This window comes from Eucalyptus grandis, chromosome 5, assembly GCF_016545825.1.
Source record: "Eucalyptus grandis isolate ANBG69807.140 chromosome 5, ASM1654582v1, whole genome shotgun sequence".
Classification (NCBI taxonomy): domain Eukaryota; kingdom Viridiplantae; phylum Streptophyta; class Magnoliopsida; order Myrtales; family Myrtaceae; genus Eucalyptus; species Eucalyptus grandis.
In genome coordinates, this window is record NC_052616.1 from 20564943 (window position 1) to 20637031 (window position 72089).

Here is a 72089-nt window from a genome sequence, read left to right on the forward strand (position 1 = left end):
GCCGTGCCACTCAGGCGACCGTTGCCTGGGTCGCGCGACCTTAGGCGGCCGTCGCCTGGGTCACGCAATTCTCAGGCCATCAGTGGCCTGAATCGCGCCACCTAGGCATCGCCTGAGGTTCGGCAACGGTCGTCGAGGTCGGGCGACCCTTAGGTGGCGGTCGCCGGTGTGTCGCCGATGTGCGTGACCCCTTGGCCAGCGGTCATCGGCCTCCAATCGGTGGTGGCTTGGAGAAGATGAATAGTACCAACTTGCATTCCCAGGATGCAACTTGCTAATGCACCTCAAGAGCTCCATTGGACTAAAGGCCTTTGGACTCCTTTGGAGATGCAATTGCATCTTACCAAAGTCGCGCAAAAATACGAACCAAACGCGTTTACATTTGGCCAAGGGACTTTAGAGTCCAAATGAGCATTCCAAATACTGAACCAAACAAGGCCTAGTCGTTAAGACGAGGATCCTTTATTATCATTGTCTCCAATCCCTAAAATCAGATGCTAAACGCGTGAGGTTTTTTATTTCATCATATTCGAAAAATCCAAGGTCCTCTACTGACTTTTTTAAACTTTAACCATGTATTCTACTTTCTTAACTTCTTTAACCAAGTAGTAAATATATTGATAACAAAAAATGAGTTAATCCAATTTTAGAAAACACTTAACCCAATGGCTACGACAAAAATCAAAGTTTAGAGCGAATCTTGAACTTTTCAAGATTTGCAGGCTATTGAGTATCAGCGCCAAAAGCTCAAGAGGGTAACCGATAACTTTTACAAATGAGAGACTGTATTGCTCAAAATGCTAAAGTTTAAGTGGGTTGCAGAAATTATTCTAAATATTTAATTTACCTATCAAATCATAAGAAAATTTTCTATTAGATCAATAAATATGAATTTATTATCTTTGGATCAATTGAAATCTTCTTTATTATTAATTCAAAGGAAAAAATAGGAAGAGAGAGAGAGGGGGGGAGGAGGTAGAGGTAGTTCCACATAGCTGAGAAAGTGGTGGGTCAAGAGAAAATGTTATATTGCCCACAGATCCGAATTTTCGGGGCCAAAATAAATTGGGCCAAGATGATGGGCTCAATAGAGGTTATTATCTATTTGGGTCGGTCCAGACTACCAGGCTTTAGGTGGTGAAGCCTGAATGGGCCTAGACCCGCCCGAGCTATTACTTGAAAAAGGAACACAAAGTAGCTCTCTTTTTTTTCATTTTCTTCCTGGCCCACTTAGTCTATTTCACATGAACCGTCCGATCATGCAGATCCTATTAGATCTAATGACTTGTATGGAGTGAGCTAACGAAGCCCGGGACTAGCTATTGATTTTTCTCCCACCGGGGTTGCCTCAACCACCACCATTTAACCTCTCCTTCCCACGCTTGTCAGCCACTTCCCTTCTTACATCTCACCTCATTCCACTCTGCAGCGACCACTCAATCTCCTCAAGCTCCTTTTTCCATCGCTAAAGAAGTGACAGCTGCAGAATCCGCTCCATTATTTGATCTTGGATTACTTTCCATTACACAGTGGAGCATCTGGGGCTTCATGTTAACCTATTGAACTATTTTCTTTTTTGACCAGTTGCAGATTTTCATCACCAGATCTAAGAGGCACAAACGCAAATCCCTGCTCGGGTTCAGTTTCAACCGTCATGGAGTAGCAGATTTTTCAAGCTTCACAACAGATTTTCGGACTTGGCTAGGACTGAATCGAATAGGAACGGTCTAGTTTGGCAGCCAAACGTTTTGTTGTGGTTTGGGCTAGTGTTCCGGGCCTAGAGTAAGCAGGCCCAGTATGTTTGGGCCAGGCTTTAATTTTGACAAAAGCCCGGCCCGTGAACACCTCTACTATATACCATATAGATCAATATCATTGAAAAGTTAATTGTATGGACGTCACCATGATCTCCACATTATTAACTGCTTTTGTGGATCTGGTCTACATGATCTATAGACCATGCAATGTTTTTGAGTGATTATACCACTGAAAGGTGAAACATACTTAAGAATGCAACCCAAAGGCAATCTATGTTATTTATTGGATAAATTTCATAGTCAACAACCCCAGATCTTTGTAGATACATAAACAAAAGAGATTTTACTTGACTATAATGTTTATTGAAACTCTTTTTTGAAATATTTAGTTTTTCATCGGAGTCCGTATAAATGTTTGCGGCTTTTGGTATATTCTCCCAACCGTATCCTTCGAAAACCAAAAATGAGGTTTTGCAGTGACAAAGGCTAACGGACTGGTGGCATAAGCGTACTGCCCCTTTAAATGTTTCACATCTTTTAATATATGTTTATGAAATCATAATTGATTCCCACGAGATTTATTTTGACGAGTTCTTAAATGGGATGTGTGTAGCATCTATGTAGCACGGACACTCTCCGGAAGCCTTCGTGTCGTGTCCGACACTCCGACACGTGTCCGACACGCTCTGACACGTCCCGACACGCTCCGACACGCGGTCAACGAGTGTCGAAGAATCCGACACGTGGTCAACTCTCTCTGACACGCTCCGACACGCGAGTCCAGAATTCCGACACGCGATTCCGACACGCACAGGGTTAATTTTAAAAAATTCTAATACTTGAGGGGTCAAAATATAAACATACACAAAAAAGTAATAAAAGAAGTAATAAAATTGCTATAAATATACATGCAAGGAGTCAATTTTTTTTTTCAGTTTTTTTTAGAATTGTTTATTTTTTTCAAAAGTCTTTTACTATGAAAGAAAAAATAAAAAATGCTATATATAATAAATAAATAAATTTAAAAATATCATTTTAGCATTTTTCTTTAAACAATGTTTTTTTCCTCTAAGTTTTGTGTATTATTGTAACAAATTAAAATAATGAATGATATTATTTAATATTTTTCGTGTAAATTAATTATAGGCTATTTTTCATTATTTATTTATGTATTTATATATAAAAATATATTTAATATATAACGTGTCGGAATGTGTCGAAATTCTCTATTTTTAAGAAATGACGTGTCGGCGTGTCGTGTCGTGTCGTGTCGCGTGTCGCGTGTCTGTGTCAGTGCTACATAGTGTAGCATTACACAATGCAAGATATTGTCCCAAATTTTCGATGAGAGAAAAAGATAGAAATTTAATCCAAAAGCAAAACAAGTATAAGAAGTCGACCCATGTGGTCCCGTCATAAAGATCAACCAACTATCAGACGTCGAAAAGCCTAGTATGCGTTTAAACAAGTAGTTCCCTAATAAATGACTCCTTAATTTGATGCTTCCAACTAAGTTGGAATTTTAAAAATCTTGGTGTGTGTTTGAAGGGAAAAATTGTCCAAAAAGTCATAAACTTATTATATGCTAGCCAATTCGATTCTAAACCATTTAATTATGTTAATTCATTCATAAACCTTTATATAATGACCAATTCAATCATAAGCCCTTTAAATACGTCAATTTAATTTTAAACATTTTAATGATTTGTCAATGTAGTCCTCAACGATTTCCAACTAAAATTACTCGGAATGACTAAATTGGCAAATCCTTAAATGATTTAGGACTAAATTAGCAAATTATTAAAATGTTTATGACTAAATTGACACGATTAAAATGTTTAGAACTAAATTGGCATAATTAAAAGATTTAGGATTAAATTGGCCACCGTACAATAGATTTAGAAATTTGTGAAATGATAATGACACATAGGCAAGTGCTATCATCCTAAGGTCATGACTATCATTAGCAATATTAGGATATTTGGTTGATTTCACATATCTTTAAGGATTATGCATATATCTCCTTTTATAGAGCATATCCTTGATTGATTGTATTTGATATTATGTTTATCTTGCTACCTATAATAGTTATCACGTGAAACCTATAAATAGGCTAATGTAATCCTCATTATGAATATATCAAATTATACGGAAGTTCCTCAAATTTATCTTTCGCATTATTATTTTCAACTAGTATGACGTAATAGGTATAATTTTTAATGATCAACATCAACTTTATTTCCACCGAAAAGAGATAATTAGAGAGAAAATGACATTGCTAGACGTCATTATCGTGACGAGCTTTTCAAACTTAGGGTAGATAGATAGTGTGTCCCAATAAAGAAACAAATTCAAATGAGTTTCACGTTATGATAGCTCACGAATTTAATTTTTGGGCTCACGAAAAGATGGTGCTTTGTTATGAACTCCATCAACAAGAAAGGTAGTTTCATAGGTGCCACTCATCTCCAGAAATTTAGAACTACAAAGTTACTTTTTACTGAAACTGAACTACTAAAGTCCCTATAATGTATCTTTACAAACTGAACTACTTTAGAAATTTGTCTTCCGCATTATTATTTTTAACTACTATGACGTAACAGGTATAGTTTTTAGTGGTCAACACCAACTTTATTTCCACTGAAATGAGATAATTAGAGAGAAAACGACATTGCTAGACCCGTCATTACCTCAATGAGCTTTTGAAACTTTAGAGGAGATAGATAGTGTCCCAATAAAGAAACAAATTCAAATGAGTTTCATGTTATGATAGCTCATGAATTTAATTTTTTGGGCTCACAAAAAGATGGTGCTTTGTTATGAACTCCATCAACAATAGAGAAAGGTACTTTCGTAGGTGCCATTCATCTCAAGAACTTTAGGAATACAGAGTTACCTTTTTACTAAAATTGAACTACTTAAGTCCCCATAATGTATTTTTACAAACTGAACTACTTTAGAAATTTGTCTTCCGCATTATTTTTTCCAACTACTATGATGTAACAGGAATAGTTTCCGATGGTCGACATCGACTTTATTTCCACCGCAAAGAGATAATTAGAGAGAAAATGACTTTGTTAGATGTCATTATTGCGACGAGCTTTTCAAATTAGGGTATATAGATAGTGTGTCCCAATCAAACGAGTTTCACGTTATGATAGCTCATGAATTTAATTTTTGGGCTCACAAAAAGATGGTGCTTTGTTATGAACTCCATCAACAATAGAGAAAGGTACTTTCGTAGGTGCCATTCATCTCAAGAACTTTAGGAATACAAAGTTACTTTTTACTAAAATTGAACTACTAAAGTCCCCATAATGTATTTTTACAAATTGAACTACTTTAGAAATTTGTCTTCGCATTATTTTTTTCAACTACTATGATGTAACAGGAATAGTTTTCGATGGTCGACATCGACTTTATTTCCGACGCAAAGAGATAAATAGAGAGAAAATGACATTGCCAGACCTGTCATTACCTCGACGAGCTTTTCAAACTGTAGAGGAGATAGATAGTGTGTCCCGATAGAGAAACAAATTCAAATGATTTTCAGGTTATAATAGGTCATGAATTTAATCTTTGGGCTCACAAAAAGATGGTACTTTGTTATGAACTCCATCAACAATAGAGAAAGGTGCTTTTGTAGGTGCCATTTATCTTTAAAGGAAAAAGTGTTAAAAAAGTCATAACTGTTTTGCATTTGTGCCAATTTAATCATAAACTTTTTGTTGGTACCAAATTAGTCCTAAACATTTTCACTTGATGTCAATTTAGTTTTTTTTGACTAATTTTGACTGAATTTTGCTGATTGGGCGCCAGCCAGCTGATGTGGCACAATCGGTGTTGATATGAATAACTTTTAATAATAGTTTAATATTTTTGAATTTTTTTATTTTCTTTTTCCTTTTCCTTTTCTTTTTTCCTTCTCCTTCTTCTTCCTCTAGTCAGTCGTCGGACCTCGGTGACCAACTAGAGGCGATGGCCGATGAGGCTTTAGCCCTTGCTAGTGGCCACTCTTGCATGGAGCCGCTAGGCTTGCCCTCGCCAGATTATTCGAGGATCAAGACTCGTTGGCCATGGGCTAGGCTCGACCTCGCTAAATCTGGTGAGGTTGAGCCTCGCTAGCCTAGCATGAGGCCGACCTTGCGGCCTTTGGCCAGGGCTCAAGCCTTAACAAGGCCAACATGGTCGACCTTGACCTCGCTAACCGTTGCCTCTTGCCGATTGCCAAGGTCCAGCAATTGGCTGGAGGAAGCAGGAAGAGAAGGAAAAAAGAAAAAAGAATAAGAAAATGAAAATGAGTATAAAAAATTCAAAAATATTAAAATATTGTTAAAAATTATCAACATCAACGCCGATTGTGCCACGTCAGCCGACCGGCTTCCAATTAGCAAAATCCAACCAAAATTAGCCAGAAATGATTAAATTAGCACAAAGTAAAAAGGTTTAGAATTAAATTGGTACTAACAAAAAGTTTAGGATTAAATTTGTACAAATGCAAGAGATTTAAGACTTTTTTAACCATTTTCCCTATCTCCAAAACTTTAGGAATACAAAGTTACCTTTTACTGAAATTGAACTACTAAAGTCCATATAATGTATTTTCTCTCAATACTACAAATTACAAACCGATATACTTATGACAAATTTTCTTCAAACCAAATTTTTGACCGTTAAAAACTCCACACTGATACACTGTTGACAAATTTACCCAAAACTGGTATATTGTGATAAATTTATCATATGTTAGTTTCTATTATTTCACTATCAAATTGTTAAGTTAAATTATACGTGATAGTTGACTAATATGTTAGTTTGAGATTTTACTATTCATTTGTCATAGTTATGCAATTTTTGTGATTTTTTGTGACATTAATTCAATTTAATGAAGGGTATATTTATCACAAATGTATCAATTTTGGGTTTTTATTAATAAAAAAAATTAGTTTGAGGTGAAAGTGTCACAAGTGTACTAGTTTAGGTTTTTTTTTATGGTCAAAGGTGTACCAATTTGAAGTTTTTCGTAATATTAACTCTAAAAAAAATGAAAAATCTCTTCTCATGAATTTTCTATTTAGCAATCGGTGATGGTGGGTGGGTCTGTGCCTAACCTCGATGGACCCAAGCCTGTCGAGGTTGTGGGCTTGGCCTCAATGGACACAGGCCTAGGTATTGCAGACCTAGGCACTAGCATCAGGGTCTCGAGTGGAAGGGCCACTTAGGTCTTAAGCTTAAGTGCAGGAGTCTCAAGCTTGGCCTCAATGGACCTAGGCCCAAGCGTTAATGACTCGAGCCTAGGTGTTGGGGAGCCGATCTAGGGTGCCAAAGTCCTAGGCTTAGGTGTAGGGGATCTAAGTAGTGATGCCCTAGAACGTCACGCACCACACATGTATTTATTGATTATAATTCATAATTATAATTTACGCATGCGGAAGTAGTACAAATTACAACATCCCTTACAAGAAAAATCACATGAGTTTTTTTTTTTTTTTTTGGGTCTGAAATGATGATGCTTTTCATTCAAGGAGGACGAAAATTACAACCCAAAGAAAGGGTGTCGATACATAGTAAATTCATTAAGGCTTGAGGAGGGGATAAAGCCCAAGTAGGTGAAAGAGAATTGCGGGCGTGGGCCTTGGCGGCCCAATCAGTTGCAGCGTTGGCTTCTCTTCGGCAATGTTGAATTCGCAAATAGGGAAAAGAAAGACGCAAAGTTGTGGCGTCGGCAACCGGTGCTCGGCTCTCCCATGGCGGCAGACTGCAATCGTTGAAGATCTCCACAAGATTTAGACAATCAGACTCGATGATAAGGTGAGTGTCTTCTTGTCCCTGCTCTAGCAAATAAGTAAGAGTGGAGATGAAGGCTTGGATCTCACATTGCAGGGGAGAAGATGCGCGAACTGTACTGGTGAAACCGGTGAGTAAGATACCGGTGTGATCCTTGCAGACGCACGCGATCGCACTCATAGTAGTAGTCGAGTGAAAAGCCCCATCGATGTTGGCTTTGATGCTGCCTCGATCGGTGGAGTCCATACTCGATTAGGGTTTAGTAGTACATTTCCTTCTTCTATTGATTGCTGCACTGTGCTGTTGTATAGCTTTGCTTCTACAAGCGCCAGATCTATCAGGTGGGCAAGACTGGTCCGTTGATGTCGAAAAATGAAGTGGTTCCGCGCCTTCCACAGCTGCCAAAGGATTGATGCAATGATCTCCTTAGAAGGTAAGCCTGACCGCTTTTCAAATATATCCTCAAGCCACGCATCTATTCGATGTCTTCTGTAAGCTAAATGATCAATTTGTACACTAGAGTGAGACCAGATCTTCTTCATCCATGGGCAAAATAAAAGGATATGTTCAATAGTTTCAGGTGTGTGCGATGAATAGAACTGACATGCTGGGTCTTGAATGATATGTCACCGGAAGAGGTTAGCTTTTGTAGGGAGAGCATTATGACATAATGACCAAACAAAAACACGAATTCTTGGGGGCATCTTTAGATTCCAAATATGATGCCAAAGGCGGGCATATGGCTGGTATGAGGTTGAGGCAAGATTATTGATTTTGGTATGATCTGATTGTCTGAGAATGTGATAGGCAATTTTGACTAAGTAGTTACCTGCTTGTGTGCCTATCCATATGATGCGGTCCATGATAGAAGCATGACTTAACGGAATAGTGATTATCTCCTCGACTATTTGCTGATCGAAGTTGTCTCGTAGCCTAGGAATATTCTAGATATGCTCATTTGAGACTATAAAATCAGCTACCTGTGTTGGCTCTCCTCTAGGCGCTGGTCCGCCGATGATTCCACTATTGAGCCATTTATCTTCACAAATATTAATCTGCTGTCCGTCACCAACAGACCACTGTAATTTGTTAATGATAGCTTCACGACCTAAGAGTAAGCTCTTCCATCCCCATGAGGAATTAGTCCCATTCTTTGCATGCCAAAAACTGCCTGAATGGAAATATAGACCCTTAAAAACTCTACCCCATAAGGATGAGGGATTTTGGAAAAGTCTCCAGGCTTGCTTTCCTAAAAGGGCTCTATTAAAGGTTAGTAAATCTCGAAAACCAAGGCCCCTTGCCATCTTCTTATCTTTGAGTAGATCCCATACCCTCCAATGTATACCAGATCTAGTGCTGTTGGTCTGCCACCAGAATTTGGCTATTTTGCGCTCAATAGACTGGCATATAGAAACAGGAAATTTGAATATGGACATAGCGTATTGCGGGAGTGCTTGCACTACCATTTTTAATAGTATTTCCTTGCCTCCTTTCAAGATAAAATGCTCCTTCCAACCTTCAAGTTTTGCATTAACACAACCCAAAATCCAAGCAAACATGTCTTTCTTGGACACACCCCAATCAGATGGAATACCCAAATACTTCCCAATCTTGTCTATAACAGGAACTCTTAATTCTGCAGCAAGATTTTGTTGTAAAAGAAAGGGACAGCCTCTACTACAAAATAGACCAGATTTGTTTCTATTTATAGCTTGCCCCGTTGCAAGACAATATTGCTGTAAAATATTGGCTTTCTAGGGTACTTCCATGCAAGAAAAATATGGCATCGTCTGCAAAAAATAAATGGGAAAGGGTAGGGCAGTACCGATTTAGTTTAATTCCTTTGAGAGTTCCAAAGTTGACAGCTTGGTGGATGAGAGTAGATAATAGGTTAGCTAAAAGGATGAACAAATATGGAGATAGTGGATCCCCCTGTCGTAGACCCCTTGTAGGACAAAAAGATTGCAATGGTTCGCCATTAAACTTAATGCTTAATATTGCTGTGGTGACACATTGCATCACTCATCTAACCCATTGATCATGAAACCCGAGTTGTTTAAGATAAGCCGCTAAAAAATCCCACTCAACTCGATCATAAGCTTTCTACATGTCCAATTTTAATACCGCTTGAAAGTATCTTCCTTTTTCTGAGTTTTAAGTGATGGAGAACCTCCTGCACAACTAAAATATTGTCTTGGATTTGTCTACCTATGACATAAGCACTCTGTTATGTGGAAATCAGTCCTGGTAGCCACTGCTTTAGTCGGTTTGCCAACACTTTTGAAATTATTTTGTATATGAAATTGCAAAGACTAATGGGTCTATACTGATCTAACCTTTCTGGGTGCGGAACCTTTGGGATAAGAGTAATAAGAGTTCTGTTGAAGGTAGAGGGCATCACTCCTGAAATGAAAATTTTTTGTACTGATGAGTACATATCCTCTTGTTTTATATCCCAGTGGTTGTGATAGAATAACCCATTAAAGCCATCGGGTCCTGGGGCCTTGGTGGCACCAAGTTGGAAAGTAGCTTGTTTGACTTCCTCCCAAGAAACAACTGCTATTAAGCTTGTATTTATTTCTGCTGTGATTACCTGGGGACATTGCATGAGAACAGGCTCATAATTTCGGTAGCCAGTCGAGCAATAAAGATTTTGGAAGTATGTTTGCGTTGTGTTCTTGAGTTGATCAGAGTCACGGATCTAGCCAAGATGCTCATCTTTTAACATGCTGATGTGATTACGTTGCCTACGTTGTATTGTCGTCGCATGAAAGAACTTTGTGTTCTTGTCTCCCCCCCTTAGCCATTGAATCCGTGAACGCATAGCCCAATATGTTTCCTCACGCTGCCATATATTGTGAATTTCTTCTTTCAGGCTAGTTACAAGTGCTTTATCATAGTCATGACCCGGTTGATTGAGATGATGCTGAATATGTTGTTGTAACAGGTTGATTTCTTCCTGTCCATTGCTGAAATGTGATTTACTCCACTTGGCGAGTGCAAAAGAAGTACGTCGAAGCTTGCTGGTCAGAGATTGTGCCGGCGTCAATGATGAATCCCAAGTAGTACTGATAATCGAGTGACAGGCTTTATCTTTAAGCCATAAAGCCTCAAAGATGAAAGTTTTCTTCTGTCTTAAAGAGTTGGGTTCGGTGAGTAAAAGAAGAGGACTGTGATCTGAGGCTAAAGCAGGATAAGCAAAAACCTTGGCTGTTGGGTAAGTTAATCTCCAATCAACTGTGCACAGGGCCCTATCAAGTCTTTCCTTTATAGCTTCGTTACCATCTCTGTTGTTTACCCATGTATAGAAGCAACCCTTGCTTTCGATATCCATAAGCATGCAATCATTAACAAATTCTCTGAAGGAATGTAATCTATATGGCTCCACTGTTTTTTTTTCCCGCCTTTTCCCAGTGATATAGTATGTCATTAAAATCGCCTAGACACACCCATGGTAACGTATTTGAAGAACTGATTTGTTTGACATCTACCCATGTTTGCTGTTGTTGTTGGTATGTCGATGGTGCATGAAGACATGTGAGTCTCGTGGATATAGCATTTTGATTCTTTGTACAAATAATGTCAATAAAGTGGCTTGAAGAGTGCTCGACAGTTAAAGACACTTCCCGATCATTCCAAAAAATTAACAACCCTCCGGCCAAACCCATAGGATTCACCATAAAACAACTTGAAAACTTCAGCTTCGTCCTCAGATTCCGGATTACCATTTCTTGACTTTTTATTTCCATCAAAAAAACAACATCAGGTCTTTCCCTAGCCACAAGGGCCTTTAAAGCTTGAATTGTCAGGGGGTTGCCTAACCCCTGACAATTCCAACTGATAATCCTCATTTGTCATGTGGTGGCTTTTTTGGGCAAGCCACCACAGCCCATTTTCCAACCCCTTCAGTGGAAAAGATAGGGGTATCCATAAGGTTTGAGTTGTCTAGCACTTCGTTTGCATTAGAGCACATCCCATAAGGATTATATCTTTTGGTTTTTTTTCATTGGACTAGACTTTGAGGTCGACCTTGGAGTTTTGAGCTTTTTACTGATCGAGGAATCCTCTGCTGCACTGTTGAATAAAGTTAACTGATTCATCACAGGGGATTTATGTTTTGGATCAGCAGGAGGAGAAGAAAGCTGCTGCATACTTGTGGCATTGCAATGCAGGGGCTGTTCTACGTTAGTCTCCACATTGGTTGGTTGCTGAATATTAATCTAAGGTGCTGCAAGGAGTAAGGGAGGTGGCTGCGGTTGAGTTTCTGGTATGATTTCTTCATCATCTTCTTGATCCAGGTGTTGCTTATAAAATACAAACCATAATGGGCCATGTTGTTTGACCTCTGCCCTCAACCACTGACCATAAGACAAGTTGTCATTTCCATATATTTTTGCTGCATCATAAGGGATGTCTTTACAGTACATGGCATAATGGCCTAAGATTCCGCATGAATAACAATAATGTGATAGGCGTTCATACCGAAAGTCGATCCATATGTGTTTCCCATCCAATCTGATAAGTTTACCAGATTTCAGAGGTTCATTTAGATTAAGTTCAACTTTTGCCTTCACTGATCTAACTGAAGAACTATCTTTGCTATCAATTCTCACCTCCTGCACTGTGCCAAGTTGTCTAACAGCTTTAATGATCATATTTTCAGTACATCGTTCGAGAAGAAGTTCGTAAATTTGCACCCAGAACGCACAAGTTGTAAAGTCATAGCAATGCAAAGAGTATTGGGCAACCAAGGTTTCAGAATGATTAGGTGATTTCCGAACAACCAATGGCCGTTATCTAAGATGCCCTGCCTTTCCCCTTCTGAAGTGAATTTAAATACATACAGCCCCTCTTCGCGTTGTGAAATTTCGACTTGATCATTGCGCCATACTCTTTTTAAGGTATTCTGAAAAGCTGGAAAGTTGATAGTAGGATTGGACAGAATTTTACCTATTAATGTGAGTTTACATTCTTGCAGCTTCGCTAACGGTACTTCATCTTCCGAGATTTCCACTTCCTGTTCAGGCCAGAGTCATCCAAGTCTGTGGCAGAGTGCAGCAACCCGGACATCTTCTTGCTGATGAGATTGTTCCATGAAAACTATCGATGGGAGGTGAATTGGTGCAACATGCAGACACCGATGGAGATGGCATCAAGAAAAGTGCAGACGATGGGATAGCCCAAATACATAGGGGAAGAAAAATGGAAGTGCGATAATGGTAAAAGTGAAGATTGAGGGGAATTCTTGCTGGTGGATGATGAGATGGGTAGCAAAAGGAACCTTGCATGAGAGGATTACGGACATAAATTCCATATTGGAGGCGGAGTTTGCAAGGATGGAATGGAAGATATTACTAGAGAAATTCCATATTGAATTGGCTGCAATCGCATGGGTAAAGTGATGAAAGGAAGAAGATGGAGGAAAAGCCACTGATTCAAAATAGGAAATAGATCATCTAACTGTAATTGGAACAGGAAGATTTGCGATGGGTGGAAATGCAATTTGACAAGAAGGAAATTTCCATTAAGAAGGCAAGAGGTAGATAAGCAGTGGAATTAGGGTTCAAAGAAGACTTAACAGACTACCATGCCGGTAGAGAAAGACTCGACAAAACGAGAGCTTTTTCACAGAGACAAGGTATAGTAATTTTTATTGAATAGTTGGGTATTACAAGTGGCTATGTGCATAGAGCTTTGGTGTTGCTAGTTGTCCTGTACTTTATACGACATAACATCCATGCCTATTTACAGTCACAACTCGCGACTTATTTCATCTGCTTGTCTCGGAGAGATTTGCTTTAATTTGCTTGCTGGACAATTTATTAGCCACTATTCTTAGAAAAATGATTAGGTGACAATGTTTAATCTACTATAAGAACGACATTATAGTCTAGACCACAAAAAACCAACTAACAAATAATTATAAATTATTGTGAGGGTCCATTTCTTTGAAAATTGGTAACTCACTCCAGATTGTTATTTTCCCAGTAAGTCAAAGATTGTTAAGTTAGCAAACCCCTATTCTTAACTACCACAAGACTTCGCCTAGGAGCTTCTAGATAACTGTAATTTAGAGAGAAATATGGGGGAAACTTTATAAAATGGATCGATAATTTAACATTTCCCAATCCCAAGTGTCCCAAGAAGAGAGTGACCATCACTAGATCCGATCAAATGGAGCAAAGGTTGCTAGAAGCAGCTCGAAAGGGCAATATTGATGAGCTGAATGACTTGATCGGAAGCAATGGGCTGATCCTTGGAGAGATGGTTCTCAAAGGAGCCGGTCACACACCGCTACACATCGCTTGTGTGGCTGGCCATTTGGATTTCGTCTGAGAGCTCCTGAAGTGGATGCCAAAGTTTGCAAAAAAAGTGAATGCGGATGGTTTTAGTCCACTGAACATCGCGGCAGCTCGAAGTGATGTTGAGATCGCGAGGGAGCTCTTGGGAGTGGGTCCACACCTGTGCTCCATGAAGGGATGGGAGAGAAGAATCCCTTTGCATTATGCCATCATAAATGGGGAGCTCGATGTCATGAAGGTACTACTCTCTGCTTCTCTTGAGTCTATTGAAGAGACAACCGCTAGGGAGGAGATGGTGCTTCACCTCGCCGTGAAGAACAACCGGTTTGAAGCAGTTGTTGTGTTAGTGGAGCATCTGAAGCAGCATAGAAGGAGCAGGTCATCAATCGGCAGGATAACAAAGGCAACACTGTCTTGCATGTCGCCGCTGCCGTCCAAAATTTTGAGGCAAGTCGCGTTGTTCCGTTTTATCATCACTAGAATGAAGGATATCTCATTCATGCAAAAGAAAAAAAGAAATCTTTATTATCTTATATTTCAATGTTGATGACAACAAAACAAAGACGGAAAAAAAAATTGCAGGTGGTTAACTTCATGCTTTTTGGTTCTGCTCTGGAGTTCGGAATCGTGGAGATGAACACCTTGAACAAGAGTGGCTTAACCCCTCTCGATGTCTCATATCACCTAGATCGAGATATTAGAGAAATCCTCATGCAGGCAGGAGCCAAACACGGACAATCCAACTTGCCCTCTTCAGAAATAGTCCTGGCGGTTGGTGACCAAGATAATAATGAGAGAGCTACCAGCTATCAATCAGTTATGAAACCTGCAGTTGAAAATGATCATCCACAATCAAAAGATTCGAACCAAGGACAAAAGCCTTTGGACGATAAACGCAGTGACCTCCTGGTTGTAGCCGTGCTCATAGTAAGCGCAACCTTCCAAGCAGTGATTCAGCCTCCAACTCTTTTTAAAAAATTCGAAACTCATACCAAGAAAGGCTTCCTTGCAGCATACATATCTTTTGAGGGAAGTACCTTCTCTAGGAATTTCGCTTTATTTGTGTTCCTGTGCAGCAACACGTTTGGATTTTTGTTGTCTGTTCAGATGATCATTTATCTCACCAAAGGACTTCCATTGAGACAACCATTGGTGCTCTTCACGTCTGGGATGGTTTTTACTTACCTTAACTGCATGGCGAACGTACTGTCCAGGTACGTGAAGGGAAGAGAGGGGAGACGGTGCTTCACCTTGCCGTGAAGAACAACCGCTTTGACATAGTCGTTGTGTTGGTGGAGCATCTGAAGCAGAACGAGAAGGAGCAGGTGATCAATTGGAAGGACCACAAAGGCAACACCGTCTTGCATCTCGCGGCTGCCGTAAAAAATTTCGAGGCAAGTCACGCTGTTCCCTTATCTTATCGCACTTTTATTTGGGCATTATTTCAGGGATGGTGTTAATTTGGTGTCCCTACAACATACAAAGATCTTCTAAGCAGATGAATTTATTTGATTGTATGCAACAAGAATTTATGTAGTATTTTACTGTCTAAAAAATCAATGAGGATAAAACAAAGATGGCATAGAGTTGCAGGTGGTTGACTTCATGCTTAAGTATGAGACTGTGGAGGTGAACGCCTCGAACGAGAGGGGCTTGACGCCTCTTGATCTCTCAACTCTTTTGCAAAGAGGATCTGGAGATAGAGAGATCACAAAAATTCTCGCCCGAGCTAGAGCCACGCACGAAAAAGGAAGATCAAACTCACCCGCTTCATTATCATTCTCAGTGGACAACAACGATATCGAGGGAGCTAACAGTCATCAATCAAATGGGGAATCAATCACAAATGCTCCTCAATCATTAACACAATCGACATGGAAAAATCTGAACAAAGAAAAGGAGTAGTTGGGCGACATGCGTAACGCCTTGCTGGTTGTCGCCACGCTCATCACAACTACAACCTACCAATCCGTGTTCCAGCCTCCACGCTTTTCGTCAAATGTTGACCCTAATTTCAGCAAAGGCTTCCTCGCGCCTCCTACTTTTGATCATGCTCTGGATTTTACTAATATCTACCTAAAAGTCTTATCGCAAAAGCAATATTTGGCACAGTGCAAACTTGAGCATACATGATACTTCTAAGTGCACTAGTATAAGTATGTCCTTCATTTGGACTTTCTCAGTCTTTGAATGAGGACACCACACTAGACTCAGTTTATCACCTTTAATAGAGCAATTCTTAGCTCATGATGTTGCATACTGAATCTTTTTATAATATAATCAACATTTGCCCTCTGAGATAAACCCAATACACAACGAGAACGATTCATATAGATCTCAATGCCAAGAACAAAAGTCACCTTACCAAGGTAATTTAGTGACAGTATTTGCTTTGTCTCATGCAGTTATCCAAGATCACTACTTGTAAGCAAGATATCGTTTACATAAAGCATGAGAAAAATACACTTCCTCCCATTAACCTTGTAGTATATATAATAATCTATTTTGTTCTCAACAAAACCGAATGAAGTGATAACACTATGAAACTTCAAGCACCATTGTCAACAAACTTGCTTAAGGCCATAAATAAGACTTTTCAATTTACACATAAGTTTACTTGAATCGTCATTGCAAAGCTTTCAAGCCATTCCATATAGATCTCTTTATCAAGATATTCATTGAGAAATACAGTTTTAACATTCATTTTATAGTTTACTTCTTCTCTTTGAGAGAAAGTCTTTGACTACTAGTGTGGGTTTAAACTTATAAATATTTTATTTGGAATCTTTTTTAGTCTTGTACACCCATTTGCAATAGATGAGCTGGTGACCTTCAGACAATTCAACAATTTCCCAAACACTATTATGTTTCATAGATTGTATATTGTCTTTCATCGTAATTAACCACAAATCTGCTTAACGACAAGAAACAACATTTATATAAGTCACTAGATCGACCTCACAATAGATATTGTAGTCATGCTCTCACCTAATAAATCTCTTAAGTGGAACTACAATCACTTCATCTTGCACCTGAGAGGTTTTGCGACATCCTGGAATTTCAATTCTGTTTTCAATTAGATAAATCGGGCCTTTCATCAACGTGCCTATAGTGCTATTCTCAGAGTTGATTACTCCTGAGATAACTAGAATATTTGGGAAATCCATTAAAGAATTTTAATGCAATAGACTGGAGAATTTGACTAAGAATCAACTACTCGACCGTGCTCATCTGTAAAGATCATTATGGCACAGTAAGATCGATTAGATATTAGAGATAGGCCGGTTAGACTAAGATGTGTGGCTAAACGTGGGTAATTTCACCAAATTACAAAATTCTCGTCGATCGGCACTAGACTGATTTTTCTGTCGTTGTGGCACCCCGTGTCCGTATTTGAAATCTCGAGATTTTCATGACAACCGAGAGTTGCCAATGTGTTGAAAAGGTTCACTGTGGCTCGAAGAAAATCGACCACTAGTCATTTGCACTAAATTTTTTTGAAAGTTACCTGGTAAACTAGGTCATGCTAAAAACACGCCAGATTGAAATTAATTGCGAATTTGAATCTGATTGTTCTGTCATGTCACAAGTCATTTTAGGAACGTTGACTCATTTTCCGAAGATTTTTCTGCAAACCGAGATTTTGGTGGAAAAAGTCAAGATAGGGTCGTTTTTTACCAGGAAATGCAAATGACCGTTTTTTATCGCGAAATTGGGATGCAAGTTGGTTCTAGTGGTGCAAAAAAAAATGTCAATTTGATGGTGAGTATCTTGATTGAAATTTTTGGGAGCCGAATTGATTTGATTCAAGAAGGAATCGGAGAGGAATTGAAGGAAAATTGTACAAAATTCGTATGCCTATTGGTCCATGACTTTTAGACCACTTCCAAGGCTTCTAGAGGAAGCTTTGAGGGCTGTAAGTTGCTAAGGAAGACAGCCATGCAATGGTGGGACCATTTCAAGGGGACAAAGGGATAGGATAGAAGCATTGGAGGGACCCTCTTGGCTTGCTTGTCTCCCTTCTTCCCTCAATCGGTTGAGCCCCCCATTCCAGCAGGTTGAAGACTTCAAAATCTCCAGAGAAACCGAGCCTCCCTCCTTGCTAGCTATTGCAAGCCCTGCCAGAGCCACCACAAGCCGCCGTGTCGCTTGTCGTGACCAGCCGCGCCTAACCGCGAGCTTGCCTGCTCATCGTGCGTCACCGTCATTCTAGACGCATCGTCCGCTCTTGCTCGCTCGTCCAACATTGCTCGCTCGTCCAACAGGTCACTAGGCGATCTTAGGCCACCGTCGGAGCCTTCACCGCCGCCGCATGTCGCCACCCAGCTTCGCCTAGGTTGCTGCTGTCGTCCGCCTCCCTTCCTCACCGTTTTAGCCCGATCTAGCCAAGCCGAGCAGTCCTTCGGTTCAAGGACAGAACTGAAAAGCCTAGCAAGCCCGTGGACCTTCGAGGCCCACTTTGGTGCCCTTCCCGACCTCGTTTGGTGTCCCTGCTTTGGAGATTGTTGATCATCTCCGCGTCCTATCGAAGTGAACCCGTCGGATTGTTAATCAAGTGAGTTTACTCACTAATCTCCACTTAGGGAGTTAATTATGCTTAAGGGTTGATTAGTTTATGTTAAGTACGGATTAGGTGGTTAGTTAGAACGTATTAACAATTTAATTAATTAATATTGCACGTTAGGTGGTTATAGTAGAGTAATTAGCAAGTAGACAAGTTATAGTATTTATCTAACAAGTCTTGGGATTTTTTTGGGCCCGTTTCTGTATTTATTTAGGCTTTTCCGGCCTAAGTTGCATTTATTGGTTTTTATTAATTAATTTTGGTAATTATTTTATTAATTATTATTTTTCGAAAATTAGACCGGGATAGCTAGTGATCAGAATTTTGTGCTGAGTTTAATGGTGTGATTAGTTTATTTATTTGACTATTATTTTTTGCAAATTGAGCGTTGATTGAAATTTTGGGTATTTATCCCAAAATTTATTAATTTCAGTATTTAATTAGAAAAGTACCGGGCATCGGTCTACAACGCCAAAAATGTTTTTATCAATTATATAATTAGTGAGATTTTATGAAAAAAAAGATATTATGTTTTTGGCTGAGGCCTACCATGTACCTACACACGATTATTTTACTAGGTATTATGAAAATGGTGGAATTGTTAGTGGATGAGTATATTATCCATAAATTAGCTTCGGTGAGCATAAATCAGCTTCGATGAGCATATATCAGCTTCGGTGAGATATACTATTTATCATTGTCAGCTTAGGCAAGCATTCTTTCATATCAGCTTAGGTGAGCAGTAATCGTTTCAAGGAAACAACTTGATAGATAGTATTCAATGGGTACACCGAGAGATGGTCTTGATGACATAGAATCGATTGGTTCAATTGATCGATGGTTTGATTTGATTTGATGATTGATTGAGTGACTGAATTATACTGACTTGCAGGAAGGGACTGAGGCAAAGGTAAGTCCTTTGACTTGTGCTTGTGCTTCGGCACCCCTTAGGATGTATTTCCTTCATAGTCGGAACTTAGGGGGTGAACTTGCTAAGACGTCGTCTCACCCCATTGTGGGATAACATTTTTAGGTCCTTAGATAGCAGCTCCTCCCGAGCGTTTTGGACAGCCAAAGAAGGTCACTAAGCAGAAGTGTTTTATTCCGCTGCATGGGAACCTAAGAGGGTGGGTCTATGAGTTGGTGAGATCTGTGGTCTGGGTTGATGAGGCCTTACCCTATAAGGTACCCTACCGATATAGATCATGGTATTGTCAAGAGCGGAATGGATAGAGAGAGGGTCATATACCTGAATCTAAGGTCCCTATGTACGTGCTGAAAGTAGCTTTTGGAAAGGGTACGATTGACCCTCCAGGTGGTTCAGTGGTGGATTCGAATTTGTCGGATCTAGAGTTCCTAGTGTATTCGGAGGAGGACTCAAATGCTTGAGGATCAGTAGCCTCTCCCCCACCTGTTTTGTAGACCTTGTACATGGATCGGCTATTATTGTATATTACATAGTCTGAAATGTATATAAGTGTAGTTTGGTTTTCAAAAATTCGTGGCCCTACTTTTCTATCACATCCTGTTGTTGTCTGGAGATTTATTTATTTGCTTCCACATGCTTATTAAAACGAATGGGTCGGCGTCACATCTTGGGACGTCGTTACTTAATTGACCGCTAAGAGATTTGCATGCACTCGGAGGATCAGGGCATGACAGGTTTGACAAACTTCATCGGGAATTATATCAATAACAGTATCCTAAACCTCAACAAGCTTAGTCTGTGGTGTATGAGACACCACAATTGTCTATACAGACAAAGACACAATGGTCTCCACCATACAATTATTTTTAATAGTCCGAGAGCAACTATCCTTTGTGGTTACGTCGAACTTTAGAAACTTCACTGTTTGTGATTCTATAATTCTTGCACCTCTATTAGGATGATAAAACCTAATATCCCCTTAAATGATTTGGGTAAGATACTAAGTGGTTATGGATTTCTACTTACTTAATGTTATATTATATAATCTCATTTCTACCAGACACTCCAAATCTTAAAATGATTCAATCTAGGTTTACATTCAGGCGACAACTCAAAAAAGAGTCAATGAAACAACTTTGGTAGAAACACAGTTTAATGCATATAGGGTTGTTTTCAATGCTTCGCCGCACAAAAAATCAGATAAATTAGTCATACTAATTATACTCACCATCATGTCCTTTATGGTGCAATTATGCCTTTTGGTCACATCAATTTGTTCAAAATTTTCGAGCATGGTAAACTAAGTTACCATCTCAAAGTCTTCCAAGTACTTGATAAATGGCCCTTTAAGCTATTCCACATTATTATACTTGCCAAAATACTCACCACTATGGTCATGTCTGATAACCTTTAATACTTATCCCAACTATTTCTCGACTTCAGACCAAAAGGTCTTGAACTTGTCAAGAGACTCAAACTTTTCTTTAATCAAATACAGATAACCATATTGGGAGTAGTCGTCAATGAAATAATATACAACATCACCATAGACATCATGTGAATGACCTCTAATAAGTCAAAACTTCAAACCGTAGTTTTCTTCTTTATTTTAATCATCTTATTTATATAAATCTACAAAATTTTCTATGTAACTTATAAGAGTAGACAAAACGTCAACTTTATTAGTCTTTTTACTCTTTCTCTAGACATATGATCAAGATGTTAATGTATAAGACTGTTTCTTAAGCAGAAGTCTTTGTGAAACAACATTTTCAACTATATAAGTGATGTACATATCGTTGGAAAATTAATACAATTGGTACAATCCATTTGACATACTGCAACACCCAACTTTATTTGAATTAGAAAATATAGAAATAGTATTGTTCTTTACTTTAAAAGAATAGTCACACACTTCTAGACATTATACAAAAACTAAGTTCTGTCTATAGGAATGTACATAAAAGTGTTTCTCAACATCAAATGAAAACCAGAACCCATAATCAAAACAATATCTCCTACAAACTTGATGTCAACTTTACTGTTGTTTTCCATGATGAGTTATGATTCATGACTTCTTTTGATTTATGGATCCCCATATTGTAAACAACATAATTCATTGTACCACTATGTAACCATCAATGACTGGATGAGGCTTTCGATAGGAATTGGATTCATAAACGAATGTCAAAGCCAAAGAATCATTAACTATAGGCTCACACTTGGACAACCGAGCTTTATATTTATCGTAGTGTTTCTTTATATGTCATTTCTTCCTACAAAAGTAGCAAATGATATAATTTCTCTTAAAGGATGCTATCTTGGAACCAGATTGTTAGAATGACTAGTGGTTTTATGAGTTCCTTTATGAGTAAGATTTTGGACTTCAAATCTACCATCCTTAAGACGTAATTCCGTGCATTTATCCCAAACTCGGCATCAAACAAGACACAATTTCAAGCCACCAAGGCTTCCAACATCCTTTAGTAGTGCAGTCAGCCAGTAAATTATTTTCAAATGCTCATGAATGGGACGCTTCATAGATAATGGACAAACTTGATTACTCTTTTCCCAAGCAATAAAATGTACTTTCTAATTCCATATTGCCAACAGTAAGATTGTCAACTTATTCTTAGTGAGAGCAATATGAACATCCACCAGCTTTATCTCAAATAGAAAATCATTTTTTAACCACTTAAAACTTAACCCAGTAAGGACGTCAATCACAATGGAGTTGTCATTTACAGAGAAGGTGATGAAAATAACAGGTAATGTATACAATTGGCATCATGCAAGTACTGTGTAACTTGAGAACTTTATAAGTACACATCTCGAAAGCTGCATACATCATCATATAAACACTTTTGGGCAATATACATGATATGTAATTGTACACTCTCCACATGACAACGGCCATGAGAATATATTCTAACTTTTCACGAATTCATCACCTTTAGGTGTATGAACCCCTACAGTCAATCACTCTTCAACCATATGTTGTACATGTACCCCTCCATGAATTAATACACAATCACCTCCTTTGGGAGTATGACCATGCATCAAAATAGGAAACATCATATCACAAGATGAGACGATATTTCTCAAATCCAATCAAGTATGCTACTTTGGCGGTCACAATCCAATTGAATTATTGAAGCTCTCTTATACCAATGATATAAACTTTATGCCTCACATCCATCTTATACATATGATTTTAGACTTGATGATAGGGGCAATTTGTCACTAAAATCACATGTCATGCCAATTACATTACTCCATTCATTGATACATGTCGAACCTTATACATTTCATTAATGAAACACATTTAACGCAATCTTTATGTGATGATATACATGTGAGCTCACAATGTATTCTCGAAACCATAGATAAATCCATGAAAAATTCGCAAAAAAATCCAACAAATGCACGTATTTAGGGTTCCGCATGTATTTTCACATCCTTAAAAGCATCAAACATGTAAAATGAACACATCACAATGTAGAGAATTTTCATACGAGCATGTCGGTGCCAACCATGTGCTGAACAAAGGTCCCACATGCCTTCATGTGCCCTTGGAGTGCGTGGCGCATGAGCTGCACAAGCTAGAGTGCTTAAACCAATCTGAAAGCCAGTTTGACTTGGTCCGACTGGTCAATGGTCCAACCGGTCAATGGTTCGTGTCACGCCCCGATCCTCCGAGCACGCGAACATCCCACTCTGGTCGATGCAAATGCGACTTCCCAGGACACGTCGCCGACCCATTCTTTTTATTACGCATGCGGAAGCGAAACAAATCTCCTGACAACATTTAACTTGGGATAGAAAAGCAGGCAATCAATCACAACCAGACAAGCTTTCTTATAAACACATAGGTTTATATACAACACTGGATGGTCTACAAAATAGATAGGCTCAACAACTAGGAACGTCCTATGACCAACTTGTCAGACACGTTCGCCAATTCTTCAGCCTCCACCTTCCCAACTCCAGGACTTCCGGTCCTCCACGACCGTCATCTAGGGACCTGAAATATTATCCCACAACCGGGATGAGACTACGTCTCAGCGAGTCCTACCATCTAAAACTCAATTAGGAAGAAAATACGTCTCAGGGCGCTCTAGCCACACAATTAGGATAGAGGACTTACCTCGCCTCAATTCCTTCCTGCACGTCAGTACAATTCATATTCAAACAATGCTCGCACAAGCTGAATCTACCGACATACCCATCGGTCTATCAATTCAGTCAATCCAATTGATATCATACGATCCACACATCTATCAATTCATATCATCTATTAAACCATACCATCTATTCATCCATCAATACAATTATGGCTCGTACAAGCTGAATTGGATGCAATGCTCTCACAAGCTGATATAGATGGTAGCTCGCACAAGCTGATATATGGATCGTTGCTCTCACAAGCTGATAAATGATCATTGCTCTCACAAGCCGACATACAGTGCTCACACAAGCTGACAATGATGCTCACACAAGGTGATACATATATAAACCAATTGCTCGCCAAAGCTGATAATTCAATAATAAACCAACTCATACCTCAATTCAATCAATCAATCAATTCAATCGATTCAAACTGGTCATACAAACCAATTACGGTGCTAAAAGCTAACACCGGGTATTTTCAAGTTAAATACCACAACTTCATGAATTTCACACAATTCCACACTTTTGGAATTATTCACCATAATCATCAATCACTCAATTTCTCAATTTAAACATACAATTAACACAAACCGACCGCACTGCTGCGATCAGCGCGAAATTCTAACGACCGGCCATCCCGGCATAATTTTCGAAATTATTAAATAATTAAATTTAATTCCGAAAATTAAATAATTAAATATTATATTATAATAATATAAAATAATAAAATAATATTTAAAAATTCGAAATAATTATTTAATTAAAAATAATCAATTAGGGCTTAAATTAGATTACACTAATTTAAACATACAATTAGCCCTAATTAAACACCCATTAAACTAATCATACAACTAATCTAATTTACATTAAAATAATCTAATTTAATCACATAAACCTAATTAGACTAATCTAAACACCCCTTAAGCGTCATTAACTCACTAAGCAAGAATTAGAGGATAAACTCACCCGATTAACGAGCCGAACGGCTCAAAACGACAAGGACGACGCGAGGGTCGATAGTCTCCAAGGCGGGCCTAGCTTCCGGGGTCGGGAAGCCGGCCAAAACGGGCCAAATAGCCGCTGCCATACCCATTTTTCCAGCTTCTGTCCATTGCTGGTTGAGGGCGGATCCGGCACCGATTGAGGCGCACAAAGGCCTAGATGGACGGAGGAGACCAAACCGGACCTAGGCGGGGCTTCACGGTGGCCGGAGGTGGGCTGGACGGCTCCGGCGGAGCTCCACCAGATCTGAAATGGCTGCTGGACTCGCGGAACAGAAGGGACGAGCAGGCGCACGGCTGCTGCCTTCGTCTACTTGCGACGGCGAAGGGGAGGTCGGACGGGAGGCTCCGGCTGTTCCGGGGACAAGACGGCGGACGGCGACGGACGGGGCTTCTCTGGTTCGCTGCTGGGTCCTTCGAGCAACAAGGAGATGGGGGAGAAAGGGCTTCGACGATGCAGGAGGAAGAACAGAAGGCGGAGGGCGAGCGGCGAAGGCGGAGCAGCGACGACGGCGTCGTGGTGGCGCGCGAAGGCTGCGACGGCTTCAGCTGATCTTCTGCAGCTGCCGAGGTCTTCTTCGGTTTCTTTGGGTTCCTCGCACGACCCGAAGAGATGGGGGAGAGAGAAGCAACAATGGGAGAGAAGGAGAAAGGGGGTCCGGTTCTCTCTCTCTCTCTCTTTCTCTCTCTCTCTCTCTTTGGCCCCACCATGACCTCATGGATGATGTCACCTTCCACTATCTCCCACAACCTCATTCCAATGGGTTCAATTTCATTTTCCGCCGTGGCATGAAATCTTGTACACTTAATTCAATCAATTCTCAATCAATTCCATTCAATTGAAGCTCAATTAAATTAACCCATGTGTCCTCGGCCTTCTCATGACATTTCCCCATCAAATGATCCAACTTGCATCCCGAAGATTCGATTAAAAACGGCCCTCTAACAATCCCGAACATAAACGGCCTTATTTTGCTGTTTCCGCCAGAAATCTCGGTTTGTAGAAAAATCTTCTGGAGATGAGTCGACATTCCTAAAATGAATTGTGACTTGACAGAACTTCCAATTTCTGTAATCGGGTTAAATTTCACGGTTAAATTCAATCTAGCGCGACTTTAGCGCGTCCTAATCTACCGGGTAGCTTTTAGGAATTTTCTGTACAATTGACTTGTGGTTGATTATTTTCAAGCCACAAAGTGCATCTTCGACACATTGGTGACTCTTGATTGTTGTAGAAATCTCGAGGTTTCAAATACGGACACAGGGTACCAAAACGATAGAGAAATCGGTCTAGTGTCGATCAACAAGAATTGTGCAATTAGGTGGAATCACCCACACTGAATTACATGGTTACGTTGAATCGACCTATCTCCGGTCTCTAATCGGTCTATGCCGTAATGACCCTTGCAGATTAGTACAAAGCGAGCGATCGTTTCTGGTCGAATTCTCAAGTCTATTGCGTTTAGATTCCTTAACGGCTTCACCCGATAGACTAGTTATCTCGTGAGTGATCAGCTCGAGAGAAGAAAGCTATAGACGCGAAGATGAAATGCCCGACTTATTTAATTGAAACCAGAATTGGAAAATCGGGATGTCACAGTTCGACCGGCTATCGGTCCGACCGGTCAACGGTCCACTGATTCAGGTCAACCCGACCGGTGGAATGATGTCATCGACCACTGAATGACGTCATCCGTGATGTCGATGTCGGCAAGGCAATGGTGAAGTCGGTGGGGTGAAGTCACTGATGACGTCATCCCCACCTAAGGCGATTCAGGTGCCGTGCACGTGAGCACATGCAGCGACACATGGCATTGGTTTTCACCACCTTCCTGGCACATATGGGTGCATGAGGCTATGCCCAGCCTCTTTCAAAGTCGCACCACCCATCAAAATGCTTGTCTCGATGAGACAAGTCCAACTATGAAATGAATATTCACTTTTGCTAGACCAAAATTCACAAAAACAAGCAAAACTGTCCAATGCTAGGTCAAATCCAAAATGTTCATGGGTGGCACATTTGGCCTCGCCTGGAGGCGTGCCACCCATGGAAACACTCGTCTTGCCAAGACAAGTCCAAATATGTGTTCAAAATCAAGTTTCAACGGATAAAATTTCCCAAAACGGGCCAAATGTAATAGTTCGAGTTCTAGTCTATGGAAGCTGTGATACCAAATGTTAGCCGTCGAAATAGCTTCCCAAGATTGATATAGCCAGAAACTCGAGCATATTAAAGGAGAATACGGAGATTTGCATGCCTAATTTGGAATCTGTCATTCTTTATGTAGAATGGCAATGATTCGACGCTTCGGTTCTTCTCCTCTATGACCCTCAGATCCTGGCTCGATGAGACTGTCCCTCACAGCTTTCCTTATGTGAGGTGAGTGAGTGTTCATGGAAGTAAGAGGGTTACGAGAGGGGCTTTAGCACTATTTATAAAGTTTTCAGCCAGACTTTCTCATCATGAGCTAGACCCAACTCGGCCCACACACATATTTGACTATTAAGAAATCTTATGTCTTATCTTAATAGACCAACCTCGTAAGATGGTAAATTACAATCTCAATTAATATAGCCCATATCAGGAAAACTCTCACACAGAAAACTACAAATGCCCAAATGCAAAGTTCAAAAGAATAGCCAAATCATGATGGTCTTTTAGGAGGAACAAAATGAGAGACATCGCACAACCTGTTATTGAATGAAGGACTCTAATTCCTTTAGCCAAGCAAACAAACATCAGTTCCGAAATTGAAGTTTCTATTGTCGGACATCCTTAAGAAAAGCTCCGACAAAATGAAAATAGACAGAGAGTGAGAGAGAAAGAGATGAGAGAAAAGGAGAGACCTTTCCAGTTTGGGACGGAAAAAGCGACTCGATCTTGGACTGCGGAGTGGATAGGAAGTCATCTTCCTCACTGCTCTCTCTCTCTCCCTCTCTCTCTCTCCCCTTGTTCAACAAGGAGATGGATGCGAGACAAGCCATGAGCATGGAGTCGTTAGAATAATTTTTTGTTTTGATCTCGTACATATTAAAATAATAATCGAAGGCTTATGTGCACATGAATATGAAACTCATCCTAAAACATAACTGAAAAGGGGAATATTTTTGCAGAATTCTCAAGTGGAAGGGATGTGTATTTGAGTTTGAAGAAGAGGAAAATCTTACATATTGAATCATAATACATTTCAATTGGATTTCACATACAAGCATATCTTTCCGTGACATCGGTACTAAGTACACACAATCCTATAAAACGACTAACATACAAGAGATAGGGCATTTTGAATTTAGGTCCAACTAGTAGGACATGTAACTTTCTATCTCTTGAGCCCATTAGCTTCTCCATGCTAATAATATTCATACAGAAAAATGAGTACCTATTTATCGACCAAGCAATGCTCCACGGACTAAGAAATGTGTACTAAATGATGGAGCAATCTATGTGGTGGATGTCATGTCATCAAGTATGTGTCCAATAAGCATAATGTCAACACGTATGAATAATTTCGAGTATAGAAAATTTAGATTTTATGGATAAACTTATGTGAATACAAATATGTATGTAGCATTTCACAAGATGCTCCGATAATATCATGCGGATACCTCAATAACAATGCGTAAACGTATAAGTTGATGTAAATAAACTTTAGTGTGGTTCAATAAGACCAGCTATTTATATATATATATATTGCCTTGTTATATTGCAATTGTGAACGTCAAAAGGTGCTTTGCGGTTTCTGATGATGATTACAGGCCCATCGCCTATTGCAACACTATATATAAGTGTATCACAAAGGTGCTGGCTAATCGAGTTGCAACTGTTTTGAAGAGTGTTGTTAGTCTGTTTCAAAGCGCTTTTGTGAAGGGCAGACGAATTAGAGACAACATCTTAATGGCTCAGGAACTCTTCTCCAGTTTTCACCTTGAACCTTACCTTCCTAAGTGTGAGATTAAGGTTGATTTTAGGAAAGCTTATGACACTATGGATTGGGACTTCCTTGAAAAGGTTCTCCTTGCATTTGGCTTTCTTGACTTTGTCACTTGGCTTATTATGACATGTGTGTGCATGCCGATATTTTCCATTGCCTTGAATGGGGAACTTGATGGTTACTTTGCAAGTGGGCGTGGCCTTCGCCAAGGGGATCCTATTTCTCCATACCCTTTTACTTTGGTTATGGAGGTGCTATCTGGAATTTTGTTTAGATGCTCTTCCAAGCTGGAGTTTAAATTCTTCTGGAGGTGCAAGGCGACGAATCTCTCACATCTTTTATTTGTAGATGATGTCTTCCTGTTTTGTGAGGCGGACCTAACTTCGATGAGTCTCCTCAAAGAGGGCCTCCAGCTCTTCTTGTCTTGGAGTGGACTGTACCCAAATCCTTCTAAGAGTGAGATTTTTCTAGTTGGTGGATCGTCTTCTTTAAGGAGTCAGATCCTCCTCAACCTCGGTTTCCAGGAAGGCAATTTACCCATGCGTTACCTAGGGGTTCCTATTATCACCTCGAGGCTTAGCAGAGCAGATTGTTGCGTTCTTGTCAACCATATCACTACGAGGGTTCAAGCTTGGACTCATCACTTTCTCTCTTTTGCTAGCTGGCTTTAGCTTATCAGGTCAGTCCTTCATGCTATTCAAGCCTACTGGGCGAGTGTTTTTATTATACCTATAGTTGTGTTGGACCAAATTGAGAAAGTACTTAGACAATTCCTGTGGAAAGGCTTGGAACTGGAAAGAGGGGGTGCTAAGGTTGCCTGGGAAGATGTGTGCCTTCCAAAAGTGGAAGGAGGCCTTGGCATCCGGAGACTTCGGGATTGTAACAAGGCCACTATGCTTAAGCATATCTGGCTCCTATTTTCAGACAAGGAGGCTTTGTGGTGCAAGTGGATTCATTCCACGTTTTTAAAATCGAGGAATTTTTTGATTGCTAAAAAGCCCACCTGCTATTCTTGGGCTTGGAAGAAAATCCTATCCTTCAAAAGCGAGGTCCGAAATGCCTTTTTTTGGAGGATTGGGATGGCTACTCTACCTCTCTATGGTTTGATAACTGGCACCTTAGGGGCCCCTGAACTTAATCTTCTCGGATTCGATCATCTATAATTTTGGGCTCTCTAGGTAGGCAACGGTGGCTCATCTTTTCTCTGAAGCTTGACATCCTCTCAAGTTGGTGCTTGAGTCGTGGGATCATCCCCTCCCGAGCCTCTCTCATAATTCGGATCGCTTTTGCTGAAGGGAGAGCTCGTCAAGCCAGTTCACTGTTGCGACGGCGTGGGAGACCTTAAGGCAGAAGAGGACTCGGGTCCATTGGCATGAGTTCGTTTGGAACAATGCAATTACTCCTTGCTATCAAGTTAACCTTTGGCTTATGGCCAAGCGTAGGCTTCCCACCCAGATGCTTTTATTGTCTCATGGTAGGATAGACAGTGGTGCTTGTGCCTTCGCAATGATGTGCCCGATTCTATGGACCATCTATTTTTTGGGTGTCGTGTCACGATCGGAGTTGCTTTCTTTTGGGCGGCCATATGCAATCTTTCTTGGTGCAACATGTCTTGGGAGGATAATCTCTATTGGGCCACCACCTTGTTGATGGGAAAATAATTTTATAAGTGCATAGTTCATTTTTCCTTTAGAGCGTTGTGTCATATTATTTGGAAAAACAGGAACAACATTCTTTTTAGAGAATAGCCTCTCACAGTCCCAGCTATGAAGAACCATCTCTTTAAAGTGGTCAGAGATAAGACGATCACTTTTAGGAATGTCAAAGATAACTTTAGGAATAGAAGGTTATAGCGGAGCTGGGGCATTGACCCGGTCATGTTCTCTGGGGATCGCTAGCTACCTTCCTTTCAACCGGTGCGTGTTGACTAAGGCCTTCGGAGCAGCGGCTTTTGCTATTTGCTGTGGTTCTTTTCTCCCGTCCTAAGGGCTTTTTGTTTCTGTGCGCTGGTTGTTCAAGCCGTGTTTTTTCTTGGTGGTTGTTCTAGTTGCCACAACTGTGGCTTTTACATCCCGACATCCTTCCACTCATTATGTTCTGTCATATTGAGTGTAAATTTTGATGCCAAGATCTTTTGTACAGTTGGTCTTTGCTCTATATATTAATTTCCTTTCACCAAAAAAAAGGTGCTTTGCGTGTTAAGTGATGTTAAATCACTGGAAGGAGTGGTACAAACAAAAAGAGTGTTTCAAAACAACGCGATAATCTTGCTTTATGAAAATTAACTAGAGTCTGACCTCAAAGAAGTAGCGTGGAAAACACCAATTTCAATTGAACCGAGGTTCTACATCTAACTCATTTCTCAAACCATCGATAATGCAATGACATGTAAATAATTGGATTTCGACCCCAAAAAGTTTCCCCCTCCCTTTAGTGTAACTTATAATCCAACGCAGCATCGGGATTAATCAACCCGCGCTAGATGATTTGATCCTCAATATCTGTTTGTAGGTTACTCAGCTTTTTTTTTTTTTTTAAAAGCTCCAAAAAGCCCTAATGTCAAAATTAACATTTTTAAAATTTTCGACGTGCTTCCTTAATAAATATTTATAACCAGAATGAAGCATACCATGGACCGCCATCAATTTTTCTACATTGGCTGCATGATTGTAAAAGGAGACAGTCAAACTGCGGAAGAAGTTTCCTCTCATTCCTATCCACTCTCACCGTCATTTTGCGTCCATATAAATCTCCAAGCAACGCCATGCATAAATCATCACGCAATTCACTGCGGAATCCACTCCCTCGTCAAATCTTGGGTTGCTGCTTTCCAAAGCCCAGCAGAGCGGCTGGGACTTCATGTTCACCCGTGAAACTGTTTTCTTTTTTGGAACCAATTTTAGATCTTGGTCGCCAGATGTAAGAATAAAAAACGCAAATCTCTGCTAGGGTTCGGTTTCAAATGTTGTGGAGTAGCAGGTTTAGTGAGCTTCCCAACAGTTTTTCAGACTAGGCCTGGACCGAACCAAAAAGGCCAGATCTTTCATATGTTTTGTTGTGGTCTAGGCTGGGGTTCAGGTTTAGAGTGAGTAAGTCCAATATGTTCCGGTTAGGCTCTAAATTTGACAAAACCTGGTCTATGCGCACCCCTATCACGCAGCATGTGGGCTTATATCATCCAAACCATTAGTTGCGTGGGTGCCACCATAGACTCTACATGGTCAATGGCCTAAATGGCTTGATCTAAATTCCAAGATCAAGCAACGATCAAGTGACTCAACCACCGAAACGTCCTTGTACAAACTAAAATAAAAAATAAAAAATAGCAATGCATGTCATTTCGGGGGTAAAGTCCATTGTCCGTGCCCACTACGTATTCCTGTACTCTATAGACAATAGTGAGTTGCTTAACTGTATTGGTTTTTGAAACTTATTGCAATGTTTATTTTTTTACTGTAACCCGTGTAAAACGTTTACGGGTTTTGGCCTATCTTCCCAACTGTGCCATTTAATAACCGAAAGAGAACTAGCATTTATGAAGGGTAAAATGGACTGGTGGCATAAGCATTCCCATCTTTTGATAATCATTTATGAATTTGTAATTGGTTCCAACAAGATTTGATTTAAGAATCGTTAAATTTGATGTGCATGGCACTACACAATGCAAGAGGGAAAAGGACCAAAAATCTCATCAACCTATTACATTTTTATTAATTCAATTCTAAATCTTTCAATCAGACCAATTTAATTCTAAACATTTTTCAAATTTGTACAAATTGAATCTATTTGACCAATTTACACTGGAAATTGCTAACGTGGATAACAGCTATCATATGTGGCATGGCTAGTACTGACGTGAATAATTTTTTTGAATTTTTTGAATTTCTTTAAAAAATTTCTCTTTTTTTTCCTCCTCCTCTTTCCTTTAGCCTATGGGCGATTCTCGGCCATGGCTAGCGACCAACAACAAGCAAGAGTTGCCCTTGCCAGCTCTTGCAAGGGCTTAACCCTCACAACTAGGTGAAGGTCACCCTCGTTAGAGCTGGCGAGAGCTGGCCATTGCCGAGTACTGCCCATAGGCCAAAGGAAAGAGAAGGAAACAACAACAACAAAAAAGAGAATTTTTTTAAAAAAAATTTCAAAAAAACACTTTAAAAAAATTTTAAAAAAAATTATTCATGTCAACGTTAGCCATGCCATATATGACGACTGATATTCACATAAGTAATTTCCTATCTAAATTGTCCTGATAAAATGAATTAATATCAATGTGAAGAGCTTTATGACTAAATGGGTTCCATTAAAAAATTTAAAATTGAATTGATACCAATGCAATAAGTTTAAAGCTTTTTTGGTGTTTTTCCTAATTGCAAAAAATTTGCCCAAGTTTTTCAATGAGAAAAAAAAATAGAGACAGCAATCTTATCCAAAAACAAGACAAGGATAAGAAGTTAACCGTTTGGTCAATTTGAGAAAAAAGATGAGCAGAGATCGGACTTGCAAAAGTCTAGGGAAAAAAACAATAGAATGCAGTAATAACTAATTCCATTCAAACCTAACTCAATCCTATAAAAAAAAAAAAAGGAGCCACAAGAATATAAAGACGTGACAATATTTGAATTTGGATAATGCAAATATAAAATCGATGCTTTAACATGGACACAATACACATTCTGAATCAAACTATATAGGCATCGGATCAAATGCAAAAATGCCATATTGCTGCCCTACATATCTGTAAATCAAAGAATTAAGATATGGCGTCCCAAAGCAGTTCATCAATTTCTATAAAGTAGCTCCTTAAATTGGTGCTTCCAATTAAGATGGAACTTCAAAAAATAAGTCCGGGTTTCAAGATGTCACATTAGAATTTCCACAGTGGCAAGTGACGAGATGCTAGGGTGATGACTATGACGTAATAGTGGCAGGTTTCAAAGACCAAGACATTGACTTTTACTCCCATCGACGGAAGCGACAATTATCGCCTTACCAGTCCATAACTCCCATGAGCCTGTCAGATCTGGGAGGCGATAGATGCTCCGTCCCTATAAAACAAAACAAAATGAGTTTCACGTTGTGGTAGTAGGTGAAACCTGCCTCGTGAATTAATTATTTTGCTCCCGAAAAAATGCTGCTTTGTAATGAATACCATCAACTGTATAGAAAGGTACTTCCGTAGGTGCCGTCCATTCCAGAACTTTAGGACAACAAAATAAATTTTCACTGAAATAATGAACTACTAAAGCCCCCATCCATGGTGCGAGTGATGGTACGTGACACGCACGTGGTCGTCGGCGAGGATTTGCGTCGCTGGTGAGATGGGAGGTCAGTCGAGACGAAAACACCTACTTCAAAGTCTACTTTGAAATAGACACGACTTTGAGAATATATAAAAAAAAATGCCCCGCTTTAGGAGGGTTTTTAAAAAATTTCCCATTTCTTGATTTATGATGTTTAGAAAAACCATTTTGTGACCAAAAGACAAACCGTTATAAAACAATGTCCTTCTTAGATGTTGTTAGTATATGCATTATGGGATGCGAGAATATGTGGGGATTCTCGGCAAATGCAGCAATAATGGGACAAGGTATGGGAATTTTTATTGAATAGTCGGGGGATTACAAGTGGTAATGTGCATGGAACTTTGGTGTTGCTAGTTGGTCTCCACTGCATATGACATAACATCTATGCCTATTTACACTCTTATTCTCAGCCCACAACTTATTTCATCTGCTATTTTTTTTTTTTTTTTTTTTTGGTGCTGGAGGAATCGGCTTGCAGCCGACAGCTGCGCCGTAAACCCCTAGGTGACACTTAAGTAGGAGGACCCACCACCCCTGAGTCACACTTAATACACCTAGCGCCTCCCCTGGGTTTTGAACCCTTCACCTCTGGGTTGAGGATCAACAGGGCCTTATCCAGCGAAGCCACCGCAGCCGGTGGTTATTTTCATCTGCTTTTGTCACAGATATTTGCTTCAATTTATTAGCCACTGTTCTTAACTACCACAGGACTTCGCCCGGGAGCTTCTGGATAACTGTAATTTAGAGAGAAATCTTGGGGAAACTCTATAAATGGATCAATAACTTAACAGATTTCCAACTCCAAAGGTGTCCCAAGAAGAGAGAGACCATTGCTAGATCCCATCAAATGGAGCAAAGGTTGCTAGAAGCGGCTCGAAAGGGCAATATCGAAGAGCTGAATGACTTGATCAGAAGCAATGGGCTCATCCTCGAGGAGATGGCTCTCGAAGGAGCCGGTCACACACCGCTGCACGTTGCTTGTGTGGCCGGCCATATGGATTTTGTCCAAGAGCTCCTGAAGTTGATGCCCAAGTTCGCGGAAAAAGTGAACGCGGATGGTTTCAGCCCATTGCACATCACAGCAGCTCGAGGTGATGTAGAGATCACGAGGGAGCTCTTGAAAGTGGGTCAACACCTGTGCTCTGTGAAGGGACGGGAGAGAAGAATCCCTTTGCATTATGCCGTCATAAACGGGGAGCTCGATGTCATGAAGGTGCTGCTCTCCACCTCTCCCGATTCTGTCGAAGAGACAACCGCCCGAAAGGAGATGGCGCTTCACCTCGCTGTGAAAAACAACCGGTTCGATGTGGTCGTTGTGTTGGTGGAGCATCTGAAGAAGTATAACAAGGAAAAGGTTATCAATTGGAAGGATCACGAAGGCAATACCGTCTTGCATCTTGCCGCCGCCTCAAAAAATTTCGAGGCAAGTCACGCCTCATTTCCCACTTTTCTTTTGTCGGACCTCTTTTCACATTGTTCAGTGAGGGTGTTAAATTCGGTATACAATAACCAAAAATCTTCTGAGCAAAGTAATTCATTGAATCGGGTCTGTTTCGATCATCCCTGGAGTAAATTATGTCTCGCCATGCCAAAAACAGTTTTCTTTATTGTCTTAATGTTGGAAAATCATCGAGAATAAAACAAAGATGGTAAATTGCAGGTGGTTAAATTCATACTTCATGGGACTGGTCTGAAGTACAAGGTCGTGAAGGTGAACGCCCTGAACGAGAGTGGCTTGACGCCTCTAGATGTCTTAACTCTCTCGCAAATGGGAGAAGGAGATAGAGAGATGAGAGAAATTCTCGTACGAGCTGGAGCCAGGCACGGAAAAGGAATATCAGACAGGCCCGCTTCTTCAGGCCTAGTCTCGGCGGACGAAGATGCCAGCGAGGGAGACAACAGTCCTCGATCAGATGGGGAACCAGTCCGAGATGCTCCTCAATCGGCAACAGTCCCTACGCCATGCAGAAATTTGAACAGAAACGGCTCATTGGACGTACGCAACGTCCTGCTGGTAGTCGCTGCGCTCATCGCAAGCGCAACCTACCAAGCCGTGCTCCAGCCTCCGAGCTATAAGATAAAAGTTGATGATAGTTACAAGAAAAGCATCTTCGGGTATCGAGGTTTTAACAGGAACTCGGGGTACATCGTCTTCATGAGCTTCAACACATTCGGATTCTTGGTGTCGGTCCAGACTATCATTTCCCTCACCAGAGACCTCCCAGTCAGGCTGCCACTGCTACTCTCCACGTTCTCCATGGTTCTAACTTATGCTACCTTCATGGGATACGTACCGTTCTCGTCGATGGACAAAGCGTTAACCCTGAAAAACGAGGCATTATTCTATACACTGCCGATCTCAATATCAATTCTTCTTCTGCTGACACAGAACTGGTTGGCGCTAATTTTAGACCTCATCTTGGCAATTGTTTCTAAGCGTAACATCGTAGGTGATATGTACAATCTATGGGCAAAACCCGAATCACAAACAATACAACGGAGGGTTGCCAAAATGAAAACTCATAGGATGCATTTGGTCCGGGTTTTGGGGAAAATTTTGGAGAAAGTGCTAGAGCTTTTAGCTTAGAGGCATTTTTTCCTAAATGCAAGTAGTGTTGGGTTTATTGTGATTTAAAAGTGCATTGAGAAATAACTTTAAGGTTTTGGAGTATATTTCCATTATTATGAAAGAATAGCAAGGGCAAGATTTGGAAAGGAAATGTATTTCCGGACCTGCGTTGAGCTAAAGGCCTTTGGAAATATAATTGCATCTTCTCAAAGTGTCCAAAAAATTTGCCAAATGGTATTTGCATTTTAGCCCAAGGGACTTTAGAGAATGCAATTTCCAAGCGTATCCATAGCCCATCAATGGAAGAAGTTAATGCCGGTACAAAAATAAGCATCGGAATTCTTAATGATTACTTTTCTCTTTCCAAGTTAAGAAATGCAAGCCTTTAACTGGGTTGGGTTGGGTTGGGTTTGAATTTCATGATACCCGACCCAACCCAAAACACTATGGGAATATGCTTGGTCTGATCTTAATCAAGACCTGAAACTCATATAACCCAAATCGTCTGGTTGGGTCGGTCTAGATCTTCTTCTTCATTATTTTTTTTTTCCTTGGGAACATACAAAAAGGAAAAGGAAAATAGATACTTCCTCCATGCCTTCTTCCATTTCCTTCCTATCCCAAGTCACAATCCCATAACTGTGAAGTTTGTTTTCTCATGATCTCCTTCTCTGGACGGGAAAAATTCAGGCACATAATAACCTTTCGATGCTACTCAAAAACCGCTCTAATCGATCCTCCTTATTCCTCTTCCACCCTCCTCCATTTAATTCAGCTGTGCGTTTGAGGATCAATCCCTGAAACTGACCCGACAGTTCCACGCTAGTTCTCATCAATGGCTTCGCTCGGAACACTTATCTGGGAACCAAACTCACGTCTGCACATGCCGCCTCTAAGAGCGTGCAGGATTCGAGATTGGTTTTTGAACAGAAAACTACAAATACCCAAATACGAAGTTCAGAAGAATAGCCAAATCATGATGCTCTTTTAGAAGGAACAAAAAGAGAAACATCGCACGACCTGTGAATGAATGAAGGACTCTAATTCCTTTAGCCAATTTATTTAGCCAAGCAAACAAACATCAGTCCCGAAATTTGAAGTTTCTATTTTCAGACATCCTCAAGAAATGCGCCGACAAAATGAAAATAGACAGAGAGTGACAGAGAGAGATGAGAGAAAAGGAGAGACCTTTCCAGCTCGGGACGGAACAAGCGACTCGATCTTGGACTGCGGAGTGGATAGGAAGTCATCTCTCTCTCTCTCTCTCTCTCTCTCTCTCCTCCCCCTCCCTCCCTGTTCAACAAGGAGATGGATGCGAGGCCGTGAGCGTCGAGTCGGAAGAATAATCTTTTGTTTTGATCTCGTACATAGTAAAATAGTAATCGAAAGGCTTATGTACACAAGAATATGAAACTCATCCTAAAACATAACTAAAAAGGGAATATTTTTGCAGAATTCTCAAGTGGAAGGGATGTGTTTTTGAGTTTTAAGAAGAGGAAAATCTTACATATTGAATCAACATACATTTCAATTGGATTCCACGTACAAGCATATCTTTCTGTGGCATTGGTACTAAGTACACACAAATCCTATAAAACGACTAACATACAAGGGATAGGGCATTTTGTATTTGGGTGCAACAAGTAGGACAGGTAACTTTCAATCTCTTGGGACTAGTAGCTTCTCCTTGCTAGTAACGGTCATACAGAAAAATTAGTACCTATATATCGACCAAGCAATTCTCCGCGGACTCAGAAATTTGTACTAAATGATGGAGCTTCCCAACAGTTTTTCGGACTTGGCCCGGACCGAACCAAAAAGGCCAGGTCTTATATATGTTTTGTTTCGGTCTAGGCTGAGGTTTGTGTTTAGAGTGAGCAAGCCCAATATGTTCGGGCCAGGCTTTAAATTTGACAAAAGCCGGCCTATGCGCACCCTACCACGCACCATGTAGGCTAATATCATCCAGACCATTAGTTGCGTGGGTGCCACCATAGACTCCACACGGTCAATGGCCTAAATGGCTTGATCTAAATCAGAGGTCAAGCGACAATCAAGTGATTGAACTACCAGAACGTCCTTGTACAAAGTAAGAAAAGAAAATTTGCGATGTATGTCATTTCAGGGGTAAAGTTTATTGTCTGTACCCACTAGGTATTCTTGTACTCTATAGACAATAGTGATTTGCTTAACTGAAATGGTTATTGAAACTTAATGAAATGTGTAGATTTTCACTGTAGTTCGTGTAAAATGTTTACGGGTTTTAGCCTATCTTCCCAACTGTGCCATTTAAAAACCGAAAATGAGGACTAGCATTGATGAAGGGTAATGGTCGTACAACGCTAGTCATGCTATATACAACGACCAATGTTCACGTTAGCAATTAAGTGATTCAACTAAATGGTCGGATAGACTAAATTGGTACTAATATGAAAATATTTATAATTAAATAGGTTCCATTGAAATGTTTAAAACTGAATTGATACCAATGCAATAGACTTAAAACTTTTTTGGTACTTTTCCCCAGTACGAGAAATTTACCCAAGTTTTTCAAAAAAAAAAAAAAAAAAAAGACAGCAATCTTATCCAAAAATAAAACAAGGATAAGAAGTTAAATTTGAGATAAAGATGAGCCAAGATCGGATGTGGAAATGTCTAGGAAAAAAATACAATTGAAACAGTAATAACTAATTCCATTCAAACCCAACTCAACCCTTAAAAAAAAAAAAGAGCCACAAGAATCTAAAGACGTGACAATATTCGAATTTGGCTAATGCAAATATAAAATCGATGCCCTAACAGGGACATAATATGCATTCTGAATCAAACTATATAGACATTGGATCAAATACAAAAACGCCATATTGCTGCCCTACATATCTGTAAATCAAAGAATTAAGATATCGCGTCTCAAATCAGTTCATCAATTTCTATAAAGTGGCTCCTCAAATTAGTGATTCCAACTAAGATCGAATTTCATAAATCAAGTCCAAGTTTATAGAAGTGACATTAGAATTTCCACAATGACAAGTGACGAGATGATAAGGCAGTAACTATGACGTAATTGACACGGCCAACAAATAAAGCATGTCCAAGACCGTCCGTGCTCGGCCGTGTCACGCATCAGGGCATTGCTAGGGACAACCCTGATCGATCCCAGTCCCGATCGATCCCTAACCGATCCCGCATCAATCCATGATCCATCTATGATCAATCACTGATCAGTCCCTGACCAATGCGCCACATCCTTGATCGATCCTTGATCCATCGTTGATCGATCACCAATCGGCCCCTGCACGATCCACAATCCGTGCCTAATCTGTTCTTGAGCAATACAGGGGATGATCCATGCACAACCAGCGATTGACCCCTGATCAATGCTCGGCCAACCCCTGCACAACCGGGAGTTGTTCACCTACTCCGTGTTAGGCGGCCTGACTCGCCCATGCTGACCTTGATCTTGCTTCTGACTTGTGCCTGCTCCTGTGGCTGTTTCCCAATGCCTGCAGCCACTGAGTGGCCTGCTGAGTTGATTTGTAATGATGGCCATTGTTCAAACACAGTCGTTGGATTGGAGGGATGATCCACGGCCGAGATTAGATCCGAACTTGTATAAAAGGGGTCCCTCCCCCTCATTTGAGCTCAACTCATTCATAGTGAAATACATTCGCCCCTTTATGCAGCCGACCCTTATGTTGTGCATGTGAGTGAGTAGGCTGACTTGGGATCACAAATTCTAAGGCTGCATGGTGTTTGATCGATCGTGTTCGACTGACCCGTGACATAATAGTGGTAGGTTTCAAAGACCAAGACATTGACTTTACTTCCATCGGCGGAAACGACAAATATTGCCTTACCAGTCAATAACTCCATGAGCTTGTCAGATCTGGGAGGAGACAGATGCTCCGTCCCTATAAAACAAAACAAAATGAGTTTCACGTTGTGGTAGTAGGTGAAACCTAGCTCGTGAATTAATTATTTTGCTCCCGAAAAAATGCTGCTTTGTTATGAATACCATCAGCTGTATAGCCATCAACTGTACAGCGAGGTACTTCCGTAGGTGACGTCCATTCCAGAACTTTAGCACCACAAAATTATTTTTCACTGAAATAATGAACTGCTAAAGCCCCATCCATGGCGAAAAAAATGGCACGTGACATGCCCGTGGTCATCGTCTGGCGAGGATTTTTGCCACTGGTGAGATGAGAGGTCAGTCGAGATGGAAAACACCAACTTCAAATGCTACTTTGAGATAAACACTACTCCGAGAGTATTTTAAAAAATACCCCGCTTCAAAGGAGTCTAAAAATTTTCCCATTTCTTATTTATGATGTTTAGAAACTCCGTTTTATGACCAAAAGACAAACTGTTGGATAAAAATAATGCCATTCTTAGATGTTGTTAGTATTTGTTAGTGCTAATATGAACACTTAGAGGGGGGTGAATAGGTGTGAAGACAATTTTTTGCAAAGAACAGAAAAAATATTTACTTTTGAAACTGAGTTTGAAGAACAACAGACTTTGAGCGAATTTAGACTTTAGCAGTTAAATAGAACTACGAACAAAATAAAGAAGTTCAGGAAAGAAAATAAGAACACAAGGTTTATAGTAGTTCGGCTTAAATCAAGCCTACGTCCACTCTCCCACGCTAACAGCCTTCTGACTAGATTCCACTATGCGATCAACAAAAAATTACAACTTTGAGTGCAAACACTCAGTGGTAGATCACACTATCTCACTAAGTCACTTTTTTGGTATTTCTCTCACAATCACAAACGTTTAAGCTCATTAAAGACAAGTGTATAATCGAAGTTGGCTCAGATTTTGGAATTATAAATTCTACGCTTCGTCTCTTACTTGCTCATCGGTCCTTAATCTCCTTAAATACTCCTCCACTTCCAAACTAGCCGTTGGACAGTATATAGAGAATCGTCTTCCAATCTTCCCATTGGATAGATCTGTATCTAGAAGATTTGGTAGCCGTTGAGTGATAGAAGTAGAATCCTAAGTTGATTCTAATTGCCCATACAAATAGAATCTTGGTTTCTATAAGTAGAGTTTCTCCATTAAGAAAGTTCTTGTATTCATGATCCAATTGTCAATTAATTAGATTGAGTCAATCAAATCTATCTTGATGTAGAATCCAAACCAGATCACTAGTCGTTATACATTTGGGGCTTGTGTTATGGTCTATCAAAATGTCTCATTCTAAATATACTTCATTATGAATCTACTACGTTCTGAACTTGTGTCTCGTTCGGGATATAAAGTCTGAGGGTGTTTTGTTGGAAGTAAAGTCTGAGTGTCTTTAGACTGAAGTAGAGTCTGATTGTCTTCCTTCTGAAATAGACTTTATAATCTGAATGTTAGTTTGAACATATTCAGCTTCAGCATAGAGTCTGTCTTCTGGTTCTTCTAAGTATAGACTTTGATAATATCCTTTACACGTACTATCATCTGCATAGTCTATTATTCAACCATCAAACATGTTAGTAGCATTTGATTTATTTTGTCATCTTCAAAATATTATAAGGGATTTCCCTAACAATATTTGCATTATGGGATGCAAGAATACGTGGTGATTCTTAGCAGATGCAGCAACAATGGGACAAGGTACGGGAATTTTTTATCGAATAGTTGGTGTATTACAAGTGGTAGTGTGCATGGAACTTTGGTGTTGCCAGTTGGTCTCCACTATATACGACATAACATCCATGCCTATTTACACTCTCATTCTCAGCCCACGACTTATTTCATTTGCTTTTGTCAGAGATATTTGCTTCAATTTGCATGCTGGACAATTTATTAGCCACTACTCTCAACTACCACAAGACTTCGCTTGGGAGCTTCTTGATAACTGTAATTTAGAGAGAAATCTAGGGGCAACTCTATAAATTGGATCAATAATTTAACAGATTTCCAAGTCCCAAGGTGTCCCAAGAAGAGAGTGACCATTACTAGATCCCATCAAATGGAGGGAAGGTTGCTAGAAGCAGCTCGAAAGGGCAATATCGAAGAACTGAATGACTTGATCAAAAGCAATGGGCTCGTCCTCGAGGAAATGGCTCTCGAAGGAGCGGGTCAGATGCCGCTGCACATCGCTTGTGTGGCCAGCCATATGGATTTCGTCCGAGAGCTCCTGAAGTTGAAGCCCAAGTTCGCGGCAAAAGTGAATGCAGATGGTTTCAGTCTATTGCACATCACAGCAGCTCGAGGTGATGTTGAGATCACGAGGGAGCTCTTGAGAGTGGGTCAACACCTGTGCTCTGTGAAGGGACGGGAGAGAAGAATCCCTTTGCATTATGCAATCGTAAACGGGGAGCTCGATGTCCTGAAGGTGCTACTCTCCGCTTTGCTTGAGTCTATTGAAGAGACAACCGCCAGGGAGGAGATGGTGCTTCACCTCGCCGTGAAGAACAACCGGTTTGATGCAGTCGTTGTGTTGGTGGAGCATCTGACGCGGTACAAGAAGAGCACGTCGTCAATTGAAAAGACAACGAAGGCAACACTGTCTTGCATATTGCTGCCGCCATCCAAAATTTTGAGGCAAGTCACGCTGTTCCCTTTTGATCATCACTAGAATGAAGGATATCTCATCCATGCCAAAAAAAAAATTTCTGTATTATCTTATGTCTCAATGTTGACGGCAACGAAACAAAGATGGAAAAAAATTGCAGGTGGTTAACCTCATGCTTTGTGGTTTTGCTCTGGAGTGCGGGATCGTGGAGGTGAACGCCTTGAATAGGAGTAGCTCAACCACTCTCGATGTCTCATCTCGCTCTTATAGAGAGATTAGAGAAATCCTCATGCGAGCCGGAGCCAAACACGGGCAATCAAACTTGCCCTCTTCACAAAGAGACCTGGTGCACCGGGACGAAGATAATAATAACGGCATTACCAGCTCTCAATGGTTATCAACACCAAAAGATTCGAACCAGGGACAAGAGTCGTTGGACGACGAACGTAACGACATGCTGGTTGTAGCGGTGCTCATAGCAAGTGCAACCTTCCAAGCCGTGATTCAGCTTCCAACCCTTCTTAAGAAAACTGAAATTCATTCCAAGAATGGCTTCCTTGCAGCATGCTCATCTTTCGCAACAAGTCCTATCAGCAAGCAATTCGCTTTGGGTTTCTTCCTGAGCAGCAACACGTTCGGATTCTTGTTGTCTGTTCGGATGATCATTCATCTCACCAAAAAACTTTCATTGAGGTGGCCGCTGGTGCTCTCCACATTCGCGATGGTTTTTACTTACCTTACCTGCATGGCAAACGTGCCATCCAGGTCGTTACTAGATGAAGATTTCAGTCCTCAAGGAGCGATCTTGATATTTATACTGGCGACCCTCATACCAGTTGCTCTTGTACCATTACAGAATAAAATAGCACGATCATTAGAAGCGGTACGGGAACACTACTCGAGACCAAAATCCTAGGTTCTATGGACGGTCCACAAAAGAAGTTGTCGTCGTTAAAGATATCTCTCTACATAAGGGTTGTGCAAAGAAATGCACACCGTATGCAGTGTCGGAATTGAGTTTGTCGGTAACGCAGGGTATCGATCTGATATCTTTGGGTTCTTTCCAGTTGATAGTGTAATGTCCAGGAATGCCTTATCTTATTTTTCTTATTGAATGTGTCTTGAGCTTATAGCACATCTGTATTTTATTTTAGTTTTAGGGAGAATTACCAAAAAATTCTTAAATCTATTGTAATTGTATCAATTCAATCATAATTTTTTTTTTTCTAATCCAATTCTAAACATTTTGTATTTGTGCTAGTTGAATCCATCTAGCCATTTTGACCGGTTGGCGTTGAGATGACACTATCTATGCTAACATGGCATTTTTAAATAATATATGAATAAATTTTTATTATTATTTTTTCTTTTTTCTTCTATTTTCTTTAATTTTTCCCCCTTCCCCTTCCCCTTCCCTTAGTGCCAGCGAGGGTTGCCGGCCAACCCTCATCAACCATAGGCAAGGGGTGGGACGCCCTTGTCAGCACTAGGCAAAGGTGTCCCAGCCCTCGCCTAGCCAAATTCGACAAGGGTGTCATGGCCCTTGCCAAATCTAGGTGAGGGGCCACATGCCCAGACCCTGGTCGGTGAGGGCATCGCAATCCTCACCTAGAGCGAGGGAGGGCCAAGACCCTTGACTAGTGTCAGCGAGGGTCGATTGATGACCCTCGTTGGCTCTAAGGGAAAGGGAAGGGGCAAAAATTGAAGAAAATAAAATAAAAAAGAAAAGATATGAAAATTTCAAAATATTATTAAAATATTATTTTAAAAATGCCACATCAGCACCAGTAGTGCCACCTCAGCATTGGCCAAGTAAAATTGGCAGAATGGACTCAACTAGCACGAATGCCAAATATTTAGGATTGAATTTGTTGCGACCCCGACTCCACCCCCAAGGTCACAAGTAGTAAGGGTTATTTTCGCGACATCCCAGGTGCGTCGTTGTCCCATTTTTTTTTTTTTATCTTTCGTTAAGCACATGTGGAAGCGTACATACAACACCCGAACAACAACAAGCAACCAGGAAAACAATCATTTGAAAATATATAATTACATCAGTTATATTTACAAGCCCTTTTTGTCATGGGCCATTATATTTACAACCATTACATCTTCAAAAGGCAGGGCTAAATCTTAACTCATCTAGCGAGACTGCAACCCCTCCATTCCTACAATCTGAAAAACAACAGGGTGAGTCATAGACTCAATAAGTAAAACCCCTAATTCTCTACTAAGAAAAAATCTCATCATCATAAGTTTGCTAATGATCTGCCATCGATATTGTATTGCGAGTATTGTACCTACTAGATTTTGAGCATGCATTGAAGCATGTTGCACTTGGCTCAACCAGGGCTTCCCAGCTCAACCGAGGCATCCTGGCGCTAGTTCACCAAGGCATCTGGGCTCAACCAATGCATCCTAGGGCTAACTTATCCGAGGCATCCGAGCTTAACCCAGGCATCCTAACTCAACCAGGGCATCCCGTTCAATGAACGAGGCATCGCCACCAATGCAATGTGGCGACGAGTGCTTTTTTTCCTCTTTAAGTGCACACACAAGTGCATCACACAAGCCGATTTTTCATCATTTATCTTAGCCAACGTATGCAAGGCTCGAGGGCATGCTCATTATCACGTGTCCAATTATAACATAATAATCACTACGTGAATGCACCATTCCATTAACCATACGACATTCACAATTTAATAATCCATGCATGAATAACAATAATTCCATGCACAATGCAGCAACTTAAATCTTACGATTCCTAATCAAAGGCATACAAATCCACAACCTTATTTGTGCCTTTCTGACTCAAATATCGACCTGCAGACTTCCTCATGTCTCTCAATTCATTAACAAGATTGATCAAAGCATGCATGTGCCACATAAGTCACTGAAATGACATTTAATTCATGCACTTTTGCACTTTTCTCATATACCTCATATATATACACGCTACGCATGTGCAGACAATGGCATCATTCTTATCATATGCATTATGTTGGAGAAAACTCCTTTGCTGTTTTGAAGTTGACAAAACCTTTCCAAAATCTAGTCTGAAGACTCCAGACTCAAGTGGCATAGTCTGAAGATTTTCAGACTCTATTGTCAAAGGCTGTAGATCGCCAGACTTTGATTTCACAGTCTGCCCTCACTGAAAGTTTCTAGACCGAAGAATGAAGACTTATCCAGATGCGGAATTAACTTCAAGGATTCGATTCGTATGGTTTATGGATGACCTTATGGTAGGATATAGCACCTACTTGATTAATTATCTTTATTGGAATCAATTCCGATAATCAAATCTTTTGAAAGGCGAAGTAAACTTGGAAGGTTCTACTTATGAAAACTAAGATCCTGATTGTAAGGGCGAACAGGATTAACGGGCTTTCATCACAACTCATCTAATGACTCGAGATCACCTTGATTGATTCTGTCCAATGGGTAGATTAGAAGAATTCTTTTGGAAAGTGTCAACGGTCGTGAAGGCATGAATGAGTATATAAGGAGGACTCGCTAGTTGTTCATGAAAGAAAAATTTCAAAGTTTGAAGCTTTCTAATTCCTTGTTGTTTCATTCACTAAGCTCAATCTTGTAAACAAAAGAGAGAAACTCTTAGTGAGACTTCGTGAGAGACCAGTAGAGTCTCTTCACTGTGAAGTCGAGATCACACTGCTGTAAAATCTCTTTTGATTCATAGTAGAATCCAGCCAATAGGCTGTCAGCACAGGAGAATGGACGTAGGCTTGGTCTAAGCCGAATCACTATAACCTTGTGTTCCTATTCTCTTCCTTGAACTACTTACTTTTATTCGTAGCCTTACTTAATTGCTTAAAGCTAAATGCGTTTATAGTCTGTTATCTTCTAAAGGCAATTTATCTCTTCTGAATTTTACAAAAATCTTTTTACACGTATTCATTCCCCTATAGGTGTTCGTACTAGCCATTTCAATTAGTATCAGAGCATGTGTTGAAGTGTTTTTACTTCTTAAGCTAAAGATCTATGGCTAGTATTTTGGCTCCAAGTTTGGTTGAAAGCCAAAGCAACACCAGACCTCCTTACTTTGATGGAAATGAGTACAATGTATGGAAAAACAAGATGCAGGCATTCCTAAGATCGAAAGATCCCCTAGAATGGGATGTGGTAGAAAAATGGATCATTCCCAAAGCTACATCAACTTCAAAAAGAGGAAAGGAAGTTGCAGATGCTGGCGAAATGACACAAGCAGAAATAACCAAGAGATAAGCTCTTGATGCTAAGGCCATCTATTCATTATACTGTGCTTTATCCCCTACTGAGTATAACATAATTTAATCTTATGAAACAGTAAAAGAAGTCTGGGACAAGTTGCATGTTACCTATGAAGGAACTGATTGAGTCAAAGAAACAAAAATCAATATCCTACTCGGATAGTATGAAGTCTTCAAGATAAAACCAGAAGAATCCATCACTAACATGTCCAGTCATTTCACAGAGATTGTAAACGGTCTAGCATATCAAGAATAGCCAATCTCAGGACCAATGAAGGTCAACAAATTGTTGCGTGGACTTTCCAAAGACTAAAATCATGTGAAGACTTCAATAAGAGAAACCTAGAGGATCATACCTCTTTCAGTAGACGAACTAGTTGGCACACTTCAATCATATGAAGTGGAACAAATCAACGAAAAAGAATATCCTAAAGGTAAGAAGTCAATTGCTTTAAAATCTAATGATGATTCTGATAATACAGACTCAGAAGATGACATGGACGATGAAGAGCTAGCACTCATGATAAGGAAGTTCAGAAAGTTGAATAGGAAGGGAAGAAGATTCAACCAGAAGAAGCAGAGCACTAAAAAATTCTAGAAGAATCTAACTGAGGACAATGAAAACAACAAAGATGTGATATGCTTCAAATGCAAGAAAAAGGGGCACATCAGACCTAGTTGTCCTTTGTTGAAGAAAAAGAAAGGAAAAACTGAGAAATACAAAAAGGCTCTCAAAGCAGAGACGTGGAGTGATACCGAATGCGAGGAAAGTGATGAAGATATGCTAACATATGTCTAATGGAAAATTCAGAATCAGACTCAGACTCAGAAACATATTCAGACTCAGACAAAGATATCGAGGTTAGCAATTTAAAAATCTCTGTTAAAGTCTCAAATTATATAAATAAATTTTGTCTTAGTCTCAAAACTTCTCTTAAAAAGATTTCCGAGCTGAAGAGGGAGAATTCTAAACTAAAGCAACATGAGACATCTTGGAAAGAAAAGTTTGAAAATCTGGATAAAAGTTTCGCTGATTTAAAAGAAAACACACTCTTTTTCAAAGGAAAATGCCTTTTTAAAAGCGGACATTTCAAATATCACAAAAAGGTTTTTAAAAGGTTATGAGAAATTGGAAAAGATTCTTTCTGTACAAAGACCTTATTTTAACAAATCTGGTTTGGGTATGACACTAGAAACTATTCCGTTAATTGATTTTCTCAAAGTAAAGGAAAGAATCAAACAAAAACCTACAAAAACATTTTACAAAAATCATTTTCAAAATTTTTTTGTAAAATCTGTTGGCTAAAGTGCTCTCAAATGTTCAAAGTGTAATAGCTCAGAAAATTTCGAGAAAGAATGTCCCAAGGTTTGGAGACATGTTAAGAGGAATTGGGTAAAGACTGTTTTTAATACTAACTCTCCTAGACCCAAGAAAATGTGGGTACCAAAGAAAGCTTGAGTTCTTTTTATAATTGCAGGTCACTATCAAGAAGAAGATCAAATGGTATTTAGATAGTGGCTGTTTGAGACACGTGATAGGAGATTCAAGTTGCTTCAAATAAATAGTGGACGAGTTTCTTTTGGTGGAAATAACAAAGGAAGAATTGTTAGTTGTGGAACTGTGAAGATTGGAAGTCTCACAATTAACAATGTTTCCTTGGTGAAAGGTTTGAATTACAATCTACTCAACATAAGTCAATTGTGTGATACTGGATTCAAAATTAATTTCCAAGAAGGCATTTGTTCGGGAACTAGTAAAGATCTCTCTCAATCTTTCACTGGACGAAGACATGAGAATATTTACCTTCTGGATATAAAACCAAAAAGCTCTCAATGTCTAATTTCCATTCAAGATGAAGAAAATCTTTGGCATCGAAAGCTTGGCCATGTTAACATGAAGCAGATTGTCAAGATCTCCTCCAAGAAGCTCGTTGTGGTCTTCCCAACTTGGCTTATCAAAAGTTTGAATTATGCATGCCATGTGTTTTGGGAAAATAGGTTAGAACTTCTTTTAAACCTATAAATCAAGTTTCTACTAATCGAGTTTTGCAATTTCTGCATTGGTGGAAATAGATTCTACCTAGTAATCGTGGATGATTACTCTCGCTTTACTTGGGTATACTTCCTGGCAAGTAAGTCTGAAGCCTTCTCTCACTTTTCAAAATTTGCCAAGAATGTTCAGAATGAAAAATGATATGCTATTTCAAGCATACAAACAGACCATAGAGGTGAGTTTGAAAATCAAGACTATGCAAAATTCTGTGATGAATCTGGTTTCCAGCATGTTTTCCCTTCTCCATACACTCTAGAACAAAATTGGGTTATAGAAAAAAAAAAAGAATAGATCCTTACAGGAGATGGCAAATACCCTCTTAATTTAGAGTAATATTTCTATTCGATTTTGAGCTGAAGCAGTTTCTACAGCTTGCTACATCATTAATAGAGTATTCTTGAGGCCTATTTTAGAAAAAACTCCTTATGAAGTATTTAAAGGGAAGAAGCCAAATATATCTTACTTTCATGTGTTTGGTTGTAAGTGTTTTATTTTGAAAAATGCAAATGATCGAATTGGGAAGTTTGAAAAAAAAATCAGATGAAGGAATTTTCCTTAGCTACTCAACCTCATGCAAAGCATACAGAGTATTCAACAAAAAGACTCAGTCTGTAGAAGAATCTATGAACATGAAGTTTCAAAACTCTATGCAGAATCAATTGGATCAGATTCAACTTGAATAATCTGAACTTGCTTTAGACTTTATAAAGTCTACTTCTCCTGAAGTGGTTCGGACTTCTGAAGATCAACAACAAGAAGAACCAGAAGATTCAATTGAAGCAGAAGATCAGCAGACTCCCAGACCAACCAGCAATTGGAAGCATAAGTCAAGTCATCCCAAAGAACTCATCATTAGCAACATTGATGAAGGAGTTCGTACCAAATCCAAAAGACGAGAAGATTCTAATGCCTTGACACTCATTTTTGATATTGAACCCAAAAGTATAGAAGAAGCCTTGGCTGATGAAAGCTGGATTGAAGCTATGTAAGAAGAATTCAAACAGTTCAGCATCAATAATGTTTGAGAACTAATTCCTAAACCTAAAGGTAAGTCTATTATTGGAACTAAATGAGTTTTCAGGAACAAGATGGATGAGAAAGGAAAAGTGGTCAGAAATAAAGCAAGACTCGTGACCAAAGGATATACGTAAGAAGAAAGGATAGATTATGACGAGACCTATGCACTAATAGCGAGATTAGAAGCAATTAGATTATTACTTGTTTTTGCTTGCTATAAAAATTTCAGGTTATTTCAAATAAATGTAAAAAGTGCATTCCTAAATGGATTCATCCAAGAAGAAGTCTATGTGGAACAACCACCTGGATTTGAAGATCCAAGAAAGCCAGACTCAGTCTATAGGCTGAAAAATGCCCTATATAGACTGAAGCAAGCACCTTGAGCCTAGTATGAAATGTTAAGTAAATTCCTAATCCAAAATGATTTTATTAAAGGCAAGGTAGATACAACTTTGTTTATAAAAAATAAAAAGAGAGTAAAGATTTTTTATAAGTTCAAATTTATGTTGATAATATATTATTTTCGAATCTACTAATGAAAATCTATGCAAGAAATTCTCTAGATATATGTAGGATGAATTCAAGATGAGTATGATGGGTGAGTTAACCTTCTTTCTAGGATTACAAGTTAAACAATCAAATAAAGGCATTTTTATTTACCAAGAGAAGTATGCAAAAGATCTCATCAAGAAGTTTGGATTGGAGAACTGCAAAAAGACAAAGACACCAATGTCAAGTACTTCGAAGCTGAATAAAGATGAAGGAGGAAAGAGGGTAGACCAAAAGCTTTACAGTAGCATTATTGGTTCGCTTCTTTACCTTACTGCATCTAGACTTGACATCTTGTTTAGTGTTTGCATCTATGCTAGATTCCAATCAGATCCCAAAGAATCTTACTTAAGTGCTGCAAAATGCATCATCAAATACATTGCAACTACTCCAAAGCTAGGCCTGTGGTATTCCAAAGAAGAAGACTTTACTCTCCTCGGATATTCAGACGCAGAGTTAGCAAGATGTAAAGTTGATAGAAAAAGTACTACTGGTACTTGTCAACTGTTGGGCAACAAGCTGGTGTCTTGATTCTTAAGAAAGTATAGTACCGTAGCTCTTTCAACAGCTGAAGCAGAATATATGGCTCTTGGGAGCTGTTGTTCTCAAATCTTATAGATAAGGCAACAACTAAGAGACTTGGGTATTGAAGAATCATACACCGAGATCAAATGCGATAACACCAATGCTATCAATCTCACAAAGAATCCAATTTTTCATTCAAGGGCAAAGCATATAGAGATTCAACATCATTTCATTAGAGATCATGTTCAGAATAGAGAAGTTATGATTCAGTTCATTAACTCAAAGAATCAGCTAGCAGATATATTTACAAAGCCATTGAAGAAAAACCTATTTGAGTCTATTCGCGCTAGACTGAACATCATATCTTTTACCAGTTAAAGTCTGAAGGAGTTCAAACTCATAATGTCACTACTTACCTATTTTATTTTTAGAAATTATCCTTTTCAAATTTTTGAATTTTTTGGCAGTTTTTATTTTCCTTTGTGATGGTTCGTACACCCTGTTTCACTTGCTTTATATACCGTCGAAATCCTTCTTCTCCGTTTACACTTTCACAAACCGTAGAATACAGAAATCATATTCTCTCACTTTTTCTCTCGAGTTTGATCTATAAAGTTCTCACCTTTTTCAATGAGCGAATTCAAGAAATCCCCCTCGACAATGACAATGTCTTTCCAGAGGAAGTCTTCTAGAATTGCAAACAGGGAACCACAGCACATGCGAGAGGGTCCTACACACTTTGACTTAACCGAGGAAGAAGATTCTCCTCAGCAGCAGCAACAACAACAACATTCTCAACAGTGTCACTCTTCACAGCAAGGGACTCAAGTTCCTTTGTAGCAACAAGCAGAAGAAGAGATCATTGAAGATATTGAACCAGTAAGAATGCAGAAACCCCAATAAGTTAAAGGAGTGTGGTACTGCAATGACGTTTATTGATGAGTTTCTGCAAGAATGTGGATACCGATATGAAACTCAGTTTTTGCGAACAATGGAAATGTTAGGCATTGCGCTTGAAGGAACTGCAAACAAAACGTTTGCTAACTTTCCCACTGATCATCGTTTTGGTTCATTTAATCAAGCTGAGGTGAAGAATTATGAGAGAATTTACACAAATTTTCAACTTAGGATGGACATTGCTGCAAATGTTCGTGAAGAGGGAATGAGTTTATTCTGTTCCAATGACCACAGGAAGACCTATTCGAAACTTTTGAAGAGAGGGGTGATGAAACCTCAAACTGTACACTTTGATTTTCTAGATTCATTGAAAGTGAACCTGAGGGAGAAGTTTGCTCTACTTCAACTTGAACGATTTTGCTCAGAGACCTCTGTCGCCTACCTTGAATTAACTGCTTATTTCTATTCAAATCTGTCTTTTCTAGATGCGAATAGATTTTATTTAACGGTTAGGGACAAATAATTTGTGGTGGATGTAGACACTTTGGCGGATGTGATTGGTGTGGAAAAAGGGAGTTTCCAACCAATCAGTGTGTCTGTTGGTCACACAACATTGGCTCTTGTTCGAGACAGATTTGCTAAAGGCAAGATTTCTTATTCCAGAATGATTGCATCCAATATTTTGCTACACAAGATTGTGATCAACTGTATCAAATCCAAATCTACTTCAAAGACTAATGTCTCTCACTCTGAAGCAAAGCTGATGTACGCAATCAACATTGGGTTTAAGTTCTCACTGCCTCACATTATCCTAGTGCACATGTATAGGACAGTTGTGAAGGATAAGGGACAACTACCTTACTCTATGCTTGTCACTTGACTATTCAGACATTTCCATGTTTAGATTCCAACTACTCTGTGTGTTTGAACCATTGCTCCAATGGTGATTGGATTGAAGATAGTTTCAAAAATGAGATTGAAAGGGGCTGAATAAGGCACTGGAACACCTGAAGGAGAAGTCCCCTGCCAAAACAAAACAAGACTTTGCAGTGAGGAAGAGAAAAGGCAAGGAGCCCATGAGCGCACCAATTAAGAAGATGAGAAACCTTATCTTGCAAGATGAAGAGGAAGATGAGGACGACATTACTCTCTCCACCTTTGCCTTAAGAAATCTATAGAGCTTTGTTATTTTTTAGCAGCCAGAGGACAAAGAGAACAGAGAAGAGAGAAGAGAAGGAAGTGAAGGAAGAAGAGAAGTAGAAACAGAAAGAGAAAGAAGGAAAGAAAGAGAAGTAGAAGAAGGCAGGGAAACTCAAGAAGAAGAGAGTCAAGATGACTCTTTTGAGCCAACATATGTTGTATCCTTGTTAGAGGATTCGGAAAAGACTTGGAGTGGAACTGTAGGAGAAGACCAAGAAAAGCATCACTTGGGTGCTGGAGCAAAGTAAGAACAAGAAGATGAATTTTTCTCTCCACCCGAAGGAACAGAGACAGGGGGAGCTGCTAAAAAATGAGGTACATTTTCACCTATTTTTACTAGTGATGTTAGTAGATCTCTAGCAGATCCAGAGGATGTCTATGCCTCTCAATATCCTGAAGCAGATATTGAAGAATCCACTCCCAATCCTAGTGATCGAACTGCTGATGTTCTCTCACATCTCAATACTTCTGGAATTGATTTGGCCGGACCTAGTGCTACAATAGAACCAATAGTAGACTTTCAAAGGCTACTAGAAATCCTTTTGGATTTGAAGGCTCAGCAATATAGTATGGAGTGTGAGATCAAGTATCTCAAAACAGCTTTCCAGTCCACTTCAGACTCTTTACATGAACAAATACAAGCTCTGAAGCTTCAAGTGCAAAAAACTGCAAAGGGTGAGGATATTGAGCAACTGAAGGAGACTCTGAGGAAGCTGAATGAGACTTTCAAGTCTATTGGGGATTTCCAAATCGTTCGCATTCCCAAACAGCCTTGATTTTATCCAATTTTTTTCAAATCTTTCTCCACTTTTTGCTGTTGACAAAAAGGGGGAGAATGTGTGCAGATTTTATCTTTTTGATGATTGGTACTTTGAACTTAGTACTTTTGTTTTTATTGGTTTGGACTTTGGATTAACTCTGACTTTGGACTTACTTTTTATTGTTGTTTTGAACTTTTTGACGCCTGCAGCAACTTAGTTTGTGATACTGATTTTGGCTGGATAGTTATTTGTTTTATTCTATTCAGGACTAACATGTTTTCGGTGGTTGCAAAATTGATGCTATCCAGGTCCTAATCAACTTATTTTTATAAGATATCATGTATTGCTTAAGTGTTGTTTTGCAGGTCAAAAGTTTTCAAATCTGCAGGAAAGTTTTGTCACCATAAAAAAAAGGGGGAGATTGTTGGAGAAAACTTCTTTACTATTTTGAAGTTGACAAAACATTTCCGAAGTCTAATCTGAAGACTCCAGACTCAAGTGTCATAGTATGAAGATTTCTAGACTCTATCGTCAAAGTCTTAAGACCGCTAGACTTTAATTTCAAAATCTACCTTCACTGACAGTTTCCAAACCGAAGAATAAAGACTTATCTAGATGTAGAATTAACTTTAAGAATTCAATTCGTATGGTTTATGGATGACCTTATGGCTGGATGTAGCACCTACTTGATTGATTATCTTTATTAGAATCAATTCCGATAATCAAATCTTTTGAAAGGCGAAACAAACTTGGAAGGTTCTACTTATGGAAACTAAGATCTTGATTGTATGGGCGAACAGGATTGACGGGCTTTCATCACAACTCATTTAACGACTCGAGATCACCTTGATTGATTCTGTCCAACAGGTAGATTGGAAGAATTCCTTTGGAAAGTGCCAACGGTCGTGAAGGTATGAAGGAGTATATAAGGAGGACTCGCTAGTTGCGTGAAAAAAAAAATTCAAAGTCTGAAGCTTTCTAGTTCCTTGCTATTTCATTCACTGAGCTCAAAGTTGTAAACAAAAGAGAGAAACTCTTAGTGAGACTTCGTGAGAGACCAGTAGAGACTCTTCACTGTGAAGTCCAACCAATAGGTTGTCAACGCAGGATAGTGGACGTAAGCTTGGTTTAAGCGGAACCACTATAAACCTTGTGTTTCTATTCTCTTCCTTGAACTACTTACTTTTATTCGTAGCCTTACTTAATTGCTTAAAGCCAAATGCGTTTATAGTCTATTATCTTTTAAAGGCAATTTATTTCTTCTGAATTTTACAAAAATCTTTTTACACTTATTCACCCCCTCTAGGTATTCGTACTAGCACTTTCACATTCAACATTCATGCACTTTACACACATTGACGTCTCAACAATATCATGGCATCCCACACTACCATGCTATCAGACCATGCGGCGCAATATAATATAGTCATGCGCTCATGCCATGCAATATTCCGGACCTGCTCATATATCAATCTCAAATCACAAGTGTGCCGACTATAGCATCACTTCTCTAAATATGTATTCATGCACTCATGCACTTTTCACATAACTATGTCCAGATTATTACGGCCACTCATGACCCAAGGCCAACCCGAAGGTTCGTAGTCATTCAACGTAACCGAGCATCGTCTCGCCTCATCAAGCATGGCAACATCCCATGTAAACGCATCAGGACAGCATTCCTGTAAGGAGCATCATTCCGAAATCCATCCGCAAACGGCATCCCGTTGACTTGAGGGCATCCGAACTTAATTAGGCATTGTCCCACGTAAACACATTAGGATGGGTTTACTACCCCACGTAAACGCATCAGGGTCTTTAGGTGATCACACGAGCATACCACTCAAGTCCATTGTTTTCTTTTTCATTAGCCAAGTATGAATGCCTGAATGGCATGCTAGACGGAGTGTATCTCATGATCAATTGAAACTACATCAATAAAGTATTCCGAGCACGAAATGAGAGTCTGTGATTTGACACGACACATTGAGCACCGACCTAAGTTCAATCCGAATCGGGAATAATATGCCTCAAAATCACACCAAGACCAAGAAAGAACCAATCCGTCGTGACATGATCACCAGTCAAGTAACAAACTTAGCTCGGGAACGATACAACTCAATATCACACTGAGGCAAGAAGAACTGACCCATTGTGACATGATCACCGATTTAGTATCAAACTTGGTTTGGGAATAATACGCCTCAATATTGCCAATCCAAGAGAGACTTGACCCGACATGCTTCCACGCACGTCTAATAACCATCATATATCCCGTCTCGGAGGCTTGGAGTGTTCTCAAGCATCGACCATGGACAATGAACATATGTGCAAAGACTATTTTCAATGAACACATATAAAACATTGCCATCAATCCCAAACAACGTCACATAGAATGAGCACATCCAATAACATCACAAGTCGCATTCAATGACAATATCATATCGAATGACCTTAGCATATTATCTTTCAAAATAGTCTTTCATTACTTATAATTATAGAATGCTATGAATGCTTGCCCTTTTCAACTTTGGAATTGCATAAGCATATAACATCTTTAAAAACTAGCATTCAACAACCATATACACTTTAGAAATTCACAACATAAAGAACACTTATCATTTCCAAAAGAAGGGATTGCATAAGCATCTACAATCTTTAAAATTAGGCTTTAGTAAACACATATCACATTAAAAGCCACAACATAATACGCACTTATCAAAATCAAGATAGGTTATCGCATCCAATGATAACTTATAACTATAGCTTATCACATCTTATTATAATCTATCACAATAGCTAATTACTTCTAAAGATGGCCTATCACAATAATTAATCACATCTAACCATCACTTATCGCGATAACTTATCGCATCCACTTATCACCTATCGTGATAGATTATCACCACTACTTATCACTTTAATCCACTTATCACATAATCTAATCACCATTAACCATAGACCAATCCTAACTCTACTCCAAAGCGCAATTACCGCCCTAATCAAGGGTTAGGAAGCTACTCACTTCCAAAACTAGGCCACGACAAGCGATGGCAAGGCTCACGGCATGGTGGCGGCTCTTGGTGAAGCTCCACAAGGCGCTATGGTGGCTGATCGGCAGTTGGTAGCCCACGGCAAGGTTAGAACAGCCAAGGAACAACAGCACACGGCTTGAGGGAGGTCCAGCAATGACTTGGGACTTGCGGCCAACACGCGGGAAGGACAGCACGGCGAGATCTCTCGACAGGGGTAGCCCAGCAAGCTAAATGGGGGATGGTGGCTCACGGCCACCACAACCAAGGGGGAAAAGAGAGAGAAATGGGTTTGAGATGAGGGAGAGTGATGGAGGAAATTCGTCCAAATGAGGGATAAAGAGAGAAAGTGAGAGAAATGATGGACAAAGGGGAAAACTTGGGGCAGAAGTTGGCCATTCAATGCCCCTTGACTTCTTGTTTGGGGAGCAAGAACACATCTTGGCCCTCCATTCTAACTTGGGGAGCAAGAATAAATCATATCCCTCCATCTTGCCACAAAAGTCAAAGCCTTCTAGAAGCTAGGTTACTATTCATGCGCACTATTCACGTAGGTTACTATTCACGCACATGGGCCAGGTCCAAGATGGCCCAATTGTCTTAATGGGCTTGTTCTTGGGCTTGATAAACTTGGGCTTGGGCTTAGTTAATCCAATTTGGGCTTAAACAAGCTTAATGGGCCTTAAAAGGTGAGATAGCTAGTACGAGTACCTAGAGGGGGTGAATAGGTATAAAAAAAAAATTCTCGATGTTTGCACGATATTTAAACAATTAGAGACTTTGCAACAGTTGAAAATTCAATCGCAAGACTGAGTAAGGGAAAGAGAGAATTGAACACTCGCGATTTATAGTGGTTCGGCTTGATTCAAGCCTACGTCCACTCTTTCGCACCGACCGATTGGCTGGATTCCACTATGATCAAAGAGATGTTACGGTGTTGATCTTCCTTGATTTCTAGGTGTAGATGATCTACCACACTTGCTCAAGGCGTCACCAAGTATAAACACTCTCGCATACAATTTCGCTCGCCTCAACTAACAATCAAAGGATCTTCGACTCTGGAATTTTTCTATCGATCACACACTTAAAACAACTAGAACGTCTTCCTTTTATACTCCTTCATGCCATCATAGCCGTTGGCACTTACCAAAGGAATTCCTCCAATCTACCCGTTGGACGGAATCAATCAAGAAGATCATCCGAGCTATATAAGGAATCGATGATAGCCCATCAATCTGTTCGCCCATACAATCGGGATCTCGGTTTCAAGAATAGAATAATCCAAGATTATTTCGTCGACCATCGGATCTTCAATCGTTCTTAGATAAGATATAAAGAATCCGAAATGATTATCCAACCAAAGAATCTATCCCGAGGATAGGATCAAATCCTCAATCATAAACCTCGACTTTGGATTTCCTTCAACACCGGATTAGAAAGACCGTCGGTGAGAATAACTTTGAGTCTTGAGTCTTGAGTCTTGAGTCTTGAGTCTTGAGATAACGAGTCTTGAGACTATAAAGTCTTGAGACTTTAACTATCGATATCCGAGACTTAGACGATAGAAATGTTTTGTCGGCTTCAAAATATTCGGAAAGATTTCTCCAACAATCTCCCCTTTTTGATGGTGACAAAACTTTCTTGAAGATTTGAACAACTTTGACCTGCAAAAACATTTCTCAAGCAATATGGCTAACTCATAAAGATTAATAAACAACCAGACTTTCTGCATCCACAGCAAATTGGTTAGTCTTTCATGAGTAATACCATGTAACAATACTTGATATAAATGCAACCAAATAAGCATCAAAATCCACAACCAATTCAGTCTAACACTCAAGTTCAAGTTCTCAAGTCATACTCAAAAATAAACATAACCACAAAAAGTCAAATAAATAATGTTTGTTCAAATTGGTTCTCCCCCTTTTTGTCATCATTAAAAAGAGGGTGAGAAAGGAGTCATGTCTGCTTGGGAATGCGCACGATCTGGAAATCCCCAATGGACTGGACTACTCCTTCGAGCTTCTTCGATCTTCTCGCGGATGAGCTACCTCTTCTCTCTTGGCATTGGCTTGAAGTTGTAGAGAGAGGTCTTTGTATTTTTCTTCAGAGATCAAGATGCTTGTCCAAAGATGCTTCAAGACTTGGATTTCACAATCCGAATATATATCTGGTTACGCATTTCCGAAGAATATTCATGATACTACGAAGATCTACGTAATCATCCGTCTATGTACCGGCATTGGCTTTCTCGGATGGTGTGTGTGCGACGATGGCGCTTCCGAACGGTCTTGCAGATTTGGAATTGTCGTATCATCTTCTTCGCAATTGAGAGACCCGAGCTTCTTCTGGGTCTTACGGAGATTTTCTTTGATCTTCGGCAGCATGAGGTGGAGACCTCTCTTGCTCGCTAACTCCCCCTGTCTCTAGGACATCGAAAGGGGAAGAGTGATGATCAATCTCTTGATTTCCCTTCTCTCATTTATCAGCAGACCGATCTTTTACTTCTTCTTTTTCTTCCTCAACTTCTTTCTCCTTCTCTCTCTCGTTCTTCTTCTTCTCTCGCTCTTTGAAGTTACGTCGAATAAGACACGTAACGTCTTGTTCTTGTCGGTCTTTGGAATAGTGGGATCTTCATCATCTTCATCTTCATCCTCATCCTCCAGGATAAGAGTTCTTTTCCTCTTTTCGAAGAAGCACTAAATGCCTTCTTTCCTTTTCCTTTTGAAGCGATCGACTTTGGAGATTTCACTTTGAATTTCTCCATTGCCTTAGAAAGTTCTTGCGGACGCATCTTCATTAACATTTTCAACCCTACCACCATCTTATCACACGGTCGAACACAAAAAGTATGTGGCGTTCAATATTCGGATGTCGAAGATCTTGGTCACCCAGACCGGATAAGGCAATTGTCCTTTGTCTTTTGACACGGTTACGTACATATGGAAAAGAATAGTGTGCGGGAGAGAGAACTTCCGTCTGAGTTGATCGCATACATCAACTTTGCTTCAGAAAGAGACACAGAAGTCTTTGAAGTAGACTTAGGTCTTAGACAATTGATCACAATCTTGTGAAGCACAATGTTGATAGCGTTCATTCTGGAATAGATAATTTTCTTATCTACATCCCTATCTTTGACAAGATCCAGAGTAGTTCGAGCAGGTGAGACTTTAATTGGGAGATAGCGTCCCCGTTCAACTCCAACTATGTCTCGCCAACATATTCACATCTACCACATAGACTTTGTCTCGAACATCAATGAAATTCTATTCGCATCCAAAAAGCTAAGATTTGAATAGAAATAAGCGTCGATGATCATACCCGTCGTAGAGTCGGAGCGAGAAAGTCTCAAGTTGAAGCAAATTCAACTTCTCTCTTAGGTTCAAGTTGATGGAATCCGGGAAGTCAAAATCGACACTTCTAGGGTTGATTACCCCTCTTTTCAACAGACCGTAATACACTTTTTCTTGATCCTTGGATTTAAACAAATCCATCCGATTTCCTTTCGCCTTTGCCGCCACACCCATTCTAGGTTCAAATTCAAGGAACATTTTGTCATCATCATTCGCGTCAATCAGATTTTGTCTGGCATACGAGGATCTCTTGGAATGTTCGCAAGAGCTTCCTCTCGCTTTTCCTTTTGGGGCAATTCCCCATTCCTCCATTTTCTTCAGAAAAGATACTCATTCCCATAATTTTTGTCCTTAAGGAAGTCATCTATGTAGTTCAATGGAGTACTGTGCTTTTCAATGCACAATAAAGTTTATACAAAAAGGAAGGCTTTTGAACTCTTACCGGGTCGGCATCCTCGATTATCTCTTCTTCCAGTTATGACTTTCACTTTGTGGGGCGGGAGATGCTGAATGACGTGGAGGAGAGCGAATCGGACTTTGTCGCCGACTGTCTAAGTCTTCTTCCTCGGTGAGATCGAAATGAGTCGGTCCCTTCTTCATTCTTTGTGGTCCCCCTGTTCGCGATTCTTGATGATTTCCTTGAAGACGACATCTTTCTTTGTCTATTGGAGGATTCCTTCACTTGCTTTCCCAAGAAAAATGACCACTTTCTCGACGATGAACAAAGAGTAGAAACAAGATAGAGAGAAGAGTGCTTTTTAGGGTTTTGAAGATTTGGGGAAAAAACTGTATATATAACTTAGTTTTTGAAAAGGGAAGTTCAATCGGTGCAATGGAAAGTGAACGATTACTTCTTTTCAAAATCTATAACTGCCAAAATTATTAAACAAAAGATCGTACCTTTTCGACTAAATGACAATTAGTACCTTTTAGAAGAAATACAACTTACGTCTTTATCCACGAATGTCCGAGTCTCGGGACTTAGAGTCTAAGAGATCGAGTCTTTAGAGTTGGTGAGTCTCTAGACTTTAACTTCTTCAAGCTTCAAAATGTTGAGTCTTGAGCGGATAAAGTCAAACGATTCTTCTCCAAAGGCTTTGTGAATATGTCTCGCTAGTTGACTTTTTGAATCAACAAATTGAATCGAGATTTCTCCATTTTGAATATGATCTCTAATAAAGTGATGTCGAATCTCAATATGCTTTGCTCTTGAATGAAGGATTGGATTTTTGGTGAGATTTATAGCACCGGTGTTGTCACATCTGATTTACGTGCATGAGTCTTCAATGCCAAAGTCTTGTAGCTGTTGTTTTATCCATAGAATTTGCGAACAGCAGCTTCCAAGAGCTACATACTCGCTTCGTTGTTGAAAGAGCTACGGTGCTTTGTTTCCTCGAGAACCAAGACACCGTTCTGTTTCCAAGTAGTTGACAAGTTCCAGAAGTGCTCTTTCTATCGATTACGCAACCGGCCGGATCGCATCTCGAGTATCCTAGAAGATTAAAGTCTCCCTTCTTTGGATACCAAAGACCGATGCTTGAAGATGAAGCAACGTATTTGATAATTCGTTTCACGGCACCGAGATGTGATTCTCTAGGATCTGATTGAAACCTAGCACGAGATACAAACACTAAACAAAATATCGGGTCTAGAAACAAAGATAAAGAAGTGAACCGATCATGCTTCGTACAGCTTTTGATCTATTTTCTTCCCTTCTTCATCCTTGTCTATCTTCGAGAACATGACATTGGTATGTCGATCTTTTTGCATTTTTCCAATCCAAACCTTTTGACAAGATCATTCGCATATTTTTCTTGATGGATGAAAGTTCCTTCCTTCATTTGTTTCACTTGGAGTCCAAGAAAGAATGTTAATTCTCCCATCATACTCATTTCAAATTCATCCTGCATAGACTTAGAAAATTTCTTGCAAAGACTTTCATTAGAAGATCCAAAAATAATGTCATCAACATATATTTGAACAAGTAAAAGTTTTTGTTTTCCTTTTTGATAAACAAAGTAGTATCTACTTTACCTTTGACAAAACCATTTTGTAATAAAAACTTACTTAATCTGGCGTACCAAGCTCGAGGTGCTTGCTTTAGACCATACAGCCTTTTTCGGTCCGAAGACGAGTCCGGCTTCTTTGGGTCTTCAAATCCGAGGCGGTTGTTCCACATAAACTTCCTCATGGATAAATCCATTTAGGAAAGCACTTTTGACGTCCATTTGGAATAACCTGAAATTTTTGTAACAAGCAAACGCAAGTAATAGACGAATAGCTTCTAACCTTGCAACGGGTGCGTAAGTCTCGTCATAGTCTATTCCTTCTTCTTGCGTATACCCTTTGGCCACGAGCCTTGCTTTGTTTCGTACGACTTTTCCTTTTTTTGTTCATTTTGTTCTGAATACCCATTTGGTTCCAATAATGTTTTACCTTTTGGTTTAGATGTCAATTCCCGGACATCATTGATGTTGAACTGTCTAAGCTCTTCTTGCATAGCTTCGATCCAGCTTTCATCGATAAAGCTTCTTCTAAGCTTTTTGGTTCAATTTCGTAGATGAGAGCCACAAAGCACTAGATTCTTCATGCCTTTTTGATCTCGGTGCGGATTCCTTCATTAAGTTCGCCAATAATAAGATCTTTGGGATGACTGGATTTGTGTTTCCGGTTGCCGGTTGATGATCTCTTTCTTTATTTGATTCTCCATGAGCGTCTTGATGATGGACTTCCGAGAATACGAGATGCTTCTTGAGATGTAGACATTTGAAGATCTAGAGCGGATTCAGTCTCATCGTGCCGAGTCCTGGGCTGGATTCATCTTGCACCGAGTCTTGGAATTTGACATTCATTGATTCTTCCACGATCGGCTTTTTTATTGTAGACTCGTAGGCTTTGCTTGATGTAGAATATCCAAGGAAGATGCCTTCATCCGATCTTTCTTCAAACTTACCAACTCGATCATTTGCATTTTTCAAAATAAAGCATTTGCAACCGAACACATGAAAGTATGAAACAATAGGCTTCTTACCTTTGAACAATTCATAGGGGGTTTTATCAAGAATAGGTCTTAAAAAGACTCTATTTATAATATAGCAAGCTTGAAACGACTTCACCCAAAATCGTGAAGAAATTTTACTTTCAATTAAAAGTGTTCTAGCCATTTCTTGAAGAGATCTATTCTTTCTTTCCACAACTCCATTTTGCTCGGAGTATACGGAGAGGAGAACATGTGATTAACACCAGATTTATCACGAGAATCTCGTAAAATCTTGATTTTCAAATTCACTTCCATGATCTGTTCTTATACTAGAAATAGCACATCCTTTTTCATTTTGAACCTTTTTAGCAAACTTTTCAAAGTACGAAAAGGTTTCGATTTGTTTGCTAGAAAATATACCCGGTAAAACGAGAGTAATCATCTACAATTACTAGACAATATTTCTTACCTCCAATGCTCGGGTTCTTGTTGGTCCGAAGAGATCCATATGAAGCAACTGTATTACATGATTAGTAGATACATGATTTATTTGTTTAAATGAATTTCTTACCGCTTTCCCCGAATGCATGGAGTACATAAGTCGACTTTTGGTATGGCGGTTTAGGTAGACCTCTAACAAGCTGCTTTGAAGAGATTTTGGCTAATTGCTTCTTGTTGATATGGCCAAGCTTTCTATGCCATAGAATTGCTTCATCTTGAATTGAAATTAAGCATTGTTCTTCATTTGGCTTTACATCAAGGAGGTAGATGTTTCCATGCCTTCGACCCATGAAAGACTCGAGTCGAATCTTTGCTAATTCCAAACAAATGCCTTCTTGAAAGAAGATCTTGTAACCAGTATCACACAATTGGCTAATGCTGAGTAGATTGTAGTTGAGTCCTTCCACTAGAGAGACATTGCTTATTGTGAGATTTCCAATTTTCGCAATTCCGAATCCCACAATACTTCCTTTGCTATTTCCTCCGAATGAAACTTTTCCACCATTCACTTTAATAAGCTTTATGAAACACTCGAGTCTCCCGTCATGTGTCTTGAACATCCGCTGTCAAGATACCACTTTACCTTCTTTTTGACAGAGACCCGCATTCAAAAAGAGTCTCAAGCTTTCTTTGGTACCCAAATTTTCTTGGGTCCTTTCGTGTTAGTAGGATAAGCATTATTAGGCCATACTCTCTTCACGTGGCTTCCAAACCATAGGACACTCTTTTTCAAAATGATCCCGACCGTACACTTAGAACACCTTAAAGCATTTCGACCTACGGGCTTTACAAAGACTTTTTGAAATGATTTTTATAAGCCTCTCTCGATGGTCTTTTCTTAATTCTTTCTTTTACTTTTGGAAAATCAATCAAAGGGATTGTTTCTTCTGTCATACCTAGACCCGACTTATTAAAGTAAGGTCTTTGGATTGAAAGAACTTTTTCAAGTTTTTCGGACCCTATTGAAAATTTCTTTGAAATATTTGATAAATCAGTTTTTAAGAAAGCATTTTCTTTTGAAAGATTGTCTTCACTCTCTTTAAGAGTAGAAACATTCAAGTCTAAATTTTTTACCTTTTCTTCTAAAATGATTTCCTTTTGTTTTAAAAATGAGTTTTCCTTTTTAAGTTCGGAAATCCTTTTAAGAGAAGTCTTAAGACTAAAACATAACTCATTAATATATTTAGAGACTTTGATGTGGATTTTATAATTACTTACCTCAAATTCACTGTCCGAGTCCGATCCGAGTCTGAGTCTGATTGCGCCATTAGACACAGGTTGGCATATTCCTCATCACTCTCTTCACACTCTGTATCGCTCCAGGTTTCGGCTTTAAGAGCTTTTCGAAATTTCTCAGCTTTTCCTCTTTTCTTTTTCAGAAGAGGACAGTTGGGTCTGATGTGTCCCTTCTTTTTACATTCGAAGCAAACTACTTCTTTGTTTGGTTCCTCATCATCAACGTACTTGGTCTCTGTCTCGAGAATTTTGTTTCCTTGGGATAAACCTTCTGCCTTTTCTATTCAGTTTTCTGAATCTTCTTATCATGAGGGCGAGCTCCTCATCATTCATATCATCTTCGGAAATCTGCATCATCGAATCATCATTTGATTTTAGTGCAATAGATTTCTTACCTCTTGGATCTTCGTCTTCATTAATTCGTTCCACTTCGTAAGACCGAAGAGTTCCAATCAGTTAGTCTACGAGATAATGGCATGATTCTTTGCGTCTCTCTTATTGAAGTCTTTATATGATTCCAATCCTTGGAGAGTCCACGTAGAAGCTTGTTCACCTTCATGGGATCAGAAATTTTTTGTCCTTGGTTCTCAAGACCATTGACAATATCCGTAAAACGACTAAACATGTCGGTTATAGATTCTCCTGGTTTCATTTTGAAGGATTCATATTGACCAAGAAGAATGTTAATTCTGGTCTCCTTCACTCGACTGTTCCTTCATAAGTGATATGTAACCTGTCCCAGACTTCTTTTGCTGTGACACAAGAAGATATTCTGTTATATTCGATTGGTGACAAAGCACAATATAAAGAATAAATTGCTTTAGCATCAAGTGCTTGTCTCTTGTTTATTTCTTCTTGAGACATTCCGCTGGTTTCAACGGTTTCTTTTCCTCTTTCGGTGTTTGATGCAGCAAATAGTGATTCCTTTTCCACTACGTCCCATTCCAGAGGATCCTTTGATCGTAGGAAAGCTTTCATCTTGTTCTTCCGGATGTTGTAATCCTTTCCATCGAAGTAGGGAGGTCTGGTATTGCTTTGCCCCTCCATCGCCCCTGGTGCTAGCATACTAGCCATGGATCTTTTACTCAAGTAAAACACTTCAAACAAAGTAAGAACACAGGCTCGATACCAATTGAGATAGCTAGTACGAGTACCTAGAGGGGGTGAATAGGTATACAAAAAAATTTCTCGATGTTTGCACGATATTTAAACAATTAGAGACTTTGCAACAGTTGAAAATTCAATCGCAAGACTGAGTAAGGGAAAGAGAGAATTGAACACTCGCCTTTATAGTGGTTCGGCTTGATTCAAGCCTACGTCCACTCTTTTTCGCACCGACAGCCGATTGGCTGGATTCCACTATGATCAAAGAGATGTTACAAAGTGTTGATCTTCCTTGATTTCTAGGTGTAGATGATCTACCACACTTGCTCAAGGCGTCACCAAGTATAAACACTCTCGGTATACAATTTCGCTCGCTCAACTAACAATCAAAGGATCTTCGAGACTGGGAATTTTTCTATCGATCACACACTTAAAACAACTAGAACGTCTTCCTTTTATACTCCTTCATGCCATCATAGCCGTTGGCACTTACCAAAGGAATTCCTCCAATCTACCCGTTGGACGGAATCAATCAAGAAGATCATCCGAGCTATATAAGGAATTCGATGATAGCCCATCAATCTGTTCGCCCATACAATCGGGATCTCGGTTTCCAAGAATAGAATAATCCAAGATTATTTCGTCGACCATCGGATCTTCAATCGTTCTTAGATAAGATATAAAGAATCCGAAATGATTATCCAACCAAAGAATCTATCCCGAGAGGATAGGATCAAATCCTCAATCATAAACCTCGACTTTGGATTTCCTTCAACACCGGATTAGAAAGACTGTCGGTGAGAATAACTTTGAGTCTTGAGTCTTGAGTCTTGAGTCTTGAGTCTTGAGATAACGAGTCTTGAGACTATAAAGTCTTGAGACTTTAACTATCGATATCCGGACTTAGACTGATAGAAATGTTTTGTCGGCTTCAAAATATTCTGGAAAGATTTCTCCAACAAAAGGCAAAACTGTAATTTCCACCTACTTGGGCCCTTGTGAACGAATTTTAAAGGGAACGTGGTCCATTGGGCCTTTCCAAATTCGTGGGCCCCCTTTGGGCTTCCAATTTTTGGCCCAATTCCACTTATCCAAAATTCGAGGTTTACCGATAAATAAGGAATTTGATTAAGTAATGTCCATTGGTTGTCTCTCGATCCTTTATGAATCCAACGGGCAGCCTTTAGGAGTTTTGTGAGTTCAACCCATGGTTGATTTGACATCAATCCATGGTTAAGCCCTTTTTCAATTCATGGATGATCTTCAGTTGTCATCTAATTGAGGGGTCAATTGCTCGTTCCAAGGTACACGATCATTTGGAATTGGTTTAGGGTCATTCGTAATTAATATAGTAATCGTATGGAATCACCCGCAATCCAATTATATACGATTATCAAATCGATCTATAACCATTCCTAGATCGGATTGAAACAGCTTAAGTTTATCCCTCATCGATCCTTATGATCGAATTGTCAATCCATGGTTAAGTTCTCTGGTCGTGTGCATCGAAATGCTAAATTGCCTTTCCCAATCGGTTTAAGACTCTTGAATGGTTCACAAACCAATTCAAAGTCTAATTCTACTAATTGCGGATCAACATCATATTATAAAATGTGCCGGAAACGATTCTTGGTTCATGGCTTGGGTCACATGCTTAGGCCATCGTGACTTGATGTCGATTCCAAGCCGAGCGAACCTTGACATCGTCTCGGGACGTGAACACACTCAAACATGCAAACATGAGCAAACACACAAAAGAACATTACAACATACACACGGTTTACACGAGTGAGCACACTACTAAACTCGACGATATAGGCTATTGCCCCAGCCAAAAGTTAGAGATTCTACTTACCTACAATAAACCTCGAGCTAAGACACGAACTACGAAGGAAGGGTGGCTTACTTTGAAGGCCAAGAGAGAGAGACATGAGGTGGAGGCATTCAAGGAAATGGAGGGTGGAGAAAATGGGAGCAAAGTGAGGAAAATGAAGAGAGCTTCTCATATTTATAGCCTTGGAGCCATCATTACCATGCCAAGCAATCAATTCCAATGTTTCCAAGTGCCCCCACCTAAATTCCTAGGGTGGCAAGGCTATGGGTCTAATAATTAAAGCCTAAATAATGAGTTGGAATGCTAAAATGCCTAAATTGGCAACCTAAGTTGATAGGCATCATCAATGATGACCCGCTTTTCACTTTTCCATTAGTCCACATATACCCCGCATTAAATGTGCATTTAATGAAATTTGACAATAATAATGCCAAAATTACCAACTCGACAAATTCTAGAATTTTCGATCATTAATGAGGGCCCGTTTATCGCTCTCCAATTGGTCCATGTGGATGCCACTTTTCTAGAATATCCAAGATATTTTGGACCACAATCATGACCTTTGAAAAGTCAAGGGACACCTCACCTTCTTCAAGAAGAAATTCTAGAGTTTTCTTTCTACTTTCCTTTCCTTCTTTAAGAAGGCAAATTTTCCTTCCTCAATAAGGCAATCTAGAAAAGTCTATCATCCAAGTTGATTCCGAGGCTGAAGAAGAAATCATTAGGTACACCTCAAAATACCGAATCACATATGTTGACGCCTAAATTTTGGCTAAGTATTTTAAATTAAATTGCATAAGAAAATTAGGGACCAATTCGACCCTAACAAAAATGATTTTTGCCTCAATTAGGTTTTATTTTTATTTTTTGCATCATTTTCCTATTTTAATTCCTTTATTAAATATATATATTAAATTAAAAAAAAAAAAAAAGAAAAGCAACTCGTTGGGGCTGGGCCTTCGCGCCCAACCCCTTTTTCTTCCTTCCCCCGGCAAGGGCCCAAGGCCCAACCTTTTCTTTCCCAAGCCTGGCCCCCCTTCTCATTGTCTTCTTCCTCCTCGTCTTTGCAATACGCGCAGATGAGACAGACGCGCACGATGCCGGATGCAGGAGGAGACGGCGACGCACATGGAGCGGCATAGACGATGGGGACTCGCCTTCAATGTAAAGTAGAGCACGCAAATGGGGGGCTGAGGCGACACCGGTTCGACCGACAAGGGGAGATCGGTCGGTGTACCAAAGACTGCTGGTCGGAGCCTCTATCCACTGGTTCCCCCTCGCCTATAAATAGGGCTTCCGACGGAGGCCAAATGGAGAGGCTTGAGAGAGATCGAAGGCAGCAAGCTCCAAGAAACCTCCCCTGAGAGACTTCAGGGGAGGCTTGAGAGCGAGCAAGCCAAGATCTAAGAGAGAAACTGGAGGAGAGGGGCTGAGTGAGAGAGATCTAGGAGTGAGTCGAGAGAGAGGGCGGAGAAGGCGCAATTCCAAATCCGAGGAAGAGAGAAAGAGGAGCCACGAGATGGATCCCTGCTACGGCATCACCTATTGCCGCCCTGTCGACTGGTTGCGACCCCTATTAGGTTGAGCTCGCCGGCCCGACGCCAACTGTGGTCGTTCCTTCCTGACGCAGTTCCGTTTCTCAACGTCACCGAGCTTCAGCCACTAATGACGCTTGCTCGCGCCACCACCAGCCCGAATCGTCGCCATTTGCGACCTCTCGCCTGAGCCACGACGACCGAACTCATCACTTGTCACACCCTGAACCTCGAGCGTGCACACATCCCTCGGTGATCGATCAAATTGCGACGTTCTCAAGACTTGTCACTGACCCATTCATTTTATGCACATGCGGAAGCAAAATAACAATCTCTAGACACAAACAAACATGTGATAGAAAAGCTGGACAACAAATTAACACAAAACATACTTTATAAACAATACAGGTTTATATACAGTCAAGCCAACCTAAGGTTTATGTACAGGAGTCTAGATCAAAAAGAGCAACTAAGCCACCTAAGCTTCGGACTCTTCAGTCATGGGCTCTGGGTCCTCCATGACACCATCAGGGGTGTCGATATCCATAGGAGGCCCTATTTCCCATTGCCCCGTCTCGACGAAAGGCCTGTCAAAACCTTGTATGGGACCCTCCCATACCTGGTTAGGAAAGTTAATGAACCACGCTTTGAATCAATGAGGTACCTATTGAGGTAGGCCCTCCTCGACTCAAACCGTGGACTCAACTAGCTCACGGGTCAGGTCGGTCCCGGGAATAGGGAAATAGGAATGCTTAAAGTCCATCTCCTGCGGGACCCTATAACATACCTAACGTACCTCCATCTAAGGACTTGAAAAGAATTTAAACCATGACGGGGTGAGACAGAGTCTCAGCGAGTCCACACCCTAAACATCAATTAGGATGAAAATTCACCTGCAGGCAGCCTATGCATACACCATATAAGACTTACCTCACCTCAGTTTCTCCCTGCACATTAGTACAGTTTATATAACATATGCATACACAACAGGTGTAAATCATTAATTGGAACATCTCATGACATATATCAATTAATTACAAGGGACCCGATTATAAGGCCAAATCGTTATGACACGTCACATTCCGTGCCACACAATTTTGCCTCACAATTAGGCACTGTTATTTCAATCACTCAAGCGTTCCAATTACTTACGACCCAATGGTCACAGCCAACTCAACAGTCGGTGGTTATCCGGTATAACCGGGCATCATCCCGCTTCGTCGGGCATGGCAACGTCTATATCTAGACGGCATTCTCGAATGAGCATCGGCCCAGCCTCCACTGCGACAAGAATCCTTTGACATGGGGCATTTCCAAAGGAGCATCGTCCATCGTAAACGCATCATGACGAATTCTAATAGCGATCGCACGCACATCCAATCTCGGCCAAGGGCATCATGCTTTGCACTCAAATGCCTCAATTTCAAATAATGTACTTGGCCTATTTTCTTCATATTAAAAACACCCGGTAAAATAATTGTGCATGGACATACAGTCAGATCGATCCACAAAGCGTGATACTCTCCCATTTAAAAATTCCATGATTTGATATAATACTTAAAATATTTTTGGCATCAAAAACTGACACCCGGTATTTTTCTAATTAAATACCAAAAATCCATATATTTGAAATAATAATTAAAAATCATCATTCGGCACTCAATTGCGTAAATTAGCAATCAATTGCACAAACCAATACAACCATGATGATCAGCACGAAATTCTGACAACCGGCTATCCCAATATAATTTACGCTAATTAATAAATAATTAAATAAATTGTAAAATATTTAAATTAAAACACTTAATTAAATTAACATAAGCTAATCTAACTAATCTACTTAGGCTAATTAAACTAATTGACTAAGCTAAGAGCATTAGCTAATTAATCTAACTAAGCCACCTAACTAACCACCTAATAACTAATTAGCCTAATTAACCAATCCTAACTTAGTTATATAAACTAATTACCAATAATCCCTAATTAGCCCAACTAAACCACCCTTAAGTGCAATTAGCCCCCTAATTAGAGTTTAGGGGTTAACTCACCGGCTTAGTAAGCTAATGGGCTCACAGTCACAAAGACAACGGCGCGACGGCGACCAAAACCTGGGCCTATGGCGACACCAAAGGAGGTTTGGAAGGGGCTAAAAAAGCCCACAAGGCTCATGGGTCCATCTGGGAGGACTGGTTCTGCTTGGGCTGAGCTGGGCTGGACGAGCTGGACCAAGGGGCTGGTCGAGCTCGGCTTGATGGCCTAGACCGAGCTAAGGTTGAATGGAGCTGGACGGGGGTAGGCGGATGGTCGACGACGGCGGCGAGCTAACTGCTGTTGGCCAAGCGAACGACCAAACAAGCGCAGGGACGGCAGCGATGGCAGCGACGGGCGAGCTGGCTAAGCTCGGACGGTCAAGCAAGCGACTAGGCGGC

General features: G+C 39.9%; 2 protein-coding genes across 2 annotated transcripts; both read left to right on the forward strand.

Moving 5' to 3' along the window:
* Positions 1-13718: 13718 nt before the first annotated feature.
* On the forward strand, positions 13719-15751 carry LOC120293716 (ankyrin repeat-containing protein BDA1-like). The gene is made up of 5 exons (XM_039313438.1): positions 13719-13811; positions 13905-14249; positions 14429-14773; positions 15061-15240; positions 15440-15751. The coding sequence occupies exons 1-5, from the start codon at positions 13719-13721 to the stop codon at positions 15749-15751; spliced, it is 1275 nt and encodes a 424-aa protein (XP_039169372.1).
* An 18840-nt stretch (positions 15752-34591) lies between these two features.
* LOC104446403 (ankyrin repeat-containing protein BDA1) lies at positions 34592-36331 on the forward strand. The gene is made up of 2 exons (XM_010060260.3): positions 34592-35167; positions 35405-36331. The coding sequence occupies exons 1-2, from the start codon at positions 34592-34594 to the stop codon at positions 36329-36331; spliced, it is 1503 nt and encodes a 500-aa protein (XP_010058562.2).
* The last annotated feature ends 35758 nt before the right edge of the window (positions 36332-72089 follow it).

Coding starts and splice junctions, on each gene's coding strand:
- LOC104446403 (XM_010060260.3), top strand. CDS start 34,592: ATGGAGCAAAGGTTGCTAGAAGCGGCTCGAAAGGGCAATATCGAAGAG. Junction 35,168..35,404: donor CCGCCTCAAAAAATTTCGAG/GCAAGTCACGCC, acceptor GGTAAATTGCAG/GTGGTTAAATTCATACTTCA.
- LOC120293716 (XM_039313438.1), top strand. CDS start 13,719: ATGGAGCAAAGGTTGCTAGAAGCAGCTCGAAAGGGCAATATTGATGAG. Junction 14,250..14,428: donor CAATCGGCAGGATAACAAAG/GCAACACTGTCT, acceptor AAAAAATTGCAG/GTGGTTAACTTCATGCTTTT. Junction 14,774..15,060: donor TGGTTGTAGCCGTGCTCATA/GTAAGCGCAACC, acceptor CGTACTGTCCAG/GTACGTGAAGGGAAGAGAGG.